Below are 72,089 nucleotides of genomic sequence, written 5' to 3'. Positions count from 1 at the left end.
GCCTCACCTTCCCCTTAGGATGAAGTTCCAACTGCTCTTGCATCTACCAGGCGGGGCGTGATCTGAGGTCTCCTTGACCTTCCTCTGTAACTCCCCTCACGACTCAGCTCCCCGCCTGCTGCTTTTCAGCCCTCTGGCTGTTGGTCATCATGAGCTTGCTAGGCCTGGGATTCCCCTGCCTGAGTCTTCTTCCTCATAGCTCCTTATCAGACACCAAAGGTTTCAGATTCAAGGTTATTTCTTCAGAGGGGTTTTACATGACTCCTCCATCTAAAGTAGGATTAAACATACTCTGCCTTTATTTACAATGCATGTCTATTTCTTTTTTGCTGTCTCTTTCCCTTTAGAATGCAAAATCTAAGAAGGCAGGGATCCTGTGTGCACCCCTAAGCTCCTGGCATGGTGCCGGGGACATAGATGCCTCTGTATATATTTATAGACTGAATAAACACGTATTTCCTTATAGCTGTCTCGTAACATAAATATTATGTTTCTGATTCTGCAAATGAAAAAGTTCTAAAGAGACTCTTAAGTAGAGGGGCAAGAAGCACAGAGAGACCAGTTTGACTTTTTTAAACTAAGCTTTTCTCTACCATTCTGCCATGCATAAATAACTTGGTGATGTGTGTGTGTGTGTGTGTGTGTGTGTGTGTGTTGCAGTGTATGTGTCTTAGAGAGGGCTGTAAAATACAATAACAGTTCACTGCAATCATCAACTACAGAACTGCCTGACATTTATACCAAAAGAGAGAGAATTAAATAAAATGAAAATGTAAGTTTTATAAAACAAAATTATAGAATGTCTAAAAGCAAACTCCTGATATTTACAACACAGTCTGGAGGGAATATTATTGTGTGGTATTTTTCATCCTGAAGGCAGTTTTGAAATCCCAGAGTCTAATTTTCCTAAACATGAAGCTTTTGTCTACTTTGGTTTGTTTGTCTCTTCTACCAGAGCACTTGCTTCCAAATAGTCGTGATGGTTATTGTTTTGTTTATTGGCCTTGTAAGTACTTTTTAATTTCACTTTTTACATTACTTATCAAACAGCCTCTCCTTCGTTCCCTTTTCCTGCCCTCCCCGCTGCCTGCCTCCCTCCCTGCTTTCATCTAGAATAACAGTTGGAGCAGGCGCTGTGCTGTAGTCACCAGGAGCAGGACACCTGGACCTGCCTGAGAAGTGATGATGTCTTGTAGCGTGTTGTAGCTGCTGGGCCAGTGGTGTCCAACGCTCACTTCCTCTAGCAAAAAAAAAGTCCCAGATGATATCAGCACCGATTTTTCATTTTATATAATGTCTTAAATAGTTCTCTAATTTTGTCAGTACAAATAGAGATATCATATAAGAGGAAAAGTTCTGAGATCCTAAAGACTCCAAGAAGGAGTTGAATGATTCTCCTGCCTCAGTTTCCTGACCTGCAAAAATGTAAAATACCACCCATTCTACCAAGAGTCAGGGGCAAAGCAGTTCCGATCAATTCACAAAGAATCCCAACTCCGTTTCTGTCCCCAGTGTTTTCCCTGCACCAGCCCCTGAATCCATTTCTCCACTCTATTAGTTTTCCTTCTACTTGTTGTTTTTAAATTGGTGCATGATACTTATACATCAAAGAGTGCTCACTGAGACACGTTCATACCTGGTCCAGCATATCTTGGCTGATTTTGTCCTGCAGTTCCTTCCCTTTTCCACCCCTCCTCCTTCCCCCTCAGTCTTCTTCCTTTTCTTCACGGTTCTCCCTTCTATTTTCATGAGATCTGCCCCCTTCCTTTTCAATTCCTTATTTCTTTGTAGCTTCTGCATATGAGAGAAAACACTCAGCCCTTAACTTTCTGAGTTTGGATTATTTCACTTAACACGATGTTCTCCAGTTCCATCCATTTACCACACATGACACAATTGCATTCTTCTTTATGGCTGAGTAATACTCCATTGTGTATACATAGGCTATTTTCTTTATCCATTTGTTGACAGGCACCTAGGCTGGCTCCATAATTTGATGATTGTGAATTGTGCTATTATAATCATCAGCATGCATGCACGTGCATTTATGAATGTCAAAGCAAACTCTACTATTATACTGTAATACACTAATACAAACATAAAAACATGGAAGATGAGATGGGATGAAAAAGAAAGAGGAGGTAGTAGAGAATAAAATTGACTAAATTGTTGTGTCCCTATACAAATATATAACAAGGTATCCCACCTTTATATAGTAACAACAATGGACCAAAAAATAAAGTTTTGTTTTTTTTTTTTAAAGAATACAAATCTGCCATTAAATTCAAGCTCCGAATATGCATTTTGATCTCTTCACTCAGGATCACACACCCTCGGTGCCATCAGAGGGCACCATGGAGGGAACTTTGAGGGTATTAATTATTTCGTAGATGATGTCTAGCTCCATTTCCAGGAGTAACATGTACCTTTTAGTAGACATTTAGAATAGATAGGATACCCAATAGGGTTTTTGCTGCAATCGGAGACAGGAAGGAGTATGTTCTAGGGTGGATCTCTCTAGGCTGGCCCTGGAGCTGACTGTAGGCCCAGGGCAAGATGGCCTAACCCCAGAGGGTGGAGCGGGGACTTGTAGATGGAGGGGAAGCAGGCCAGGAAGGAGGGGCCGTTCTCCACAGGCGCAGACCTCCTTCCGCATGTCAGAGTGACCTCACCAGACAACTCCTTTTTGGGGGGACAAACATTTCTTCCACTCTCATCTGCTCTGAGTTTGGCATGAGATATTGAACAAAAGTGTTTTTCTTGCCTGTGAGAAGTGTGTTGACTCCTTTGGATCTCAGTTTCCTGATTTGTAAAACGAGCACTACCTAGTGATTTATCAGTTGCTGTAAAGATTAAAGGTGCAAAGCACTCAAAATCCCTCACCTTATACTAAGTGCCCCCTACACGGTCCCTGTATTCCGTTCTTCACGTTGCCTGCACCAGCTGTCTCCCCACCAGGATAGCTAAGGCAGCACCTGCTGACCACATCCCAGCTTGAAGGGCCTGGGTGGGGAAGCTCTGCCTCATGTTCAGCTGTCCGTGTCTGGATAATGATGCACAGGGGGACTCATCCAGATGAAATGTTCAGGATTCCACTTTACAGGGTGAAAAACCAGCCTCTATCTCAGAGCAAAGCCTGTCCAAGAAAGGGACATGACCTTTGTCCTTGGAAAATCCCACAGAGCACTCCTAGGCACATTCCCACACTGTTAAGTTGTTTATCTACAAATAACAGGAGAGATCTGCTGCGCCAGGTGTCCCTGACTCAGTCAGGCTAGGTGGGGATCCATAGTAGCCCCCTAGCAGCCACCAATCAGCATGAGACAGGGAAATACCTGGGATGCCAGATAACCCTCCCAGTAGTTTATGGTGGTTGATAACATATTGGGAAACCATGTAGTTCAGCACGTACACCCCTCTTGGCTTAAACCAATCAGTTCAAACGAATACCCCTTTTGCACTGACCAATCACCCCTACCCAACTTGTTCCCGCCAGTGAATGTGCTAATCATGTTTTAGAGTTGTTATTTGATTTTCCCACGGTGTGTGATGATTTGCTAAGGGATGCTATGATGTATGTGAAGTCCCTGCCCTCTCCAAAAAATGTATAAAAATGCTGCAAACCCTGGGCTCAGGGCCTCTCAGCGTCACCAGTTGCTGTGTGTGCGTGTGGAGGACCGAGCTAGCTCGCAATAAACACCTCTTTGCTGCTTGCATTGATCTTGGGTCTCTGGTGGTCTTTGGGGGTCCCGAATTCAAGCATAACAAGGGGGCTCAACATTATGGAAACACTTATATAAGTACCTTCCCATTCTTAAGTTAATATTGGATACAGTATTAAAACACTGTTCACATGGTTTATTACCTTTTGTACTCACATATCTCTCAAAAATTAGTTTCTTGCATCACTACATATGAAATGATATTTCCCATTTTTTTTTTCCTATAGTGGATTGGTCTACTCAGTTAGTCCCCTACAGGTAGAAGTAGATGGGCAGTTGTTGCCAGGATTTGCTTTGTGAGAAGTGTGTCCCAGATATCACTGCAAAGAAGACAGGCTACGTAGCTCAGCCGTGCTGAGGTCCTGGGGGTGAGTCCTTTGAAATATCACACCACTGACTGTCCATACGAACCGATTGTATTCCATGCCTACGTTCTGTCATTTATCCTGATTCAGGTTCAATTCAACACAGTAAGAATGAACATCTGCGTTCTCCCAGGAAAACCTGAGATGTCAGTGCTTCTCACAGTACAAGGACTGAGAGGAGATTAAATAAATAAAGGAGACTAAAGGGCAAGCTCTGCATTTTAATTCTTTGCAGTAAATAATGAATATTTCCCCAATATTTATTAACAACAACCAAAAATCACTTCTAAGTAATCTGTGAATTAAGAATTATATAACCAAAAATAATGAAATAAGATAATTTTCCTAAAACAAACTAGATTAAAAAAATTTTTTTTGGTCCAAATGTTTTTAATGCAATAGAAAACAAGCATTCTAATTATTGCTTATAGGAACAAATTGTCTTTGAGAGTACAGTATTCCTAGAAGGCAGATTAACAATATTTATAGTAATCCTTAAAAATATTAATATCTTGTAACTCAAAACTGGCATGCTAAAACACATCAGAGACTTTTGATTCTAATAAAAAGAGAATATTTTGCCAGAGTAATCTGATTGCTGAGGAAATTATAAGATTAGAACACAAAATAGCTGTGACTGAAACAAACAAAAATTAACACTGTAGCCATGGCCCAAGGGTCCAAGGATCTGAAGAGAAGGGAACACTGAGGTGATAGATCTGATGCTCAACCCCCTTTGGTTATGTGATGGTTGTCAGGGTGGGGCACTGAAGACAAGGAGGAAATGGTAGCCTTAGGGTCGGAGAGACAGAGAGTTCCTGGGTGCCCAGCAGCTGTGACTTGAGGGGCCAGGAACCAAAAGACAGAATCTTAATCTGCACACGGACAAGGGACCCAGAAACTAAGCCAGAAGATATTAAGAAGTCAAATGTTGGCTTCAGTTTTCAATAATCTCCCAGATGTGAGCAGGGAAAAAAATAGAATTCTGGGTCGTGAATATTTGCTGAACAATAATCCAATTGGCCATAGCCAATATGATTAATTTTTAATGCCAAGGAAAGATAGAGTGAAACTCTGCTGCCTTATAAAAGTAATCAAATCTTTCCAATGTTCACTTTTTAAAAATCTATAAGATTTTACAACAGTATATAGGTCTTATGAATTTTGAATTCATGTCTATATCATTGACCAATATTTATCAAAAATTAGATGCTTAACAAGGACAGTTATTATTTGTGTCAGTATGGACCGTGGTGTTATGCTGGAAATATTGGGTGGTGCTCTATCACCAACTCTGAATCCATACTGCTACTATTCATAGTTTTCTAGACAGGAGTATCAGTTGCTTCCCCAATACTACTCTGTGACCCATCTTGGCTGAACATGTGACAGGAGAAGAGCCTGGGCCTCACAATCCCTTAGTGGCTGCTAAGATGTCAAAATCAAATTCACCCAGGCATGCAGTTTTAAAAATCATACCCTAACAGTGGAGAGGGGTTCAGGTGAAAAGTCCTACTCCCTCCCACCATCCCTTCCCTCCCACACAGCCTGGCTCTGCAGAAGCAGCCTCTCTAACTTGGTTCCATTCACCATTGTCCTGGTGGTCAAGTCCACACGTCTAAATAACAGAGCTAAATCTTTGTTTCTTGATTTGTTAAATTTAGAAGTGACTAATTTATTTCCCCACAAAGAGATGTGGGCTGAGCTAACTACTACCTCTGCTGCCTTCCTCTCACTTTACAAGATCATTATTTCATTGTTTTAGTTCTACTTTGGTTACGTTTATAACTTTTTAATATTATATACAGATATAGTTGTGATATAATAAATATGTATATATGTGTGTGTGTGTCTCTGTGTGTGTGTGTACATACATATATATACCTTTAGTCCATTACCACTGCAAATCAGAAAGTGGCCTCTTTTATTTTTAAAAGTATTTATTTATTTATTTTGTTTGTTTGTTTGTTGTTTGTTTTTTTTAGTATAGAGAATTGAACTACATCGCCAGTCCTTTTTAAATTTTTTATTTTGAGACAAGTTTCAGCTAAGTGCTCAGGCTGGTCCTGAACTTGGAATCCTCCTGCCTCAGCCACCCTCGTTGTTAGGACTCCAGGATATTAGCATTTTTATGCTCTGCCTTCTTTTCCTTTCTCTCAATGTTGGTAAATCATTTTTACCTTAAAACTTCACAGTTTATACCACTACCCACCATTCTGCCACCACAATGGAAAGTTAAGTGATTTGTCTGATGGTTTATTTTAAAAAACTTTAAAATATAAGTATTTGTCATTGATTTTGGAACAAAAAGTAGATAACTGTGACTGTATCCCTTTGTGGTCACTCTGCTTCCTGGAGTTTCCAGTCACCTGTAGATCATCTATTGTCCTGGCAGAAACAAGAGGACCCAGGCAAATGGGGCCACCGAGACATTTCTGATGGAGGAGCTCTTTACAATGCTGTGGGGGAGCTAAAAAGAGAATTAATAGAGGTGGGGGGTTCTCGGGGCTAGCAGGAGAGGGCACAGGCACCAGAGCTGGGAGAGGTAGCTGAGGATGGGAGAGAGGACGGGGCTTCAGCAGAAAGTCACTGCAGAGAGCAGACAGGAAGGGAACGGGACGCTGTGAATACTCTATTCTTCTGCCATGAGGAGCAAAGCGTGTAGACATACGGCAGGTCCATGGTGGTGAGGGTTGAGGGGGCAAAGAGAAAGTACTCAGGGCCCTCTCTATCTTTCTTTCCATTCCTTTTAACCTGATCTTCTCCCCATTTGTAACTAGCATTTGCTGCCTCAGCATAGATTTGTATAAAGTATGGATACAAATAACAGCTGATGTCCAATCTTTGGCTGTCAAAATAGGCTTTGAATTCCACAGAAAATTCAAGTATTTAAAATCACAGTTTAGAAGAACCAGACTGTTTTGGAGAGGCGAGTGGTTTTGTTTTTGTTTTAGAGACAAAGGCTAAGTATTCTGAAAGCTAGACATGTTTATGCCATTAGTTTAAATAGAAGGAAATGCTAAATATTACCAGAGCCAGTTTCAAACTGAAGAAATAAAATCTGTAGACGGAGGCAAATCTGAAGAAAAGAATGAAGATTTAGAGGCTGTTGTATGTCTGAAAATGAAAATGGTTCCTAATATCAACCTAACCATAAATACACATTTAAGGTTTCTTTTGGTTCCCCAACTGTTGTTGATTATCTTGGTTGTCCATAGTGTATTTTGGAGAGATTGAAAACCACCTTGTAAGTTAAAAGCCATGGTGCTTGACTAGAAATTGCTGAGAAAAAAAAAAAATGTCTAGGTTGACAACAATAATAAATAAACAAGTAACCTTCCCATGGTGCTCGTTCTGTGCAGATTCTCTTCAAGCATTTGAATACATCAGCTTGTTCCCTTCTCACCACTGTATGCAGCAAAGGCGACCAGGATCATTTTGCAGTGGAAAGAAACAAAGCCCAGAGAGACTGGGACTAGCCTGAAACCACAGAGGAGATTTTAGCGGGGGCTGGGAATCAAATCTAGGAAGACAGGCTCCTCCAGCGTCTCCCCTGCTCCTGTCTCCACCGCACTGCTTCACACTGAGCCTAAGGCAGATACACTGAGCAAAAGCGGAGAGTGTTCTGGGGCAGGAGGATGCCAGACCTCTTAGTGCAAGTGCTCTGGGAAGGGTGCAGAGTCCCTGAGACAGAGCAGCATTCCTGCACAGGTACTGGGGCGGGCTGAGGAAGGTGCAATGGTCAACCAACAGACGGAGGTGAAGACCCTGCTGTCGGAAGGGAGTGACAGGTGAAGAAGGACTTAACCTGGGAAGATGCCACTACAGGTCCATACTGCTGCTGCTGGGCCCCTGTCGTCTCAGTGCTTGGTTCATCTGCACCACCCACCGCCCCGCACACACCTTAACCTAAACAGGCCAACAGAAAGGAAGGAGGGATTAGGCCACCTAAAAGCACATCCCGAGGAAAGGAGAAGAGGAGGAGGAGAGGACTGAATCGTTCCAGTGGTTTCTCAAGACACAAAATACTAAGCCAGGGGTAGTTGATGATGTTTTGAATTGATAAAGTTTTTGCTACCAAAGAGGGATGGCCAGTCCAGAGAGAAGTTAAGCTTAATTACAGATTGGAAAAAAAAAAAAAGCAAGTTATATCTTCATTAACCTGAGAAATCTTAACAATGGAATTTGTACCCATGCATTTGTACCTACATAAATGTCACTTCATCTGTTTATCTACTCTATAAGGTACTTGGTGGCTTTTCTCTCAACTGCCTTGGGGCTTCACTTAAAGCTCTATAATTCTGCATTACACTTCAGGTCTTTTGCCATTATGACCTGTAATATCCTTCAGTACAGAGACCTTTTCCTTTCCTTTCCTCTCCTCTCCTCCCCTCCTCTCTCTCCTTTCCTTATTTCTTTCCCTTCCCTTCTCCCTCCCTCCCTCCTTCTCTCCCTCCCTCCCTCCCTTATCCCTTTCTTCCTTCCTATCTGAGTATTTTCTCCTGCCAAGTAGCGTCTGGCACATTAAGCAGTTTGGGCGGTTATTTCCCAGCTCTTTTCCTCCCTGGATGAAGTCGTGACAGCTGATTGAGACTCTGTCTTAACCTTGCTCTCTGATACTGGAGCTCCAAGAACGATGCCTGCTGCCTGGTTTGAAGGATAGCAAATGCCTCGCAATTAGACAGCCCCTGCCTGCATCAGGATCAGACCTTCCAATTTTGATGATGGAGAGAAATGCGGGTGGAAATGTGCGGAGCTGACGGCAAGCTAAGCGCTCAGAGACACTTGGTGATGTCCTCAGGGCCATTGGGCTATTCATTTTCTCCATTGTTAATGTACTGTCCTGGTGGGAAAAATACCTCCAACAGATGATGAAAGTTAAATCAGTCTTATATAAAAGGTGCATTATTAAAACCCTAACCCATTAAGACATTACTGATTGATGAACTCACTTAGGCCTTTCAGTTAATAGTATCTATATATTTTGTTTGTGTGCATTTTTCAAAAGTAGAAATCTAAATTAAATCTCCTTATCATGATGTTATATATCCTAATAAAATCAGCTGTAGAGGACTTCTGCTCCTCCTCATGATGGAGTGACTAGTCCTGGTCTAGCCCATAAGCAACTGCAACACTGAACAAATGGAGTGACACTTTGAGGATTAGCCACAAGCTGTGCAAGGCTCCAGTCCTCGGTTCTCAAGGAAAGGGAAATATGGGGACTGAGCTCCACGATTCCCACAGCTCTCTTGCACAACAAGGGAACTGATCTAGGGGTGGTCTGGAAGTGTGTGTGGGGGGGTCCTCACACATCCTTAGCTAAGGACTGGACTGTAGACATTTGGGGAGATTTCATGACACTTACTAGAGAGTACCAGCTATGGATTTGAGAGTGGACCAAATATCCTAGTAGTATGGTAGGGACGGGAACACTGGAGTTTTTGCTCAGCCAGGATGGACAAAAACCTACCACTTCATGAACACCACAGCCATCTAACTGATCAAGAATCCACTCAACAGAACGAACACTTTAGCTCCACCTGAAACAGCACTGAAATCATGACCTGGTAAGACCTGCCAGAGAAGCAAAATTTGAAGGTTAAGACCTGCCAAGTTGGAGCAGTGTGGGAAGCAGCTTGAGTCTTCCACAGAGGGGTCCTGACAAAGCATAGAACGGCCAAGTTCAGCGCCATCCGACGGCTTGTGAACGGCCTCCTAGAACTAAACTCAGAATTCCACAGAGAAGGAAACAGAACTCAGAAACTTAGTACATGTCATAAACAAAATCTGACATATACACAAGAAATAATAGGCATGTTAAAAAAAAGGAAAAATTGACCAAGAATGAAGGAAAAATCAGTCCATAGAAATTTGATTTAAAATGCCCTAGATGGTAGATTTCGCATATTGTATTCAAGATGACTATTATAAAACACTCAAAGAACTAATAAGAAAAATCTGTTAAAATGATAAAAGTATGTTTTATTAGTTTAAAGCTATCAATAAAAATGAATAAGATATGGAAAAGATTAAAAATCCCAGCAAAAACTAAACACATTAAAAAAGAAACAAGTGAAAAAAAATTGAATTTAGGAATATAATTAGAGAAATTTTTTTAAAAAAATCAGAGGATGAGCTTAATAACAGATTGGAGATTTGGTACATTTAAAGACATCAAGAGAAATTATCTGAAGGGAAAAAGAGAAAATTGATTTTAAAAAAGAGAATCTCAGGTATATAGAGAGCCCATGGGGCAATACCAATATCAGATGTATAATAGAAGGCTTCAGGAAGGGAATAGTGAAAATAGATACCAAAAATACCAGAAGAAAGTAAGCCTCAAAAATCCTCCTATTTAGTAAAAAAGCTTTGACATATAAACCTAAGAGTTATAGGAAACTTAAAGAAGGAAAACTGTAAGTGAAATCACATGTAGGCACATTAGAATTAAACCCAGGAAAGCAATAGATGGGGAAATCGTGACGACTTCTACAGAAAACAAGCCAGATTACAGTCAACGATACAAGTGACAGCTGCCTACTCATCACAGACAAGGACAAAGGGACTTCAGAAGAGGATAAGATGACATCTTAAAAGTACTGATAGTAAACCCCAAATCTGTTTATCAGAGTGCTGCAATCCATAAAAGTGTTCTTTAAAGTGAGTCTGAGCCAGGTGTGGTGGCGCACGCCTGTAATCCCAGTTTCTTGGGAGGCTGAGGCAGGAGGATCTCGAGTTCAAAGCCAGCCTCAGTAACAGTGAAGCATGAGCAGTAAGCTAATGTACGTTCTTTAGACTGAAGTGTGAAGATCCCAGATGCAGACTGGGGTCTATAAGGAAGAGAAAGAGCTCAACGAATGGTAATTCAATAGACAAATATGAAAGGCAATGTCTTGTTGTTCTCAGACTTTCCATAAAAGACAGCTCAATGGAAGATGGGAGGAAGTAAATAGAAAGTAGATAGATGTGGGGAAGGAAATGGAATTATGGAAGCTGTTTTGGTAAAGTGATTATACATCTGAGATCAGCAGCAGAAGTGGGAACAGGATGCATCAGATATAAAGGTAGAAGCAGGATTTATGAAAAAGTGTATGGAATGTTAAATGCAAAGTGTAATTCTAAACAGGTGTTGATACATTTAAAAGGTATTTTGCTAGCCCTAGAGCAAGACTAAAGTCAGGGGTGTGGGGGGGAGCCAATACAGAAAATAAAAGTGAATACTAAGAAAAAAGATTTTTCTTTTTGCTATAAGATGGAAAACATCAAAGAGGAATAAATGGAAAAGAAACAGAATATACATATAAGCCAACCACACCAACAACTGTATTAAATATAAAAGACTAAAGACTCTTGTTTTGAGAAAAGAGGGAGAAAATGGCAGAATGGATTTTGAAAAGCAATACCAAACTACCTGATGTCTACCAGGAATGTATTTTAAGTTTGAAAACAATTATATTAAAAGAAGTTTGCAAAATGTAATCCCATGAAAATAGTAAATGTAAGGAAAATGGTTATTTTTCAAGAAATAAAGTAGACTTCAAGACAGGATTAAAAAAAGTAAAGGGGGACATTTCATAAGGACACAAACAGTAATTCATTTGGAAGACTTAACAATCATAAATATGTATGAATCTAAAAGCAGCTTCAAAACTCTTGGATGCAAACAAATACAGAATTAAAATGAGAAACAGACAAATTCATAGTTACAGTTTTACATTTCAATGACTCTCAGTAATTGATAAAACAAATGGACAATCAGTAAGTTTAGAAACTCTAAAAAGTACTCTGAACTAGATTTACCTAATTGGTTTGTTTTTTGTCGATTTTATTGAAGGATGACTTATAAAAAATCAACTTCATACATTGAAAGTACAAAATTTGATAAATTTTGTTATTGCACATTCCTGAAATCAGTGCCACAAACAAGATCTTTATCATTTTGGCACTACATGTTTGTGGGGTAGACTGTGATAATTTGATACATGTATACAATGTGCAATGATCAAATCAGGGTAGTTGGTATTTCCATCTCCTTACACATCTTTTTCTAAAATTGTTGATTAATGTGTAATGATCAAATCAAGGTAATTAAGATTTCCATCTCCTTGTCATTTGGAGTTTTGAGCTCCTCTCTTCTAGTTGTCCATAAAACAGTATAATCAGTTTCTGAGGACAGCAGCAGCCCCCTTGGCTCTAGAACACCAGGATTTACTCCTTTTGCCTCTTACCTGTTTATCTTCCTGTTACTCAGCTTCTCCTCTCATCCCCTTCTCATTACCCTTCCCCTACCTCAGATTATCACAATTTTACATTCAGACCTACTTTTCTTCTTATTTTAGCTTCCACGTATGACAGATAACATCTGGTATTTATCTTTCTGTGTCTGGCTTATTTCATTGAAAATAATGTCCTCCACTTCCCTCCATTTTGTTACAAATGATAGATGTCATTTTTTCACAGATATACTGCATATTCTTTATTCAGTCATGCATTGATGCACATCTAGGTTGACTCCACATCTTAGCTTTTGAGAATGGAGCAGCAATAAACACGGGCATGCAGGTATCTCTGGTATGCTAATTTCCCCACCATATGGACAACTATCACATACCAATAAAAATATGGAAAAATGCTGATGTCATTTCCTTTGCTCTATGGTAGATCTATATTCAGTTTTTTTGAGGACCCTCCACACTATTTTCCATGTTGGCCGTCCTAATTTAAATTCCCACCAACAGTGCATTCCCTTCTCTCCACCCCTTCACCATCATTTGTTAGCCTGGCTATATATCACCCTCTTCTTTTTCTACTAAAACATCCTTTCCCAGTAGTGCTGACAGATCCATTTTCCATATACCTGAAACTACCACTTAGAGGCCAATCTTTACTCAGTATTGTCTATTTTGGATAAAAATATTTCTAAAACATGCTGTACTAGTCTCGGCCTCTTGAGATGTTTGCAGGGTCAGCACTGAACAGTCCTCTCTGTTCTGTGGCCACCTCAAGGGACCTGATGTGTGTAGTTCACTACTCAGCGAGAAGTGTTCACCAACAGCAGAAGCCCTTGCTCTTCTCTGTTTCTTATCTTTACCTTTCATTCTCTTATTTAAACACTAGCTGACATTTACTTTGGATGCATCTGTCTGCCTATGACTTCTCTTTTGACTTCATGTTTTTATTTGTTTGTTTCTTATTGGCCATGAATTTGGGTATCATTGAACATTATTTTTAAGGCTATGTGTGATACCCTCCTGTAATCACAACAACTCAGGAGGCTGAGGCAGGAGGATCATAAGTTCAAGGCCAGCCTCTACATTTCTATGAGACTTTGTCTCAAAATGAAAAATAAAAAGGGCTAGGGATATAGATAGATCAGTGGTAGAAAGCTCAGACTATATGTGGACTAAGGAGCTACAACCCTTAAAAGGGGGTACAATGGAAAGATTTTGGCTTAAATTTTTATTGCCAGAGATAAGTTGAGATCCCCTTCTGTGACATTTTTGGATAATGGTGACTCTTAAATAACAATTTATACCTTGATGTCAAGAGGGACTAGATCTGTGATGTCAAGGACAAACATTCATCTTGCCAGGTCTGGAGATGAGGGTGATTTGCACAGCAAAACAATGTTTGTTGCTCAGATGGTGATGTTGGGTCCCACTTCAAAGACTAGAGAGGTGACAGGTTGTTTTCTTGGGAAATACATGTCCTTTATTCAGGGGTTGATGAGGGATAGTTCTTTGTTAATGAGATGAAAAACTGCCTCCGGCCCTCCCAGAAGATGAGTCACCCTGCGATTTAAAAGAGTTTTGTCCTTATTGTCATAGGGTCCCTGGTAAACGTCCATCTGCTCAGGAGAACTCTGGATCTTTAAGGGCCTTCCTGCCTCTAGGGACACATACAAATTAATACCCATCACCTGGGGGTCCTTAGTATCACAAAATGATCTGAATTTCTGGAAAAGTAGCACCTAGGTTTCCCAGAAGTCGGGCTTTTTGCCTGAAAAAACAGATATTTACTGGAGAGAAAGGGAGAAAGAAGGATCATGGAAGCATTTCACAGTTTTGTTGGAATCGTTTGACAGGTAATTAAGTCCTCTCAATCATCTTTTTTTTTTTTTTTTTTAAATACTGAGGATTGGATCCAGGGGTGCTTAACCGCTGAGCCACATCCCCCAGTCCTTTTTATTTTTTTTTTATTTTGAGACAGAGCCTCACTCAGTTTCTGAGGCTGGCCTCCCACTTGCGACCTTCCTGCCTCAGCCTACTGAGCCCCTAGGATTACAAGTGTGCATCACCTTGTCTGGCTGTCTCGATAGCCTTTTGAGAAAATTAAAAAAAAACTCATTTAAACAAACAAAAACAACAAAATGCAAATAAAACCATGATGATGCTCAGAGAGGTTAACTACCCTGCTGAATGGTACAGAACTGATTGATACTTGGGTCAGTTGAAAGCCTACCCCTCGCCCCAGTCCTAGATGTATGCCATGAAGGACAGCCACACTACACCCAGGGAACACCTCAGACTGGAAGGCAGTGGACTAATGTGTTGCAGTCCGAGATGGATTTAGAAACCTAATTACCTGAGACTGGATTTTTTTTTTCCATTTTGAACTTAGCAGCAGTGACATTTCCTATTTTCTTCCAGACACACTTTTATGAAATTTTGGGGTCATGCCTATTAAAGAAAATAGATGTTGTGAGCCTGGTGGAACTGTTCATTATTACAGTTCATCTTCATTGATATCAGGTACGTCACTATCTGACTCAGCTGTATATTTTGAAGCCATTTTCTTTTGCTTGTTTCATAAAATTTGACAAACTTTCAATCATGAGCTGACCACTGTATGACCTCCATTGCCAAAAAATCATGCTCATGCTGTTTGCATGATATTCTCTAAGTGTGGTCTCCCACTCGGTGTGCTGCAATCTTGCCAGTCAATAACGTGAATGACTGAGATGCCTCTTGGTTTTCATTTAAAAAGGCAGGGATTCTGGAAAAACCTCAGCACAAAGAATTGTCCTTTAATTCTTAAAAATAATTAACATTATATAATAAATTTTCCTGAGGCCTGAAGGACGTATTCAGTACATGCCAGATAATAGCACTGACAGATCCCTACGATAAGCTTCTGTTCTCCGTTCCCACAGAACCGTTCTCTCCCTCTCAACTTCATTTTGCTAAATCCAGTGCACAGTTTTCCTCCTTCTTTGTCAGTCTCTCCTGCAGGGCTGTCACAGAACCACTTCTTCCAAGCTGTCTGTGTCCTCTGGTTTCCTTCACTACCACCCCCAGGCTCTTAACATGTTGGTGGTCTTAGGGTTCTTCCCTTAAGACTATTCTAATTATATTATTTAAAGAAATTCTTATCTAGTCCCCATATTGTAAGTACAAGTAGATGCTGATCACTTCTAATTTGACTTTTAGATAATGGTGGATATCTATACTTAGCACGTTCATCAAACTTGTCAATCACCTTTAAAAGTACTGTGTTTGATTGATTACTGTTTCTGAGACAATATCACTGCCACCCATATTCTTACCTGCTATCAAAGCTAGAAGCTTGGAGTCATATTTGCTATGGTTTTGATGTGATTTTACTGCCCCCTCCAAAGATTCAGTCATTAGAAACTTGATTCCCAGAATGATGGTATTGAGAGGTGGTGAAAAATCTTTAAGAAGGAAGTGGGAAATCCTGGGGTCAATTGGGGTATGCCATTCGAGGGGATTATGGGATCTAGCCTCTCTGGCTTCCTGTTTTGAGATGTGCTCCTTCCCTCCCACACTCCTTTCTGCCGTCTACAGTGAAGTCTTCCCATGCCTTTCAGAAGCCTTCATCATCCCCATAGACTAATTGCCTAGTTCCGTCTTAATCTCACTCTGCTTTTCCCTTTATTATCTCCAAATCTCACCTGCTTATCATACTTAGCCAATCAATATTGTTTCTTACTTCTCTTCTGATATTTTTTTCGTATATTATTTCGCATCAATGCCTCCCTTTGTGTTTTCCCCTGTAGCAAGTTGGGATGGAGAGCAACATTTGCCTTGCCAACTCCTTTTCTTTCTTGGAAATTCAATTCAAGGGCTTCCTTGGGAAGATTTTCTTGATCCACTCTACTTTCTAGAGTAGGATGAATGCCTGCTTCTCTGCAATGCATTATCACTAGATCGCATACCTAGTTTTTAATTTTTTTTTCAGGATGTGAAAAAATGAGCCAGTTATTCCTCTGTTCATTATTACAGTTCATCTTCATTTATATAAGGTACTTGAAAGCTCCTTCAAGTAATATCTGAAGTTGGAAAGCTCCTGACCAACAATCTACCCTTGAAAGGTACCAAGCAACTCTTTCTTGCAGGGCACCACATGTACCCTTGAGATTGTGAAACCAGGAAACTCAAGGGAAGTATTCAAGAGGCATGGGGATTACTCCTTAGAAATGATCATTAATTACTGATGATTTTTAAGGAAAATATCATTAATAAATAATTCAAACCTTGGTGGCTTCACAGGCCTCTGGTTACCTGAAGGAATAACTATTCCTAGAGGAATAAGTGACTCATTTTTGCACATGGTGCAGAAAGACAGGTTTATTTTTCTGCAATGGGAATCACTCATTAGAAAAGTTTATATGAAATTTGTCCTCAACTTAAGGTAAAGGAACCAATGACACCAAATTTGAACCCAGAGTGCATATAGGTCAGTCCCAATTCACTGGTGTGTGTTGTTATTGATAAAGGAATTGTCCTAGACTCCTGCCTTGTCAATCAAAACAGAATCTGTGCAATCATCAATACATCCAGGGTTAAGCAGGTCAAGTCATGTAGAAATTTCAATACAGAAACTTAAGGGGAAAGAAAGATGGTCTTAAAAGATAGATTCTAATAGTTTATGGGATTTCTTCAGGTGTAGACTTCTGGATCTTAAGAATAGCAAGAAAAGGGACATGGCTGTGGTTAATATTTCCTCCTGTTGCTGATTGGGGTCCTATTCGTAGTAGTCTTAATTTTGAATGAGACAAATTGAATGGAATTGTTCCCAGCACCTGTCAGTCAAATTAATCAGAGTGACTGAGGGAAAATTAAGCATAAGTCAAATTGATACAGAAATGAAGGAAGGAGGTGGATCTTGTTGACAGAGAATTCTTAATGGGTCTCTCACATAATACTTGATGGGTCTCTCACATAATCCTTGATGGGTCTCTCACATAATCCTTGATGGGTCTCTTGCATTTCTTTAGATCTTGCAAACTATGATAACTATAGCTTTTGAATTTTGAATGAGACAAATTGAATGGATTTTCAACCACCTTTTTGATCTTGTTCCTTAAAGCGATGATGTCTTTCCAGGACAGAGGTCAGGGAGGCTTGCCTAGAGATTCTTATAAAAGATTAGTGTTCCTAAAGCTCAGAGATTCTTCCCCATAATGTAAAGACATTTTTAGGCATCATATTGTCCTTTTTGCAGTACATTGTGGGATCTGAGAGTTAGGCAATGGTCAGGAGAATAGCAATACTCTGGATACTGCTATTGCTATCCTTTGTAATAAGCTATCCTTTGTATCTGACCCAAGGCTCCCCTATCTTCTACAGCACCTATGAAACTGATAGGATGCCTTGTTAATTTGCAAGTAAGGTTAAATCTCAAACCTTTAGCAGTTTTTAACAGTTTTTAAAATCTCATACCATTCATAGCTTTTGGCATAAAAAAATTTAAGAGGTCGGATGCCATGGCACATACCTGTAATCCCAGTGACTGGGAGTCTGAGGCAGGAAGATCTCATGTTCAAGAACAGTCTGGGCCACTTATTGAGCCCCTGTCTCAAAATAAGAAACATAAAGGAACTGGGAAAGGAGCACAGAGGTAGAATGCCCTTGTCTCATCCCCAATGCAGCAAAAGAAAACATTTAAGCAAACTTTTGATTGAAGACACTGTAGTGGCACTAAAACTAAAAAAAATCAGATTCAAGATCTGAAAGAGGAAGGGACCAGCATCAGGAGGCCAGCAGGGTAACAAATTTCCCCCTTTGGGATGGTTTTTGATCCATTTGTCTTGATTCAACATATTGGGAAGAAACAAAACAAGATTGATTTCTCTCCATTGGGGTAGTACATCTAGGTTTTGAAAATGTCCTCAGTATATTTCTGAGACTTTCCTTTTCTTGATTGATTATCTTGTTCCTTTTGTGGTCCTTCATGAGAATTGGTTTGGAGCTCATTCTTCATCCTGCTTTGTCCTTCCTAAAGTAAGTTTCAGTTTGTCAATACCCCATGTAGAATATGGCGTTAGAAATGAGAGCAATTCTTCTAGTGAAATTTAAGATTAGGTAAGTATAAAAATGTATTATTGGTGAAATGAATAAGTACAGTCAATTTGCCTGTAAGAGCGCAACAAGAAATCAAGCAACAAAGAAAGTATTGTCAAATAAGGTCTGTCTGTCTGTCTATCTATCTATCTATCTATCTATCTATCTTGGATTGAGTAATGTTCCTTCCTGTAAAAAATAAATATTCACTAGGAATACAGGAACATGATTGTATGTGGAAGTAGGACTTTTGTAGATGTAATTGCTCATGTTCCAGTCAAAATGTCTTAGGAAGGGTGCTGAGTCCAATGAGTGGTGTCCACATAAGGAGGTCAGATGAAAACGCATACACACAGGGAAGATGCCCTGTGATCACAGGGGTAGAGATTGGGTTGATGTGTGTGGAAGTCGAGAGTGCCAAAGGTGGCTGGCAAGCTAGTGAGAAGCAAGAAGGAACTCTTTTTGGGGACTTTAGAGAGTGCAATTATCATCCTGTCACTTTATTTTGGACTTCTAGCCACAAAAACTGTGAGAGAATAAATTGTGTTGTTTGAAGTCCCTCGATTACTGTGAACTCTGTGTCAGCCTTAGGAAACTAATACAGTATCTGCACTAGGTCTCTATTGCCGCCTTACAAACTAAGAGACACTGGTGAGTTAAGATGACACAAATTTATTATAGTACAATTCTGGAAACCGGAAGTCTAAATATGCTGCAAAGGCTGCTTATTCCTGTCACTAGGGGAACTGTCCCTTGCCTTTTCCAGCCTCTCCAAGCCTCTGGCTTTCCTTAAGTCATCCCTGCTTGGCATCTGTCCAGCCTCTGCTTCTGTCTTCACCTCTCTTCTGATTCTGACCACCCTGTCTTCCTCCGCCTCCTGACCTCATCTTCCCATCTTCTCTGTTACCTCAGGTCCACTCAGTGCAATCCAGGGTGATCTTTCCAAGTCAGGTTCTTATTCACATCTACAAAGCTCCCACAGCTACTGAAGGGAATATATGTCCACTTTCTAGGGATTGGAACACGGACATCTTTTCGGAGTCACATCTGTCTGTGGACATACATATACCTCTATCTTTCTGGGTGTGTAGCTATTTATACATAGGTATATGATAATGGGAATGGCAATAGGACAGAAATACCTTAAAATGTTGAAGTAATTATTTCTGTATGATAACAAACCGTCTTTGATTTATGCATTTAGTAAATATGTAACATGCATACTGTGCCATTTTATATGCCATATATAAAATAATGTGACATCGGCATCTTTTTTTTTTTTTTTAAACTGGGGATTGAACTCAGGGTCTCACACATGCTAATCAAATATTCTACTACTAAGCTATACCCCTAGCCCAGCACCTTGAATAATAAATGAAATGCTGATTTTAATACAGAAAGAATGATCCACAACTCCTAGATTTACTTACATTAACTTCAGGTTCAGTCAGGGGCCTGGAATTTGGAAAGTCTCCCTGGACCATGGGTTAGGAAGCCAGCTTTCCCTGTGGAATCAGCACTTAACTTTGACATCAGCTCCATTGGTTAGGCTTTTCAGTTTGCTGAGAAGCTTATTCGTCCTTTACTCACTTCACAAGTGCATTGCTATTGCAGGTGTCAAACTCTGTTCTTCCAGACACAGAGAATACAGAGCTGAATAACAGGTTATTGTCTCATTCCAAGAGCATGCAGTCTAGAGGGGGGGGGGGACAGTTGGAGAGCCAAGATTGCCACATGGGATAGCTAGTGTTGTTAATAGGTCAGGAAGCCTGAAAAGAGCCGGTGTTAGGATGTCAGACCATGGAAAGAGATTTAGTTATGAGTGAGAGATGCTAGGTTTATTCTACATAAAGAGAAAACTAAAATGTCTCAAAGAATGGACAATGTTTCTGCAGTCATACGATGACCCTTTCCTGGAACTGCAAAATCTCCTGGAGATCTCCAGTGGCACAGGTCTCTAGCTGAACACACAGGGTAAGGGTTCCCCACTCCCTGGGCTGCTTCCTCCAAACTGGGACTTGTCCAAAGCTCTCTGGTTCACAGACATCTTCTGGTCTCCTGACAGTACCAAGTGAGCAGGAGCCCTCAGTCCCCACGCTGTCTGTAGGGAATGAGTGGTTGGCAGAGAGGTCAGGGACTGTGCCCATTTTCTTGTGCCCCATGTGGACCTGGCTCTCTAAGGAGCTGTTATTTTGGATCAGTGATGTTGGGAATGGCACATTCCCCTCTGATTTAGGTCACCCGCCTCACTGAGCATCTCTCTTCCCCTGGGGTTCCTCTCTACCTGCTGGAAGAATGAGAAGTTCCCTGGTGGACGTGCACCTGGGCATGCTGTAGGATGGACCCAAATATCCTAAATCTTTGAATACGTTATGAGTCCATTGAAATTTCAGAAAAAAAATCATGAGTGTTGTTTTGCCTTTGCTGTTCAGCATAATAGTTAACACAGGAACCAGACACAGGGAATGCTGGGGTTCAGATGCCAACTTGGGCATGTTCATTAATCTCTTTATGCTTTGGTTTAGGTATAAAATAGTAAGAAGATCACTATGAAGATTAAATGGTTAGCAGAATGCTTGACCAAGAATAAAACCCCAGTATGCAATCTTTTATCAACTTCACTTTCTAACACATGGTCCTTTATTCATTTAATCATGGCTGAAAACAGAACCCTTAATATGAGCAAGGGAACCTTTGGGGCTTTACCAGCAAGAGAAGGTTTTTAAGTTCAGAGTCCAGGGTTTTCATGAACACCTTTGTTCTATTCTTCACTTTTAAGAAGATTTAAAGAGTTTCTAACATACTCTTAGCCTTTGTTGTAGTTAACATTATAATAATAAGTAAAATACACTGATCAGTATTTTTTGAGGTATCTATGTATATTAATATGTTGAATTTTTGCTCTGAAAGATGAGGAAATTAGTGCAGTAACATTTCCTCTTAATTTCTTAGGAATTAATGATCTTAGGAACATTAATGTTCTTAGGAACATTAATCTCTGATTTATTATGTTATCTTACATTGTTAGAATTTATAATGTTTATGCCTTTTGTAGCCACAATTGCTATATTGGATTTAGCCTCAGATCTCTGTTAACTAGATCCAGTTTGAATTATCAATTAATTCATAGAAATAATAACAGATTTCTGAGGCTTTTGGTTTGCTTAATCCGTGAAGTTTAATGACTCCGGGATAATTTTTGGCTTTATATTTCTGTATCAGCTTTCTGGAAACATGGTGTGCCCTTTCCAACCTCTCTTGCAGGTTTTTAAAAATTTTGTTTTGTTTTGTTTTTGTATTTTAGAAATGTTCTTTTGTTGTAGATTTTATTATATTTTCTGTTTCATTGTTCTATTTTCACTTTTAAGAAAACCAATCAAGTGAAAGTTGGGCATCCTTTTTTCTTTTTGACTTAGGTATAATTTTTTTTCTATTAATCATGATCTCTTTGTAATTTTCCAACTACTTTTGCATGATTTTTCCTCAAGGTTATGCTCTTCCATTTCCACTCTGTTTTAAGTTCTTTCTGTTCTGATTTTGCTGCTTTCAAGTAGCTATTCCTTTCCTGCTTGGTTTTCATTATTATCTTCTCTTTCCCCTGAGGTCTGGGATGAAATTTTAACATCTTCTGAAGTCTGGAAGTTTTTTATTCAGTCTTTTTTCTTTTCTCTTAAGCCAGTGCCTACTAGTGTATTGGAGTTTAATAAGACATGGATGATAAATGAAAATGATTAGAAAAACAATGAAACTGTCATTATTATCATAGAAGACGTAAATTCTCACCTGCTTCTAAAACGAAAGGGAATCCAAACATGGTCCTATTTAAAATACATCTGTTTTCTTTAAAAAAATATGTAACCATTAACCGGTTATGGAATATACATCTATGCTAGTTTATTGTTTTTTTCTAGTTTGTTGTAATCATGAGTCAGCTGAATTTCACAGAATCTTTAGTCTGAAACCAATGAGATAATCATGTGTGTTTTCTCCTTTAATCTGTGAATATAGCAAGAGATATTTACAGATTTTTACCTATTAACTCAAATTGAGAAAAACCTACCTTGGTAAATTTTATTTTTACACTCATTTGAATGTAACTTCCTAATGTTTTGGTGGAGGTTTTATATTTATATTCATGAATTATCTGTGTCTATAGTTTTCCTTTATTTGCTGTCATAGTCAGGGTTGAGATTATCTCCTTTTTAGCATCTGGATCAGTGGTTCTCAACTGTGGTGATTTTGCCCCAGGAGAACTTTTTCATTGTTGTGACTGGAGGGCAGACGTTTCTGGTATCTAGCAGGTAAACACCAGAGATGCTGCTAAACCTTCTATACTGCACAGGGCAATCTTTCATTATGAAGAGTAATGCCAATTCCAAGAAACCAGTGCTACATTATTTTGATGATCAATTCTTTAAAGTCAGGTAAAATGCACCTGGATTTGGTTATAGCAATCTTCTGGAGTAATAAGATAATACTAATTTTTTATTGTACAGATAAAATGAGGTGTCATGATCTCAGGTTAATGTTAAGATAGCGCTTAGAAATCAAATTATTGGATCCCTTGCATGTATTTACTCACTTATTTCCTCATCAAATAGTGTTTTTTAAACTCATTCTATCCATGCAAAGGATTCCAATAAATAATGGACCTGGGCCAAATAAGTTGGACCTAGTCCTTAAGGAGTCTGGTAAGTATATCAAGCATGCAGATATGTAATTATTATCTAAACCCTGCAGTAGTCAGTACCATCGAAGGGCACAGACTAAATCCTATAAAAGGGACAGAAAGACAGAGGTATGTCACATCCTGGTCAGGGAATTAGAGAAGAAATCCAATAAAGTACTTTATGTAGGTAGATCCAGGGGGAACTGGGTGAGACAGCTTTGCATAGACAGTGGTGAGTCATGCTCAGAGGGCTTGAGAGAAATACTGTGAGCAATCTTGGTGCTAAGAAAAGCTAAAGCTTAATGATGGAGGGCCTTAAACCTCAGATTAAAAGTTAGAATTTCATCCTGTGGACAGCAGAACCCAGAGTCCTCGAGGTTACCTGGTTGCTGAATGTGAGTCTTTCTCCAGCAGAAACTATGTTGGAAGCCTCTTTGATCATATAGGAATTGATTAGATACCACTTCAAAAACTGAGAGCCCCACTCAGCTTCTTCCTATTTGTATTCTGGGTCCCTACCCAGGATCTCTTTCTGATTCTAGTCTGCTGCTGTTATGGCAGTATGTGTTTGATGATTACAATTTGCTCAGGCTTATCTGATTTTCTCCTAATCTCCTGCCTGTCACTAAAATTAATGTGTCTGGTCATGTTTCACAAATGAGGAAGCCAAAATTCTGTGAGCTAGAGGGATCTCCTGCTGTCTCTCAGTCCGTGTGGATAGAGAATAAAATGGATTTTGCTACCAAAGAAAGAGGGCAGACAGCTGCTGACTCCCAGGGGACCATACGACTTGCTAGGATCATTGCCCCCCTAATTTCAGCAGCCAAGACCACTGTTCTGTTCTATGTGAGTTCAACTGTGTACGACATCCAATAGTCTGCATAGATAAGCCTCGTCATTGTGACTAAACACTCAAGACTGAGAGAACAAATAAGAAGGAAGTTCTATCAATAATTCTAAGTAAATTAAAAAGGATAACACCTTCCAAAGGCACTTCAATTAAAAAGCTTATTATCACTGCCTTTCTCAGAATAGTGATTCATCAGTGAAGGCTCACGTCAGTAGAGCTGTTGATCAGTGAGGCAGAAATGCATACAGCCTGCATTTGCAAAATCCATTTCTTTCTGATAAACCCACTGAGTTTCCACTTATCCCGATTATGTAATGACAGATAAAATATGATGAACTCTCAGTTTTGAGCATCTCACTTTTGCAAACCCATCAGAACACATGAACACACACATGTATTTGTATTATATTTTATTATATATCATATATATAATATATGCCATATATTATATATATGATATATAATAAAATATAATATATAAATATATAATGGATTCATAGATTTAATGGATTCACACTTACATACACTCTATTATTTTTGTTATTGTTATTTGTGGTACTGGGGATTGAATCTGAACCTAGTCCTCAACCCCTGATATCTATCACCAGCCCCACCTCCCCCGCCCCCGCTTTTAAAAAATTTTTGAGACAGGGTCTTTCTAGCTCATACTGCCCTCCCAACTTGTGATTCTCTTGCCTCAGCCCCCTGAGTAGATGGGATTACAGATGTGTGCCACTACACCTGTCTCTTATACTATTTGGAAACATTACAAATGAAATTCATATATGTAGTTTTTAAAATACATATGCACACATGCATAAACAAATATAGGTATACATATGTGATATATGCATACAAACAGACACACAGGAAGACCCACATAGAATGCAGATACAGGATAAATTCAATATGAAACCCTTTGAAGTTCTAGAAGAAGGCAAAGAGAGAAGTAACATTTAGCAATGTGCAATCACAGTGATTAATAAAAAAAGCACTAGTGAACAGATTGACATAAGGAGAGTAGTAAAACTCATGAAGATTTTGAAACAATTTCTTGGCCTAACGTTGGCTAAAGCAGTTTTGCAATATAGAAACCATGGCCTCATCTTGATGCCATCGTAGAGGGACAGTTTATTGTGCCAACATAAATTGAGGGACTGTTGAAAATTATGGGGGAAAGGAAGGTGTAGGTTGGTAGCATTACAAGAGCAGGACTCAGGAAAAACAAACTCTCAGGAAAAGTCTGCCCAAAGCTCTGTGGAATATTAAAGTTGCTCACAGTAAAGAAGAATATGCTAACAGCAATGGCTTTGATTGTCATCTTACAACTCCCATTCTCAGGAGTAAATGTGGGAGACTGATGTGCTAGGAAGAGCATGGTTGACAGATTTTTCCTTGTTGAAATCTATTGGCAAATTCTCCACTATAAACTATAGTAATGAAAATAGCTCATATTTTGTACAACATGCAGAAGAGAGGGAGTGAAGACGGACCCTAGGGTGCATCTGGCCTTGATTGAGGAGCTTTCATATGTTATCTCATGACATTATCAAGAACTAATTTCCATACTCAATCAGAATTATCCTTTGAAACAATTCAGTATAAATGCAGAAATTTTCAAACCTGCCACTCTCCTCCCAAACTTTGTGTACACTCTTGAAAGCAAAATGTAAGATGATTTTTTTTAAATATCCATCTGAATAAAGGTTTTTATTTCTTTTTTTTTAAACAAATATATCTTCACTTGAAGCACCCAGTAGGGTGAGCTAGAGGTTAAGAAACATAAGGGCTTTGTGTCTGTCTGGCTTATATATCTGCAGAATTTTGCATTTTGGCATGGGTAACTATGGAAGCTAGCCTTGGTCTATTTAGAATCTCCAAATTCTCAGTATAAGGGCAAAGACCACAATAGTAACATGTATATGATGATACAATTCTCACTCTTCTCTTTTTTCCATATGGTTGTGGGTAGTTACAGTCTTCTGCTGGGAGAAGTATGAATTAATGGCAAGGAATTTGGAGAGTTATTGACATTTGGGAGTTTACATTTATAAAAATCTTTCTGGGTGAGAACCAGCCTAAGACATTACCTAATCATGAATAATAGAGAAAGATGAGAAAATGCTAACCAAACTTTTTAGGATTCTGCCAGATTTCTGTTTTAATACCTGTTGCTCCTGGGAGCCACTGTGATGGAGGAGTGCCACAGTCTGGCTGGGCACAAATGCCGCAGTCTGGCTGGGCACACAATCACGAGCCACCACACAGCTTGTAGATTCAAACAGCAACTCTTTATTCCCAAACTCACACCAGCCGTCTACAATCACGTCCTGGGGAAATCCACGTTCTCTGCCCAAATCCACCTCCACTGGGCATCTGTCTCCCAAATATACTGTCTGAATCCCGTGAGAACTCAAGGGGAACTCAGGCAGCAGGATACGCCCTATTCCCAGCAGGAATAATCTTAAACCTTAAACCTGGAACCTAAACTGGGAACGCCCTAAACCCGATTATGTTAAACCGGGAACACCCTAATCCGCCCTGGTCCTTGAGCAAGGTCAACTACATTCAATGTCACTGCAAAATGTCAGCAACATGGGGTACGCTGGCAAGGAAATTGTCATACCTACTTGGCTAATGGCTCCCAGCAGAGGAGGAGAGTCAAGGTTTGTAAGGAATAAGCAAGGAGACTTAAAAATACCTCCAAACTGGAAATCCATATGTAACAAAATGAAATTAGACTCTTATCTCTCACCCTTTGCAAAACTCAACTCAAAATGGATCCAGGACCTCAGCATTAGACCAGAGACACTGTACCTAGAAGAAAAATTAGACCTAAACTCCATCATGTTGGCTTAGAAACTGACTTTCTCAACAAGACTCCTAAAGCTCAAGAAGTAAAATCAAGAATCAATAAATAGGATGATATCAAACTAAAAAGCTTCTTCATAGCAAAGGAAACAATCAAGAGTGCAAAGGGAGAGCCTACAGAATGGGAGAAAATCTTTGCCACGTACACCTCAGATAGAACATTAATCTCCAGGATATATAAAAAACTCAACACCAAAATACCAAATAACCCCATTAATAAATGGGCAAAGGAACTGAACAGATACTTCACAGAAAAAGAAATATGATAGGTCAACAAATATATAAAAAATTGTTCAATATCATTAACAATCAGAGAAATGTAAATTAAAACTATACTGTGACTTCATCTCACTCCAGTCAGAATGGCAATTATCAAGAATACAAGAAACAATAAATGTTGGTGAGGATATGGGGAAAAAGGTACACTCATACATTGCTGGTGGGAATGCAAATTGGTGCAACCACTATGGAAAGCAGTATAGAGATTTCTCATAAAACTTGGAATGGAACCACCAATTGACCCAGTTTTTCCACTCCTTGGCATATACCAAAGGACTTAAAATCCACGTACTATAGTGACATGGCCATTCAACTTTTATAGCAGCTCAATTCGTAATAGCTAAGCTATGGAACCAACCTGGTACACATACAAAATAGAATATTACTCAGTTATAGAAAAGAATGAAATTATGGCATTTGCTGGTAAATGGATGGAACTATAGACTATCATGCTAAGTGAAACAAGCCAATCTCTCCAAGCCAAAGGCTGACTCACAATAGGCAGGTGGGGGAAGGAAAAGGGGAGGCTCACCAGATTGCACTGGGGGGAAGTGATGGGAAGGGAAGGGGGATGGAATGAAAAAGACAGTAGAAATAATCCGACATTAGGGGCTGGGGTTGTGGCTCAGCAGGAGAGTGCTCCTCTAGCACATGCAAAGCCCTGGGTTCCATCCTCAGCACCACATATAAGTAAATAAAAAAATAAAATAAAAGTGTTGTATCCAACTATAACCCAAAAATAAAGTATTAAAGAGAACCTAACTTTAAAAAAATAATTGGACATTATTTTCCCATGTTCATATATAAATACACGACCAGTGTCACTCCACATCATGTACAACTACAAGAATGGGAAGTTCTATTCAATGTATTATCATTCAATATGTCAAAACATACTCTGTCATGTATAACTGCCGCAGTCTGGCTGGGCACAAATCACGAGCCACTGAAGCAGGAACAAACTTTATTTCTGAACTCCACCAGCACACTCCACACACGCTCCCCAGGAATTCTCCCGAACGCCATGCGGCTCCTCCAGGAACCAACAACCGGAAAATCCCTCCTCCGGCACTTCCCTAACCAATGGGAACTCTCTGGGAATCCCTGCAAGAGCTCAAGCGGAACTCAACGGGGAACTCCGCCAGAACTCAAAAGTCATCATCTTAATGGCTCGCTGGCGTCACCTCTCAATCACTACTTCTGGCAAAAATGCCATGCGTCAACCCGACTCGGCTGTGGCCCTCAACATATAACTGAAAAAAAAAAAAATAAAAAATACAAGTACTATAAAAAAATGCCTCCAGAGGAGAAATGATGAAACTGCTGATGGAGATGATGTGGCAGCCCACAGAGAGGCTGTGCGAGGCACCAAGTGGAAGACGGAGGAGGAAACAGAAGACAGACCATCCAGCTGGCTCAGTAGCTTGAGGTGCAGGCACAGGGGCAGCCGAAGGCACCCCCGACAAAACATCCTCTGGAAACGCTAGCAACCAGGAGAGAAATCCTAACAGACTGGGAAGGTTTGCAGGATGTTGTAAAAATTGAGAAGAGAGTAGTGGATAGGTTGTATTGAACAGAGGTACACAGATCCTAGAATGTTCCTAAGAAATAGAAGGAGTCATTTTGTCTGGCTTCAGAATAAGTTTGTGCGTATTTAGAGATACAAAAATAACAATGGATATGGTGCGTCAATTACACATCAATGCAAATCGCAGACTTCTATGTTTACTGTCATGTTATTCTACTTAATACTTAACAACTCTGTGGAAACATACACTGTCTAACAAACCCAATGTCACATATCTAGTTTTGATTTAAATTATAAAGAAATTTATAATTCAGCTAGATTTTTTTTAAAACAATCAGAGCTGTTTAATGATGGAATATATTGGTCAAAGTACCTGGGAAGTATCCAAGTACACAGGTATTGAGCACCAGTTGGGGGACTGGTACTGGTAAGATTTTGAAATGAATGAGAATTAAGGTCATTAAAAAATTTAGGATACTATGGCAATAGGATCTATGAATAAATAAGCAAAACATTAATTTTTATCTCAGCCTGGACATGAATATGCCTTGGAAGATACCTCCTCTGCTCTGTAGCATTTTAGAGGCCATTTCTCTGGAAACTGCTGGTGCAGTGCAAATTACATTGATAAATTCTTCCTGCATGTAGCTTATGGCCAATTTGTCTGCAGACCTTAAATCTGGCAGAATTTTATGGGCTGAGACACTATGAAAGTGTAATTAAGAGACACTTTACATTTGTAGGTTCTAAATGATGACTTAAGGGCAGGGAGGTATTTTTTGTTTTTTTTTTAAGGTGAAGAACAACAGTACAAATAAAGAAAATTACCTTTCATCTGATGTAAATGAAATGCATTCTGAAGTGGAAAGTTTTGGAAACACAGAAAAAAAGCCTTAAAAGATATGAAAATAACAATAACCCTTAAACCCAACTGCCATAGATAATTAGCAATTCAGCACAGACCCAACAGTTCAGCAAATTCCTTCCAGATCCTACTGATAGTAGGGAGGCAATGTGTTACATAACAGGGGTTCTCAAAGGCTTTGGCATCTGAACTTCTTTACAGCCTAAAAATTATTGAAGATACCCCAAAACTTTTGTATGGGTTTTGATATTGATATTTGTTGCTATATTAAATGTTAAATATTAAAATGGGTAGAAAAATATTTATTTATTTAAGACAGCAGTAATAAATGTTACATGCTAATTAACCCAAGTGATATATTTTAGTGATAATAACTATAGAGATAATAATTATTTCAAAAACAACAAAAATTTACTGAAAACAGAGGCAGTATTTTTCAAATCTCTTTAATTTCTTTTTTCTTTTAAGAGAGAGAGAGAGAGAGGGAGAGGATTTTTTAATATTTATTTTTTAGTTTTTGGTGGACACAACATCTTTATTTTACTTTTATCTGGTGCTGAGGATCGAACCCAGTGCCCCGCGCATGCCAGGTGAGCGCACTAAGCTTGAGCCACACCCCAAATCTCCTTAAATTCTAATAAGAGAAAACAATCAAAATTTCACACTTGCTTCTGCATTTAAGTTATTGTGATATTTTGTTTTGGCTAAAGTATATAATGGAAATGTAGTCTCATATAGAAATGAAACTTAAAAAGAGAAAAGTAATTGAATAGCCTTTTCAGACAATTGTGATGTGTCCTATAACCTTTACAAAATTCCACTGTATATGAATTAAATACACAGAATGTCTTGGTCTGTAATGCCTTAATATCATCATGAAAATATTTTGATATGAAATAACCCCTAAGAGCCTTAGGGACCCCCCACAGTTTCTGTACTAGACTTTGAGAACCCCTGCTTTATATATATATTCTACTTTTGTAACTTGATGGTATGTTTCAAATATTCTTAATTAAAAATTAAAATGTATTGTATGATTTAGATAGGAACTATCCCCAAAAGCTCATGTGTGAAGAAATGCAAGAATTTTTAGTCAAAGCGTGAGATTATAAAATGTATAATCTAATCAGTGAATTAATTAATTAATTAATCGATCCACTGATATGGATTAACTGGGCAGTAACCATAAGTATGTAGGTAGAACATGACTGGGGGAAGTAGGTAACTGGGGGCGTGACTTCTGGGTTTATATTTGTCCTTGATGAGCAGAGATCCCTCTGCTTCCTGGTTGTCATGATCTGAGCTACTTTCCTCTGCCAAGCCCATCTGCCATGATGTTCTGCCTCTCCTTGGGCCCCAACCAACCGAGTCAGCTGACTAGAGGATTGACCTTCTAAAATCATGAGTCAAAGTAAACTTTCCCCCCTCTAAATTGTTCTTGTTGGATCACAACAACAACAGCAACAACAACAACAAAAGACTGAAAATAGAAATTGATACCAAGAAATGGGGTCATTTCTGAGACTAACCTGACTATATGGTTCAGAAGCCTTTGGAGCTGTTTGTCTGGATAAGGAATTTTGAGAAGTTTATAGATATAAGCTAGAAAAGCTTTTGAGTGCTGCAAATGGAGTTTAATGGGCAATTCTTTTAGGAGCCCAGAAAACCAGAATGCTGACAAGACTGTGTACAGTAAAGACGGTGTTCACAAGGTTTCAGAGAAGGAGGACTCTATTGGAAATTGAGCTGTTGTGCTCAGGAAAGATTTAGCCATTTTTTATTCTTCAAATAGGACAAAAGAGCAGATATTTCTTTGAATCCTCAGCATCACTGAGTATATTTTGTTAAGTCATCTTTGTTTGTTATTAGGAGAAAAAGTAACGTTTCTCTGCACATTAACGGGGTTGATGTTTTTAGGCTGATTAGTCACTATTGTGAAAGTGTTTTTAACAGACAACTCCCTGAAATTAATGTCAATCATTTTGTCACTATGAAAGGTGCTTATAAATCCCCCCAAATATAGAAACAATTTCTCTTGATAATTTTATATAACAACATTGCAAGCAGAGGCACGTGTGTGTTGTTTACTAAAATTGCTATAATAAAGGACAAATTGGATGCTTAAGCCACAGGAGTGCGTTCTCTCACAGTCCTTGCAGCCAGGACTCCAGGTCCAGGTGTTGGCAGGATTGCTCTATTCTGAGGGCTGTCAAAGAATCCTGTTTGATGCCTTTTGCCTAATTTCTGATGTGTTTTTTCCCCTTTTCTTTTTTGAAATCTTTGGTGTTCCTTGGTTTGTAGAACTATCTCCCCAATCTCCGTCTCTGCCTTTATCTTCAAAAGGCACTTTATTTTTTATTTTTCAATATAAGAACAATAGTCTTGTTGGATAAGGACCTTCTCTGCTCCAGGATAATCTCAACATAAGTTCACTGATACTATCTGTCATGAGGTTAACTCCAAATTAAGTCACAGTATAATACATTTGGAAAGAAGGCTTCAACATACAAATTTTAGAGGAACAGAATTGAATCCAAAACCGTGCTTCACATCTAGAGCTTCATAAAATTTAAAGATTCAATTTGAACCCTAATATTTACCTCCACTCCCAGTAAGAAGCTTCATGTCTTTTTGTGGCTTATGTGGTTGGGTATAATAGCAACATATTCGTCCTTTATAGTGTCAAAATCATCATCATCACCATACTGATTACATTTTTTCCAGAATCACACTGATTACAGAGGGCTTCTCCATGCTTACAGTCCCTTGGTTTTCTTGGCTATTATAAGAAATGTGGGATTGAGATTATAACACCCATTTAAAAAGAATTTGAGGCTCATATCGATTGCCTTTCCCCATGTCACGGGCAAAGACACCTAGACACAAGATGTGTTTTAATGACCAACACTGTGGGTGAGAGGCGAGAATCAGTAAAATGTTCTTTTATTAACAACAACAGAAAGAAAACAACAAATATAGCCTGCAGAGTGGTAAATATAGCATACAAGAATGGTAAATTATAGCTTAAGTAAAAATAAATCAGTTTCCTAAAATAATTATTTCTAATATTTTAGGAGAATCGTTGCAATTTTTAAATTTTATGTTTTAGAATCTTTGGTTGTTATCTTAAGCTTTGTAGTTCGAAGATATGTTTATGAGCTTTATGATCAAGTAGTTATGTAATATATTATACTAATATAGTTATACTCACATAAAATTCTCTGGGTATCTTGATTGTTCCAATCATCAGTAAATATAGGATGAATTGGAACTAAATAATCAGTGGCAATATTTAATCTTACGTAAGATTTTAACCTCATAGGATTTTTTTCCAACACTACCATTAGTTTATCATGTTATTATATCCATCGAAACGTAAATATTCTGTAAATTTCACTTATTATTTTAACATATTAAGAATAGTGGTATTGACAGTCTTTTTATATCTCTAGTAATGACAAAGCTTCTCATCTTTATAATTATCATTTACATTTCTAATATCAAGATCATTCAGGGGCTGGGGTTGTAGCTCAGTGGTAGAGCACTTGCCTAGCACTGGGTTTGATCCTCAGCACGACATAAAAATAAATAAATAAAATAAAGGTATTGTGTTCATCTACAGACTAAAAATATTTTTAAAAATCAGTCAGAATTTAAGTCTACATTTTGATTCCAATTACAAACTCGGCCACCTGTAAATCCACAGGGAGACTTAAGAAAGGAAGTTCATCGCAGCAGCAACGCAAGGCCAGTGGAGTCCACCTGTGTGTGGTAGAGTGGAAACGCATGTGTAGTGAATGGTCTAGAGTAGTGAGGTGAATGTATCCGAATGGTTGGCTGAATCTCCGAAGCAGATTACTGACTGAAAAAAGCATTTTAGAAGAATGTGTATAATGTGGATCTATTTTTATGAATTTGAAGAACATGCAAAACACAGAAACATTGTTCAAAAATACACATGATATGATCAAAGCACTTAAAAAAGCCGGGCAATGAGAAACTCAGAATTCAGAGTCAAGGTTTCCTGAGTGGCAGGAATGATGAGGTGGAATTTCACTCAGGATTATCCATGATACTCATAACGTCATACGAATATGACAGGTTCATTTTATTATCCGTGCAACTTTTCTCTTGTACGAACTTAATATTTAATCAAGACTTACCTTAAGTGGTTGATCTGACATGTAGCGCACTCTCTATCATCCAGCTCCAATGTTGTGTCTGCTGGAACCGTTAAGAGGGAAGAAGATACAGGATGGCTATTTGAGTCCAGCATCCCTGACAGGGTCAGTATCGACTCTCTGCCTAGTACGTGCCTCTGCTCTGCTGGAAAATTTACAGTTGGTTGAGAGAAGGCAGAAATGAATCAGGCCCAGTTCTTGCCCTTTTGGCACTTCATGAGCCATTCAAGGAGACAAGGTTTACCTTGAGAAATAACCAAGTCTGCTTTTCTCATTTCTTGTCTGGGTCCTTGTAACAATTCCTTGGTGGGTAAAGAAAAATGGCTTAGGTCTACCTCTGATTCCTCTAGCACAGAGAGAGCACTTTCTAAAGCGTCTGATGAGAAGCACAGCAAACAAATTAAAATTCTTGCAATCAGGCCTCCAGTGCCTGCAGCAGTTTCCAGCCTCTGTGCCGCAGCCTGAAGGCCGTTTGCTCTCTGCCTTCAAATCGTCAGGCATGGCTCTCACCAGCTCCACCAAACAGAAGTCCCTGGCACTCTGCTCCAGACTACTTGCTCCTGCTTACACTATTTGTCCCACACTTGGCAAGCCTGTTCATCTCTCTCTTTGCACAAGCAACTCTCTTTGAGTGGGCCACAGGATTGCTTGTACATAGCTCCACCTGGGCAGTGCAGATCTCCTTTCCTCAACCTTAACCTAGAGTCGGTCTCCACACTCCACATTCCCAGAGGCTCCTTCACTTCCCCATTCCCACATCACATATATTCCACAGTGCACAGTGATGAACGCTCTGCTTCTCTGTAACCTTGATGATTTCATGAGATCCCTGAGGTGCATGGATCTCAGGGTTTTATATAAGAGATGACATTAGTAACAAATAAAAACAAATAAGCCACAAGGCAATATTTACAAATGAAAAAAAAAAAAGAATGATTCTAATATAGGAGTTTATAGGCTAGGGTGGATGTCTTCATGGAAAAGATAGCATTTGAGATGATCTCTAATGGATGGACTTAGATCAGCAGGGAAAGAAAATAACATTCATAAAAGTGAAACACAAAAGAAAAATTATAGAGGGCAGAATTTGAACGTTTCCTTGGGAATAACTAAAGCACAAGATTGACTAAGTAGGAGGTGCATCCTCTTGTGGGGCTCACAGTTGGAAAGGAACATATGACTTAGGTAGGAAGATCATTGGGAATCAATCCTGCAGGAAATGGGAAGGGCAGTGGGGACTTAGATCATCAAAGTGACCTGATGTGACTCTTAAGTCAGCACTGAGTAACTGGAGCAAAACTGAAAGTGGAAATGTCAAATCTGAGCTCTTCCTCGGCCCTGATTACAAGTACACAGGGAGCCTGAACAGTACCTGCCTTCGTCTTCCTCAAGGAGGATGCTGGCAAATTGGAGGCTGTAGGCAAGACTGACACATTCCAATTATCTTCCGAAAATGAAAGAAGCGGAGGAAGTACACCCAGCTGAAGCCTGGGGAACTGTGAAGTGCCTTCAGTAATTGTATGGTGGCCTTTGGTGAGCTGGGATGGAGACTGCTGGGCGAGGGGAAAACCCAGCAAAGCAAAATGCTTTCCTCCATTTAGCAGTTTCTAGAAATAGATCGAGATCACAGTGTTTGCATGCTCCTGGCGAGTCTCCACGGAGGAAGAAATGTCCTGAGGAGAAGAGCCCTCCCATCGCTGGCCAGCGAACAAAACCTGCCTCTCCCCACCTTCTACCTTCCCAGGTCCCTTCCAGCCCAGGGAGCCTAGTGTAAAACCAAGGACGCTGGAGTGTGGCTGCAGCCATACAGGCCACTACTGTCGAGGGCTCAGGGGACCCCAGGTGACAGCACTCTTAATGCAAAGTAGGAAGTAAGATACTATTTTTACTACAAAAATTAAGAGGGTGTGAGAGAATGAGGCCCAAGTACACTATCACAAGGAGCTACTGACCACAAAGCAAACCCCTTCTACAGGTCAGGAGGCCAGGTGTCCACAAAACTCTCTGATGTTGGGTCCTGGACTCTACAGGGTTTATGGCTCAGAGAAGAACAGAATGTGTATTTTCAGAGGGTGGTGAGTCCTCAAGGAGACGAGGGGACGAGGCTTTCCATTCCTGGTCTCTTCTACCAAAGCCACAGTCTGGTAAAGTCATTTCTCTGCCCTGGAGGGTGAGTGACTAAAAAGAAGGAGAGGGGCTGGAAGAGCCTGATACTAGAATCCGAAGGAAGACAGTGGGAGCAGGCAGGCGTGGCCTCACCTAACAAATGTCCAAAATGTCTGTGCTCTCTGTACAGCTGGAAGAAGCCAGGAGGAAGCCAGGCAGTCACTGGAAGAGCCCTCGTGGGACTCATTGGATTGGTTTATAGGTAGGAAGGCAGACAGGAAGCAGAGGGGTGAGCACTGGCAACTATACAAAGGGACTTTGGGGAGTTTCACAAGGCAGATGGCTTTGACCTTCAGAACAACAGTAAGGTGAACATTTCAGACACAATACACAGAGGCATGGGTTTTGAAAGGGCATGAGATATCTAGGAAATTTCAAGAATTCCATGTAAACCTGGGTAGTAAGCAAAACCCCTAACACTGTCAAGATGCACAGATGGGTCTGTTCTTGGAATGGTGGGGGACTTGGTTTCTCCTCTGGGACAGCTCAGCTTCTCCTCTGGCTGTCACAGAAAGCAGCTGGTTTCAGTTCAGGTCTCTCCTTGTTTGATGGAGCCCAACAAATTCTTCTGTAATTCAACTGAATTGCCTGACCTTTCCTTAACAGTGGAGTGAGGAGGAGGGAAGCAAGATGGTTAAAAACAGGACCCTTATTTTACAGGAGCACCTTCTACAGACCAGGAGGCCAGGTGTCCACTACACTAAATCTGGAACAAACCAGAGCAAGGACCCTACAAAAGGAGTAAAAGGAAGCACTGAATACTTAGCAGAAGAGGGAGCCTGCACAGACAGGATAACTCCAGGTATAATGGGGGACACTTGTCATGCCAGAGATGTGGCCAGTCTTCATCTATGTCTGCTTTGACTTCATTATGCAAAGTTTATTATGGATTGGAGTTTATACCTAGCTAATGATGTAAGTAGGAGATGACAAGAGCTCACAGAAGGTCCACTGTAAAGAAGTGGGACACAGGGGGCTCACGTGCCCGTACTTTACTTCTGAGGTGAGATTGACAGAAGAGCTACTGTTTGAGGGTGGGGCTGGGGAGGAGCAAAGGTAAGTTGCTGGTGTTTCGGTGAGCAGGTGGGGACTGCTCAAGCTGTTAGGATAACCACCTGAAGCTGATGCAGGGGTTCTGGGAGCGACTCCCACAGGGAGAAGGTGGGGATCAAAAATACTAGTGGGTCAATTCAATGGAAAAGTAGAGATTGTCTGGCTACTCCCTTTGGGGTTACCTGATTTTATCCAACCTTTTGTGACTTTCTTGTCTTGAGCTATTAATAACTTGTAGGTAATTGACAATAATGCAAACAATTCTTCTTAATACTTTTGTCCAGTGGAGAAGATAATTGGCTCTTTCCCCAGATCCCCTTGGTAAAGTCATTTTTTAAATCAATCTTTGAATTTGTCAACATTTTTAATGGTATGTGTCTTTACACATATGTATGTATATCCGATTGATCATTTGAAGTAGTTATAACATCTTATCAGTCTCCTCATTAATTAATAAGTTAAGTAAAATCCTTGATTTGCACTAAGCTTATATTTGTGTGAGTCATATTTTACCTTTAAAATTATTTTTATATGTCCCTTTAGTTTGAACTTTATTTTCATGTGAATCTGAGGATCTAGCCAACTTTCTGCTTACCCTCACTTTCCAGTGACAGGAAATAGGCTTCCCAGTTTCCTAGATTATAATCAGAGTTCATGTTGGCTAACCCAGAAATCCACCAGGTGAACGACAGGTCATCTCTTTCCTTTTGGAGAAATGTTTAGGTACAGTGATTATTTCTTATGCTGTTTCCTCCGGGGAAGAACATGTGTGTGAAGCTGAAGACTGAGATAAGGATTTCTTTTCTTTCCTTTAGCGTTCTAAATGTCAACTGCTTATTTTTAACAAATACTGTGCTCTTGCTGATTTCTACCCTTCTCAAATCTCATTCTCTGCCTGCAAATTTATTAAATTTATTTAATTATTTCTGGAGAAAAAGAAATGTCAAAACCAACAGAATATAATCAACAATGGGGGAAGGTGTCTTGAGTATATTTGGGGTTACTTACTGTTCCCTTGGGATGCTTGAACCCTGTAGTAGATTTGACAGCTCCCTCCTATGGGGTTCCAGCAAGTTCTGTGCATACTCCTGTCTGAAGGGCTAGAACTCTTAATTACATTTATTTCTTGATGTATGCAACTCTCACTGAGTCGTGAGGTTCTCAAAAGCAGGGGAGAACCCTTTTTTGTTGACTTCTCGACATCAATCACAAGTGCAGAAAATGTAGCAAGTTTCTAATATGCATCCCAAAGTCTAGACAGCTCTCACAATCATGAAAAACCTTTCAGGTACAGAGCCAGAAGCTAGCTTCCTGTCATTTTCACCATTAGGTCACAGGCACATTCTTTTTTAGTTGAAAGGATCAAATTTTCTGCTCCCTCAATGTTGTGGAGATAAAGCATTCAAATACATTTCTAAAAGAGAAGACAGTTAGAATAATGCAAGCTACTAAATTAGAATTTTTCCACACATCCTCCGAGGATCATAGATATAGAAAGAATAAGTAAAAATGTAATTAGACCATGCCTGCCACATGATCAAGAGATAGAAAATATTAAAGATTCAGTTTATATTTTAGTTGGGAAATAAACTTCTGAAATTCCTGAATCGCCTCTGGGGCCTGTGCCAGATCTGAAGGTCATACAGGAGTGTGTGGAAGAAAGGAACATGTGGTGGTGGGGTCCTGGACAAGACAGACCTGGGCTGCGCAACTCCATGCTCCCAACCGGAAAGAGAGGTCCTTGAGAGGTAATGGAGGTGAGGGCTGGAGAGCAGGGTTGGGCGTGGACAACTCTGGAATCTAGGTGTCTGGGTGGAGGAAATAGGGGTGTTCTATGTACTATTCTAAATATTGTAGGTGTCTTTAAATTTTCATCATTGTTATGGCTGAGATATGAGGTGTCCCCCAAAAGCTCATGTGTGGGACAAGGCAAGAAGTTTCAGAGGTGAAACAATTGGGTTATGAGAGCCTTAACCTAATCAGTGCATTAATCCCCTGTAGGGATTAACTGGGTGATAACTCTAGGCAGGTAGGGTGCAGAGGGAGGAGCTGGGTCAATAGGGGGGTGCCTTTGGGGTTATAGTTTACCCATGATGTGGGAAGCTTTCTCTTTCTCTGCTTCCTGGTACAATGTCCTGAGCTGCTTTCCTGAACCATGCCCTTCTGCCATGATGTTCTGTGTCACCTTTGGACCAGAGCGATGGAGTTGACCAGCTCTGGGCTGAGACCTCTAAAACTGAACTCCAAATAAACTCTTCCTCCTCTAAAATTGTTCTTATCAGGTCCTTTTGGCCACAGCAGTAAAGAAGCTGACTAAAACAATCGCACAGTGTTGGAAAAATTCAAAAGACCAGGAAAAGGCCACAAAGGATGATAAAGAGAATGTGCTGTGTGAACACAGGATAAAAAAAATCTCTATTCCTCCCGGGACTTGACAAGAAAGTAGCTTGGAGAGAGGTCTGGAAGGTAGCACAGGAGCACCTCCCCACCGGGAGGAGCCTGGGAATCATATGTCCACATGGTGCCTGGACACTCCCTTGACCACTTTGGGGCTTCAGACCCCCTTCACTTCAGGAAGCCTTCAATACGAGTACTCAGCTTATACTTGAGTTCACTGTGGTTCTTGAATTTGTGAGGTTTAGCTTGCTGCCGAGACAAGAGTGCTGGGGATAGACAGGGAACCCACATGTAAACATTTCAGGCAGACCACCATGCGGGGGTGGGGGGGACCAGCAGATTTTAGATTTCAAGGGCTAAAGTAGAACCAAGGCTTAACTATGGAGCACATTCCTAAGCAGAGAGAGTGGAGTGATCCCTTGAGCTTTCCAGCTTGTTGTCTCCAGGTGCCATCTGGAGATGTTTGCTCTACCAAGGTCCACAGGGTACCTGGGTTAATCTGATGTTTTGTACTTACATGGAGAAATGTACAAAGTACAATGAAAGGAGTTGCTTTAGCTCCAGGACTTAACTCATCCCTGCATTGTATTTGCAAACTCACTGAGGCCAGGATTCAGATATGGAAGCTCATTAATAAAGGATCTTGGAGGATCTTCATCATCAAGCTCTGGAACCCATGTGGGTTGAACAATAGAGTCTGATAGCAATACACTACTGGGGAAAAGTTCAAGAAATAGAATGGGGTCAACTCACAAATGTCCTCATTGATAAATTTAGGAGACTGGGCAAAGTGGCATAGAGAGTAGGGGAGCCATTGAAAATATTCTTTCCTTTGATTTCCCCTTCACATATATTTTACTGCTTGTATAACTCAAATATAATTAGATATACCCTGTCTCTGGATGGAGAAGGAGTCTTTTTAACAGAAATGTCCTGGATATATAAGCTCCGTGGGCTCTCCTATTTAATGGCAGGACCTCAGTCCCTGAAGGGTTCCTCAGTGGTGTTCCATAGCTTTCACAAATTAGACCAGTCTGTCTCCTTGGTAATCAGATCAGTGCCATCCTGCTGCCATTACTTTCCCTGGGCCATGCTTTCTGTTACACTGAGCCCTGCCATTGATGCTGTGTTGTCCTGGGTTGGGATGTGAGCCTTGTGATGCTGGCTTTTGAGCTCTTGCTCAGGCCCCCGGCATGGCTCACGTTCCTACAGGCACTGGTGCTCCTCTGGCCACTCTGTTCCCCAACACCTTCCCTGCTCTGGCTTACGGCTCTAAGTAGCACCTTTTACCCATTTGCTTGGGTCCACACCATCTAGGCAGCCACTGTCACTATTACTTCCTGATAGGACAATGGTCCTTGTCTCCACTCTAGGTCTTTGTGATCCTCCAGAAAGTTTCCCCAGCACTCTATGTTGGCTAAGGTGTGAGGATGTTTTAGGTAGTGCCCACCTCATGCTGTACTGTTGGACCCCCTTCCCCCAATCCTCAGGTGCTATCACCAAGCCTGGCTCATGACAGCAGATTTCTTTTTCCCAAGGAACATTCTCCCTCTATGGATTCCTATCCTTTCTAGAGCTTTCATTCCACTGGGTTATTTCCATCCAGTTAACAGATGTGCACGGAGATAATGTTGGTATCAAAATCTTGGTACTATTAGAGTTCTTTCCCCGGAGGCTATTTAGCATCCATGTTAATAGTGGTTAATGGGAATAGGAAGTCACTTAATTTATATTCATTTCCCCCTTATTTCAAAAGCATGTCATGTTTTTTTTTTTACAGAAATTTTAAAAAATACAATAAAACAATAGAAAGAAAATAAATATCACTGGAAACTTTTCTACCCAGAGACAAATTCAGTTAATATTTGCTGATTGTCATTTATATTTATTATGTGACTATCCTGTACCCAGCATTGGGCTCAGCAATGACATTCAAAACAAAACCCAAATCCTCCCAGGCAGCCCCGATGTGAGTGTACCATGCGTTATTATTATGTAAACCCTTCTCTCCTTCCTGCTTCTGTTTCATAAAGCCTATTTCCGTTTATTTGTTGAAGATGACAAAGTTTTCTGACATTTTCTCCTGGATACTGAATTAAATCACATTGGGACGTGTGTCCTTCTTGAAATTTTCCAGACGTCTGTCTTTCTCCTGCATTGCAGCATTTTTTCCTAATAGAGTACCTCATGTGTTCCCTCTATTTATTCTCAGCCAGTGATTCAGCTTACTGTCATCTTCAGTGTTTGTCAAAAAATAAGATGAGTGGACTGTCTTTGGCTCTCCTCTGCCCACTTAGGCGCTGTCTGAGTCTTTTCCTCCAATCTGATCTTGGTGGACGTGACCCCAGTTCCAGTGGTCAGTTTGCACTGGGCGATCACTTAGCACACTGTGTTGGTGGAGTCAAGAGCCCTCCCTACCCTCAGTCCCTGATGCACTGTCTTCTGAATCATCAGATGAGGGATGTGGGGTACGTATGTCAATGTGCTCTAGTCCAGGGTGGCTCTTTTCAGCCCACATAAAAGATTTTCTTTGTGAAACCTATTCATCCCAGAATTCACTGTTTCCCAAGTAGCTCCTTCCTTCCAGCTGTGGTCTAAGAGTGTTGCATCTAGGGGTAAAAATGGCAGCAGAGGACAGTCCCTCAGGAATCTGCACCCAAAGAACAGATAGGCAGCTGCTCAACCTTCAGATTGGTTCCAACACTGGGCAGTCCTAGAACTTGAGGGTACACCACAGAAGTAAAAGCACCTTTCTGTTTTTAATTAATCTGTTTCATAAAAGGAAGTCTGGGTAGATTTTTTTCTCCATCTGGTTAAACTCACTAGAATTAGAAGAAAAATTCCTCATTTTAATATTAGGCTTTCGGTCCATCCTAATAGACTCTGTAGTTAATCTTCTGTTTCTTCTTCCCTGTGTCTTCATTCATATTTTAATTGGAAATTGGAGGAGACCTCTTTATGCCACTACAGATTCAGGTTTCTCAATAATAACGATAGATGCTTTATTGAACAATGAGGTATCTGATACTTTTCTAGCTGCTTCATTTATATTATTGCTTTGATTGTAATCCTGGGAGATAGCTGTTATCTTCATCTTACAAAGAAAGAGTCTAAAGCTTAGAAGTTAATAAAGGATTTGCCCAAAGGACACTGAACTTGAAAGATGCATGGACTAGAGACAAACCCAGGATTCTCACATCCAAGCCCTTGACCTTCCTGGTCCCCTAACATCTTTAGGGTTATTTATCATGTTTTAGGACACCTCTCTACAAATAAATTAAGATGGAGCTCATGCAAAATTTTCATGGATACTGTATTACAGGTAAGGTACAGAAAAGTTTAGCACTTTAATGCAATCCATTCTTCCTTCCTTCTTTCCCTCCTTCTCCTTTCCCCCCCTCCATCCCTTTTACTTCAGGCTCTCTTGTCTCAGGAGTCCACATCTAGTACTACTTTCTACATGTGTAAAATCCCAAGCTGATTGGGAGGGAGGTGGGGGGCAACAGCTGCCACGCATGCATAGTGTAGACATAAAATTAGGAGTGATTAACTGAAGGGTTTTTTTTTTTTTTTGTACATTGGTGGACAGAGGGCAACAGTGTCCTCCCAAGAAATTAAGAGCTGCAAAGCTTTCACTGAGCGCTCTGGTGAAGCAGGTTGATGCCCTACAATAACAACATGGAAATGTGGCTTATACTCTGCATGCACCGTTAGTTTACCCCTGTCACTTGAAACATGATGGAAATGGCTCTGACAGGTGAAGAGAGAAAATGTGGGAATCCTCAGATTCTAGTTCTTCTTTCCATAGCCAACAAGTATAGTTGATGGAGTTCACAAACTTACATTGCAAATATAAAAGCTATATTTCCCATATGAACTCAGTAATATCATGCTTTTTATTAGTAGTTGCACTTAGAGAGTACAAATAGCAATGCCTGTTTGGGACAAAAGTAAATATTAGTAAGTTAAGTATTTTAGATTGGATAATGAAGCAAGTTATATTAGACCATTTTTTAGAAAATGTTCTTGACAGAATTGTAAAAAATCGATTTTTTCCACTAAATGAACCTTTAAATCCATTTATGTTCTCAATACTTATACATTTGTAGTGAGACCAGCTCCTTCATTCCTGCATAAGTATATCCCCAAGCTTCATCCCCTTACCCACATGGATTATGTACACAAATCTAGGTATATAACGAACATATTAAAATATATGTAATAAACTTTGATGTACAACCCACCAGGATATGATGAGCTCTGTTACTTGTCCTTTTTGAGCGGACTGTGTTCTCTGTACACATTAATTTATAGTGACAGTTCACAGGAATTACTTTAGTGGGCCTGTCATTTATCTGCCCCACAAGGAAATCAGTTTGTCAGACATACTGGCTGGAATGTATGGCAATACCTGTCAGAAATCTAAAGCTACTGGTCTCAAATAGCCCTTACAGAGAAACAAGGCATTGAATCCTACTGGCTAGCAGGAAAATAAGATGGGTTTCAGATAGTGTCTCAGGAAGAAGCACTGTGTGTCACTGATGAGCTTAGAGATAGTGTAGTCTGCAACACATAAAGGCTACCAATATTCTAGAGGAAGACTCTGTCCTTTAAAATAGTTCAAGACATACTTCTACTATAAAGTTTGGTCATTTAAAGTATATGGTTCAGTGTGTTTTGGTGTATCCAAATAGTTATGTATCCTTCACCGCTACCTAATGTTGGAATATTTTAGTTACCTCCAGAATAAATGTATACTCATTATTAATCATTCCTCATTCTTGACTTCCCTGCTAAATCCAGGTTTCCATTCATCTGTTTTCTGTCTCTATACCTGTTCTACACATTTCATTTTAGTAAAATTATATAATATCTAGTCTTTCAAGACTGACTTTTTTACATAGTTTTCAAGATTCAGCTATGTAGTAGCATTTACCAGTACTTCATTTTTATTGCCAAGTAATATTCCAATGTACAAATATATTTGCCACTTTTTATACACCAATCAATACACGGATGTTCACTTGACTTGCCTCCATTTTTGGTTATTATGACTAATGCTGCTACAAAAATTAAAAAAGATTTTGAACGGACTCATGTTTTCTCTTTTCTTAGGTAAGTATATTTCTATTCAAATCTTTTCCCATTTTTGGATTGTGTTATCCTTTTTGTTGATTTGTAAGAGTTTTTTATGTTCTGATACAAGTTCCTTATCAAATATACGTGTTATAGTTTGGAACTGGAATGTCCCTAAAATTTTAGGTGTTGGAAGCCTGGTCTCCAATTCACCAAGGTTTGAGAGGTGAGACTTTTTGACAATAATTAGAGCTCTGACCTCAACAGTGGATTAATCCATTGATAGCTGAATGGACTAATGGGAGGTGGAAGGATAAGGTCACTGGAGGTGTGACTTGGTTGAGTTTCTCTTCCTCAGCTGCCTGGCTGCCAGGATCTGAGCAGCCTTCCTCTGCTACACCCACCCACCATGATGTTCTGCCTCATCTCAGGTCCAGAGAAAAGGAGTCAGCTGTAACATGAACTGAGACCTCTGAAATATACTTTTCTCCACTATTGTTTTTGCCAAGTAATTTGGCCATAGCCATGAAAAACTGGCTAACACAGTATGGTTGAAACTATTTTCTCCCATTCTGAGGTTATATTTTCTTTTTCTTAAGTGTATCCTTTTAAGGACAAAGTTTCTATTTTTTTTTAAAGTCATGCTCTTTTGTGTGTGTGGGTGTGCACACGTGTATGTGTGTGGTGCTGGGGATTGAACCCAGGAATTGAATCTTATGCATGCAAGGCAAGCACTCTACCAACTGAGCTATATTCCCCAGCCCAAAGTTTCTAAATTTGATAAAGTTGTATCTATTTTTTTTTAGTCTCTTTGTTTTGGGTGACGTGTCTCAGACAATATTGCCTGATAGAAGTTCCCCAATATTCATTCACATATTTCCTTCTAGTACAATTGTAGATTTAGCTCTTAAATGTAGGTCTGTGATTCTTTGAGTTTGTTTTGTTTATGGTATGGTGTAAGGTAGTGGCAAAACTTCTTCTCCTTTCTCCTTTTCCTTTCTTTCCACCACCCTCCTCACAAACACTATTTATTAAAAAGGCTACTTTTTGCCCATTGAGTTATCTTGGCATACTTGCTCAAAAAAATCAGTTCATCATAAATGTAAATGCCTATTTTCCACAGATAAAGGCTTAATTCCATCCTGCTGTTGGCATCTGTCTGTGCCAGTATCACTGTCTTGATTGCTGACATTTTAAAGTAAGTTTTACAATTTTTACAACTTTTGTCTTCTTTTTCATAATTGATCTGGTTATTCTGAGTCTTTCCATTGCCATATGAACCATTTTTAGGATTAATGTGTGAGCTTCTGTGAAGAAAAACACAGCTTGAATGTAGACAGGGTTAAGTTGGTCTGTGGCTCCACTGGAAGCTTATTGCCCTGTCAACAGTTTTTAGTTTTCCAGACTGTGACCGGAAAAAAGAAGACAAAAGATTCAAAAGTTTCAAAATCATGAATTAAAGATAGGACAGCCCTATCAAACTTGTAGGAAAAAAATAAAGGAATTATAAAAGAAGACCATGAACACTTGTGTGTCCACAAATATTAAACAAGGAGATTTTTCAAAGTTCAGAAAGAAAAACAGTTACAGAAACTAATTTAAAAATACATAAGATGTCTGAATTTCTGTTTACCTAGAACAAGTGAAGAGTCTGAATGAGCAATCAAAACTTCCCACCGAGAAAAGCCTGGAACCAGACGGCTGCATTAGAAAATCCTGTTAAATATTGAAAGAATTAACAGCAACCCATCACAAACTCTTCCAAAAAAAGAAGAAAAAGAAGCATTTCTGAAAGCTTCCAAGAGTCTGATATACCTTGATCCAGGAGCAGATGAGGACATCCCAGGAGCAGAAAACTAGGGCCAGTATTGATGGAATATAGACAGGAAAATCTTTAGGGAATACTAGCTGGGTGCATCTGGGGATGTGCAAAAAGGATTAGAAACCACGACCAGTAGGATTTAGCCCTGTAAAGATAAGGTTCATTTAATATTTAAAAAAAATTAATGTAATACTATTTCAATAGAATAAAGGGTAAAACACATATGATCATCTGATAAATGAAAAAAAATAAAAGCAGGTGTCAGACTCCAACACTCTACCCTGACCACAGCACCCAACAAACAAGGAATAAAAATGAATTTCCTTAACCTGATAAAGAGCATCCATGAAGAGTTCACAGACAAAGTCATCCTTAATGGTAAAGGACTACATTCTTTTCTTCTAAATTTGGGGACAAGATTTTTCTCACCACTTCTATCCAGTAATAGAATGGAAAATTTAAGTAGGAATTTTAGACAAGATAAAGATATAAACATCTTACTGGCTGGAAAGGAAGAAATAAAATTGCCTATAGGTGTAGTTGACATGTTGTCATATGTAGAAAATCCAAAAGAATCACTAAACAGTCATCAGTGATAAAAAGTCCAGGAAGTTTGTAGAATAAGAGAAAAATCAATTCTGTTTCCTCACAATAACAATAAATCATCTGAGCATTATGTCCAGAAAACAAATCAATTTACAATATCAAAAAAAGATTTCTGGGGCTGGGATTGTGGCTCAGCGGTAGAGCACTCGCCTAGCACGGGGGGGACCTGGGTTCAATCCTCAGCACCACATAAAAATAAAGGCATTGTGTTGTGTCCATCTACACCTAAAAAATAAATATTAAAAAATATTTCTGTGAGTAAATTTAACAAAAGAAATATCTAATATATACATTGAAAACTACAAAACTGTGATAAAAAAATAAAGAAATAGCACATAAATAGAGAGACATGCTATGTTCAGAGTCTGGAAAACTAAGCATTGCGAAGATGCTAGTAATCCTCAAAGAGATATACAGATTCGGTGAGATCCCTATCAAAATTACAACTGTTTATGCAGAAATCCATATACTTATCTTTTGAAAATTCACATGGAAATGCAAAGGACCCAGAATAATAAGATTAAACATGAAAAAAAGAGCAAAATGAAAAGATCGTGCTCTTCCCCAATTATAAAACTTAAAACTGCAGTCACAGAGGCATCCTACAGTGCTAGACTTCAAGTCTCTTTATGAGTGCTGTTAGGTACACACAGAAACTTCATTTGGGGTTTATTTATTTATTTATTTTTACACAATACTTCAGGATCTACACTTTCAGAAGAGGTCACAGTTTAGAGGGCAAAGTGAGGAGTAAGTCAGTTTACTGGCATCTACTCCATGACAGGTCTTGTGTCAAAGCACTTTTTAAATAAATGCTATAAAAAACTATTTGCTGTCAATATTTTTTGCCTCATTTAGAAATGATGACAGAAAAGTTTTGAGCAGGTGATCACATAAAATAGAACCAGTAATTGAAAAATTAGATTTTTTTTGGTATGTGGGATTAAACCCAAGGATGCTTAACCACTGAGCTACATCCCCAGCCCTTTTAAAATATTTTATTTTGAGACAGGGTCTCTCTGAGTTGCTTAATGCCTCACTAAGTTGCTGAGGCTGGCTTTGAACTCACAATCCTCCTGACTCAGCCTCCTACAAATTTAGGAATTTAAGTTCTATTTATTTGACTTTCAGCATCTGAATTCTTACTAACATGACTGGTTGTCTCACAGCCTAGAAAAGAAAAACTAAAAAATAGCACTAGTTCATTGACAAATACAGAATATAATGAAAAAAAGCCAATAATATGATAATATTTGGTCTAACTAAAGCTAGTCCGTTTATAAGTTCCCAGAGGCAAAAAAATTATTTCATATCATCTTTTCAAATTAGCACCACTAAACCTAAGTGGAAATAAGTGCTTGACCATGAATCTTAGCGGTAAAGGGACAGTATTCCCAGTATCTTGTCAGTACTACCATAAGACAGTGCAAAGACTCAGCAAGCTGGTAAAAAAATTATAGCTTTTGGTTGGCCAAGATTGCATTAGAATTTTGGCTCTGCCACCAATTAACACTATAATCCTGAGAAAGTAAAATTTCTACTTTGAGCTTCATCTGTCTCTTCAGTGAAATGGAGAAAATTCATTCTCAATCTTTGCTTTGTTAGGGGAATTCAATTGTGTATATAAACCCTTCAGGACATAATTATAATAAATATTAATAGCTGACATGAAATTAGATGTCATACAAAGATCATTTTTAAATGATTAGTTGAAGTTCTAAAACTTTTGTTTTATCAAATTGAAAGAAGTCTATAGAGCTCTGGTCAATTGGCTTTCACATATTTATCAGTTCATAAATTCATTTTTGCAAGTGAACATTATTTTATTCAAGAACTAGCTAGTAAAGCCATTGTAAAAATGGTAGAGCTTACTTTGAAGTAACTTGAGTTAATTAGACATTCATGAAAAAAAAGGAGATGTTCAGGTGGGGATCTCATGAGGAGGTATGAAGGTGTAAGTGGAACTCAATGTTGCGACACCAGCAAGAAAGTCTTCAGAAGTTTTAAGAATAAAGTTTGAGGAACATGCATGAGATGAGGACAAATGATTGGCATAGAAAAGGCCCTGAAATACTCTGTTCTTTATGCTGAAAGATATAGAGATCCTACTAGGAATCTTTATAAAAGATGGTGACATGATTAGTTTGTATTTTAGATTTTTTTTTTTTCGAAAAAATGTATGTAGTCATTCCTCGATATCCTTGGGGAGTTGGTTCCAGGATCTCTGTGGACATGAAATCTTCAGATGTTCAAGTCTCTCTTATAAAACCAAGTAGAATTTGCATATAACCTATGCACAACCTCCTGTATGCTTTAAATTGTCTTTCAATTACTTACAATTGTAGTACATTCTAAATGTCATTAAAAAGTTGTCATATTGTACTGTTTAGGGAAAAATGACAAAAAAACCATTTATACACCTTCAATCTAGATGCATTTTTTTCTGAATATTTTCAACAATCGCTCCGTTGAATCTGTGCATGTGAAACTAGGAGATGCAGAGGGCCAACTGTATTTGATCAATTAATACAGAGTCACACTTGCAGAACTCAAGTTAATGAGTAGCTTTTAACAGGAGGGGAGCAATGATAAACTAAATTTGTACCAGGAAGCTACTACTGGATAAGTCATTCCAATAATTCTGACATAACAGATAAACCTCCAACCAGAAAACTGAAAACATGTAAGAAAAACCAACAAAATGAAAAAAGCTCACAAACTCAATACTTTAAAGGAACAAAGAAACAAAGAAATGCAACCCACAAAGAAGGCCTGAAATTCAAGAAAAAATGGTTTGAGAGGAAAATTGAAATCATGTGAATCAATATAGATAAGTGTTATCTGAGAAAATGAAGTTAATAATTAAGTAAAAGCAAAGACAAGGTATATTTAAAATACTGAACTAAAAATAAATTATGTGGTAGATATGGCAATCTAAGCTCCTTATACTATTGGGGAAGAGGTATAACTATTAATTAGCTTTTGATTTGTAAAAATTGATATCTTGAAAATTTAAAGCATGCTGAGAAAGGAATAGAAATACACTAATGAATGTACAAATTCCAATTCAAAATTTGAAAGAAAAAAAAGCAAAACAAAACAAGGTCATTCATTTGAAAAGAATGCAAAGGTTAGGATAAGTAAGAGCAAATAAGAGCAAGATAAATGGGAAAGAGAAGAAATGAATTCATAAATACAAAAGCAGAAAAAATAGTGATCAAGGGAGAAAACAGAATAGTGATTTACAAGACAAAAATGCTGAGTCTTTTGAAAAGACTAAAATAAAAAAAAGTTGTCTCAATTGATACTACTCATATCAACAGTTCATTAGAAGTGTGTACATTTATAAAATTTGAGATTAAATTACAAAGGAATACATGATAAAGTGAAAAATTTTCTGGAACACATTTTACCAGTGGTGATTCAAGTAGAGGTAGGTGATAAAAATGATCAGTAAACCCTTAACAAATTAAAACAACAGTATACCTCTAAATCAGAAAAGAACGAGGTCCATATTTTGTGCAAGGCAATATTATTGATTCTTCAAGGAATAATTTCTAATTTATTCACCTAGATGTGTTTTACATAAGCTTCCCATTGACACCTGGAAAGAAAATCAGCAAAAGGAGAATTATAGCCCAATCATTCTTAAGAACATAAATATAAATATAAGAAAGTATATATGTAGATGGACCAAATGTATCATGAAAATGCAAAGATTATAGAGTAGCATCAGGTGTTTTTTTTTTTTTTTTTCGAAAAAGGAAAAGAATACATGGCTATGTCAGGAGAAATGAGAAAATTATAAGTTCATTTGTGTTTACAAAACGGTGCTACTTTCATAAATATAGAAAATTCCCATCACCAGATAAAAGGATTCTGGCAAAAATACACAGAAAAAAATATTCTTGGTAATGAAACATTAGAAGAATTTTTCATTTCATTGAGGAAAATATTTGCTCATGTTCCCTATAACTATTCCACACTGTCTGAGAGGTTCTAACCATTGACTGTGTAAGAAGTCACAGAAAGAAATGAGATCAAGGATTGAAAAGAGACAAAATTGCTGTTATTTGCCAAATATTATTTCATAGAAAAATCACAGAAAAATTGTGATTCTACAGACAAAACAGTATCCTTAATGAGACTCTTCAGATAGTTTTCTGAATAAATGATCGATAATAAAAAAATATTTGCATCAGTAACAACCAATGCAAAAAATAAATTTAATATTAAAACAATATCAATGATTTTCTAACTAGTTATTAAGCAATGAAATTTTAAAAAAGATTTCAACCTGAAAGAAGTTTCTCTAAAATGTACACACAAATACAAAAAGGGAAAAAGAAGATGGACTTAGCTTAAGATGATTTTCAGAATGAAGACCAATTCTGGAACACTTGTTACATCAAAAATTCTACTTAATCTCAAAGGCATAGTATACTTAAAATAGTATGGTTTTGGCACAGAGTTAAATAATTAAACCAAAGGAGCAAAATAGAGAATGAAGAAACCAACCCATATGTACATAAGGACCCGATGCCTGAGTTCAATTACACAAAAGGTAGGATAAGCCTGGATAAACGCATTAAGAGTTTTAAGACACCAGCACCATAGTGAATGTGCCTTTCTTCGAATCCCTAAAATGGTTGTTTTATACTTTGTGATAGATGTGGTAATCTAAGTTTCACATACTAATGGGGAGGAAGGAAAAAACTATCAACTAAGTTTGGACTTCCCAAAGTTGATATGTTGAAATTTTAAAGCATGCCAAGAAAGTGACAGAAATATACCAATAAATGCATAACTTCCAAATCAAAGTTGCATAAATAAATAAACAAGACTATTTTAAAAAAATACCAAGTTGGGAATAAATAAAAGAAAACAACATCAGGAAAAATAGGACAGGAACTAAGTAACAATTAAGGGATCAATTAACTATTAGTTTAGTATTTGATCATAGTTTCTCATTCGTGTCTCTATCATTGCTCCAGAGTTTTATTTCCTAGTAAATTGGGGTGTGCTTAGTAAATGCAAGATGAGCAGATAGGTGAGTGGATGATGGTGTGTGCAGAGGCTTTAAACTCAGAAAAAGTGAATTTAATTTCTATTTTAGAACTTATATTTTGCAGTGGAGCCTGATGGAACAGCACAGTCTGTGTGTGAGCAGAGGTGATATGTGCACCTTCCTGTTCCTGGCAAGCCCTTTGCATACGGCATCCACGTGTCTTGTGGACACAGAACTCCAGTGTACCCAAGAAACACAGGAGCCAGCCAGACTCAAATGCAACTCAAGTTACAGTTTTTATGTCTAAGCCAAAGACATAGATACAAAGGGAAAGGTCTGGCATCCCATAAGTTCATTGTTCATCATTAGTCTAAAGGTAGTGTTGCTAGGATATGTTCATTCCACAAAGTGGAATATAAACTCTTCATCTTTTCTAGTAAGAACAAAATATAAATGTATGCATGAGCTAGGAAACACAAACTGTAATGTTGGTATTTCTGCATGAGTTAAATGATCATGTATTTGCATTTAAAGCTGGCATTGCACAAAATACGGATAAAAGATAAAATCCATGCTAAAATTACTTCTTGAAATTTTCTACACATAGAAAATTTACTTATTCATCAGTCGTGAATAAAAAGCACCGTGGCAAGCTGAGAAACAGTGGAAGGAAGAAAACTGGTTTATATGTTAATGCTTTTGAAGGACTTTTCCCCTGCCTTGGGTGAGGGGTAATGCAAGTTCATTTTGCACTGGGCCCCACATTATGTGTGGTCAGTGTAATGACCAATCAGATGCTCTGTGAAGCACACCCTGGCATAAGCACACATACAAATTGCCTTCACTGACACCCAATTAATGAACAAAAACACAAGATGGATCTTGTGTCTGAAAATCACAGACTTTCCTAATCAGAGTCGGATGCTAATTCCTAATGAGAAGAAATGTCAGGACTTCCTAGAAAGAGCTTCAACACATCTTAAGAATTCAAATTAAACAGGAGTCAACATTTGCCACTGCATTGCTTAAATAAAACAACCATTTTGCTTCTCTTCTGACCAATGTGAAAAAAAGGATCAAGGGAGTTTTGGGCAGAGTCCATGAAGGTTTCCCAGGGCCAGAGCTTCCACCCACCCCACTCTCCAGGAAACTCTGCCACCTGAGACAAGTAAGTTCACTTATAACCTTTACCCTGGGTGCATCTTCAGGCCTGTGTGCCAAGAGGCCATTTTTAAGCTTCACTCTTGGAAACAAGAAAAGACCTGGAAACTTGTCAGGAAGTTATTAAGCAAGAACTTTCAAGAACACTCGACTCAGAGCATGGTAGGATTTTTGAGTCTTGAGTTTCAACATATTCCATAAGTTTATTTTTTTTCTTGTTCTTTCTATCCTTCCTTTATTTCTTTTCTTCTATTTTTTTTTTCTTTTTTGGTATTTTGTTTGATCTTTTCTCAACCACTACCAGGGATGTCCCTGGAATGATAGTTACAATGTTCTCACCTTAGGAGACGATGACAGTGCCCGGTTCAAGAGGAAAGGGACATCTTTGGAGAGTAGGATTGGCAGCTGTGGCCGCGAGTTGTGTCATCTCTGCAGTGATGGCTGTGGGTCTGCTGTGTACCAGAGCTGCTCTGTGTACCCTGCAGTCCACATGAGCACTTAGCACTGCCTGGTAGGGAGGAGATCAACAGAAACATATGGAGCCAAGCTCCATACAGCTTTCCCTGCACTTATCTCTGTGGAATTCTGACACTGCTCCTAACAGACATAAATAGATGGAGGCTGAGAACATATTTCCATAGATATTAAATTTATTCCTAATAGCAATGCTGCATTGTTCTTGAGCAAAAATCAATTTCCTTTCTATTTACGTCAAAACTCATGTTCTCTCTTCAGTGTCTTAAAATCAGTAGAGCAGAAATTTCATATTGAGATCTCATTTTGTTTAAAAAAACCAAATAGTGTACAATCTTTTCTGCTTTTGTGACATATATTTTTGGACTTTTTCTGTGAAGTAGAATTCCTTAAAGCTGTCTTAACCATATCAAACAGAACTAAGCAGCATTCAGGCCAAGAACATAGTCATTCTCATGAAGCTAAAATGATGTTCAGTAAGTAATTACCTGAAAATAAACAGATTTCATGTAGTGTAGTTAAAATATTAATCTTACTTCAGAAATTGTGGTTATTAAAGTAAGAATGCCTTTGGGTAAAAATTATTCTATTGACTTGACAGCAATAATAGAAATGAAGTCGAAGTAAAGAAGAGTAAAACATTTGAGCCCTATGAAATTGGGAGAGGGTTATTTACTCTGAGTTTATTCTCCAGTGATCATTAACTGATTAATTGTAGTAGAAGAGAGAAGATACGGAGGATCTGAGATTTGCACTTGCAATTGCCCCTGGGACTTGGTGGGAGAGGAGCTGCCAGTCTGTTCAGCTCAGCTGCAACTGCATACCTCACCCAGATTAAATATATCTTGATGATGTTGGTGGTGGTCAAGGGAAATAGTCCCACTGGAAATTGAGAGAAACCGATCTGCATTGGGATACAGACCAGGCCCAGTGTGGGTTACCTGTGGGCAGCAGCACCCTGGCTTCTCAAAAAGCATTTCAACTCTAGGGTTTGGGGGAAGAGTCAGCAAGAGTAATGCAGTCTGCTGCCCTCGTCCTGCAGGAGGGAGTAACCGTGGGAGGTGTGGGCTGGCTGAGAAATAAAAGCTATGAAAGTAGTGTTACAAAATAAACACAGGAGACCAGAAATATATATTAAAAGTGAGGGAAATGATGGCTGAACAAGCCTGGGGGGTCTGACTCCAGCAAAGAGAAAATCCTGGGAATGCTTTATTTATACAGGTACAGACCAAAGGGGGTTGATAAGCAGCTACTTCAGGAAAAATAGGATATTTGGTTGCTTGGCAGGTTCCACCCTTCTCCTGGTGGTGGTGTTTGATCGTAGGGCTGTGAGCTGAGGCAGGGCACTAACGTGATCTGGGCTTTCTTGAACTGAGGAATTTTACTCAGGAGTTCCCAGGAAAGCAGCATGCCTTCCTTACTAGCTCAAACAAACCCATAAACAGTCCCGACAGTCTGCAGTGTAGATCAGAATACCATGAGCAGGTCTTCCAGACCAACATTGGGCCCAAGAGTAGGCAATGAGACCTCTCATGCCTGCCACAAGGTGCCTCCAGAATAAGGTAGCAGCCCACCTATCAGGTTTGCCATCAAGGTCAACGGCAGTGTAGCTGATATGGGCTGGGAATTAGATTGTGGATCCAGCTGGAGGTTGGAAATGACCTAATCTTTATGGTTGAAGTTGGTATGGAGATTAGAAAGCTTGGAGGAGGAGAGCCCTGTGGCTGGGAGCCATGCAGAGCCTTCCGGGGTCAGAAGCTGGCCTTACCCCTCTAGGTCAGAGGTGAGAATGAGGCTGGGACTTATCTTAAAATGCCAGGCCCACCTCCTCCTTGGTGCCTTTGTGGTAACAAACTTTAATCTGCCAAAACAGAAATGAAATGTCAGAAGCAGCAGCCTTCAGCTGTTTCTGTTTCATGGACGAGCACCTTTCTATATTTTATCACCTACCACAGAGGCCAGCCTTCCTCCTAGTTTCTTCTCTTTTTAAAAATGCTTCCCTATTTCCCTGCTCCATGGGGTCCCCTCCCAGGAAATTACTGACCAAGAACATATTTGTGAGTTCACCTACCATTAAACAATTGATGGACTAGAAGCACATTTTGAAAGCTACAGAAATCTCATCCTCCTACAACTGACTCCCTCCTGCATCGCATACCAGTCGGTCTGAGTCTGAGGCTTTCAGAAGCATAAAATACACCCTTGGGCATTTTATGAAGTCCAGGCATTAGAGTCTGGGTGGGATGCAAGAGCTGTGTGAGAGCTCTATGCTGGTTTATTTATTTTATTTAAAGAGGTCAAAGTGGAATGCCCCTGCAGAAGGAAACTCTTTAATGGTTTTCCTCCCTTCTCTTTTGTCTTCACAATATTTTATCTGAGTGTAGTAAAGAATTGTGTATCCAATCATTAAGGAATTACATTTCCTTTCTTAATGTTACCATTCAAAAACCAAGCAGTTGAATTTCTGTGTAGCCCAGAGCCCTCCCAAAAGATTCAAGCCAATGTTGGTAAGCTCTTCTTAAGCACCTGTCACACCCCAGGCACTACACAATAAATGAAGATTCTGCCCTTTTGAAGCTCATACCTTATGAACTGGAAACATCCTATGTCTCTTAAAACTTTGTTGCCAGCAAAATGTTTGATACCCAATCAAGTCTTTTGCAATGATACTGAATCTGATAAAATTTCCTATATGTTGATATGAAGTGCTCTTGATAATATGAAGTGCTTTCTCAAGCAACCTTGATCCTGGATGCATTTCAAGAAAACAGTTTTCAGTGCATCATTGGACTCCCTAGAGAGAAATCTCCATAGTTAAAAAAATAAACTACCAGCCAGAGATAAAGCATTTACTAAGCTAAAGGCAGACAGAAATATGTGAGCATGCATCAAATGCTAAAGGCTGATGTTGCCAGGTGGGCAGATGTGCTCCAGCAGGCTCAAAGGCCAGGCCTGGAACCTCAGGTGGGATCCCTGGGTTAAGCCAGTTTTCTCCAAGTGAACTAAGGAACCAGGTCACTAGCTCATGTGATTGTGGAGGTTGGAAGTCCAAAATCTGCAGCATGGGCCAGCAAACAGAGACCCAGGAGAGCCAGTGGCACATGGCAAGTCTAGTGGCAGTGTGGTGGAGCATTGTCTCTTGCTCACCGAGGCCAGGCTATCAGGCTTTCAACTGGTGAGATGTAGCCCATCCACATTAGAGAGGGCAACCCTGCTTAACCAAGTTCATAAATTTAAATGTTTATCTCATCCAAAAACACTCTACGTTGACACATAAAATTAATCATCAAGAGAGGAAAAAAAGTTCACTATTTTCAAGTGATATGATTTTCTACATAGAAAAAGTTAAATCTACACAAATCATTATTCATGAGAAAGTTTACAAATATCAATCCTCTAATAATATATATATATATATATATATATATATATATNTATATATATATATATGTATATATAATTAAATTTCAGTTAAAATCATAGTTGCTTTGCTATTGATATTGTTGGTTATAATTTTTGCTAAATTAATTCTAAAATTCAAATGCTAGAGTGTTGTTAAATTTTTTTTTATAGTGGTACAAATTTAAGAAGATCTAAGAGAGTTCCTGTGATATGATAAACATTGCTATCAGATAGCAAAGTGTATTTCCCTAGTAAGTAATACAGTGGCATTGATTTAGTAACAAAATCATGTTAGAAAAGAATAATGTACTTAGAATTAGAGCCACATTTTTACGTAAACGTGATAAATCACAGAGTTAGCAATGGTGAGCATTTTGAGAAGGATGAACTATTTAATGAAAGGTGCTTGGGAAATTAATCATCCAAAAACAAAAGAAAACTGAAACTATATTTGTAAAATTTTGATGCAGGATGATAATGTGAATCTCACCAAATCAACAAATCAATTCAAGGTGGAATAAAGATTTAAATATGCAAGAGACAACATAAACCTTAAAAGGAATCCAGAGCAATATTCTTACTATTGGAAGTTTTTTTGTTTGTTTATTTTTAAAAAAGGGGATTTTTGAAATAGCCAAAAAGTGATATATAAAAGGATGATTGGTGATTTCAGTTATCTTAAAGTTAACAATTTCAATTCCACAAAAGCTATCCCCTCCCCAAAAGAGAGGAAAAAAGACAAGTTATAAGTTGAAAAAGATATTTGCACACATATGACTGGAAAACAGTAATATTGAAAGCAGATTAAAATGTATCCTACTTATAAACCAGGCACAGTGGCGCACACCTGTAATCCCAGCTGCTTGGAAGGCTTGAGGCAGGAGGATGGTGAGTTCAAAGCCAGCTTCAGCAACTGCGAGGCACTGAGCAACTCAGTGAGAGCCTGTCTCTAAAATTTCTGCATGTGTGCACTAGGAGACCTATGTGAGAACATTCATGGAAGCAAGACAAACCAAAACAAGCAGAAACAGCCACACAGCCCCAGATACTGCACAGCTCCCCGTCAATGGATGGATGAAGGTATTATGGTGAATTCACATACAATAAAAAATTATACAACAATAAAAATGAATTATAACCACATCCAATAACATGAATGGGTTTTAGAAACATAATGCTCAATGAAAAGAGACAAAATAATAAAATCATGATTCCACTTATATCAAATTCAAAATAGGCAAAACTAAGTAACATGTTCTCATGTAGATATACATAAATAATAGAATTATTTGAAAAATAAGAGCAACCTATTTCCTCTGAAGAGAAATATGATAGAGAATAAGGTAAATAAGGCATAAAGAGATATTCTTCTCTATTTCTAGGATATTGATGATAGATGTTTCTAAAATATTGACAATGCTATAGATCTTTAGATGTTGATTTGTTTATAGGTGTCCTTAAAATTATCTTGCTTTATTACTTAATTATATATTAAATTAGTATTTATTTGTATATACAAAATATAAATTTATAATATTGTTAATAAATATTGGAAGAGAGGATATAGAATATCTTCTATATTGGAAGTAGGTTATATTCATATCTGAATAGTACTGCACAGCATGCTATAATAAAATAGAGAAAGATATACTGAAAATCTCTGAAACTTACATCTTTTCACTTAATGCTTATTAAAAACTCTATTATGAAGTCAGAGTAGTTAACTTCATAGAAGAGACAAAAAATAAATTGCCTAATACTATCATAGAGACAAGGACCTCTCTATTCTCCTGACCTATTTCTAGCTGTTGTCTAATAAATTGTGTGGTGCTGAACAATAAGACTCCCTGAAGCAAAGAGAGGTGTTTTAGAGAATATACCAGCCAAATTATAGTACAGAAATAGTAGGTTGGAGACTCAATGGAACTGAAGTTGTAGTTGTAGCTGTAGGTGTTCTCCAAAGCAAAGTATCAGAAAAGTAACAAGGGATCAAAAACATAACTTTAATAAATATTTGTATTTAGGTTGTTGGTAAAAAAATGGTGACATCAAAGAATATTGTGGCCCAGATGTAGAAAATAAATATTATAAGCTATTTTTATGTCTGATAACTAAGGATAAAGTTTGGCTACGGGCAATAGTAGACCAAAAAATTACCTTTGTTTAAATCAGAGAGAATTTAATTTCTCACGCAGGTAGTCCAAGCATAGATTGATGCTCCATTGTGTTAAGAATCCCAAACATTTTTATGGCTTTGCTCATTGCCAAGTTTTCCTCTTCATCCAAGTGTCTGCCCCAGCCATATTGAAGCCAGAAGAATGTGAGGAGTTGGAAATACCACTCTCCCTTATGTTGTATTGTTCAAAACTTATTTATGTAGATATACCTAAATTGGAAGGAGCCTGGCAAGGTGAGCTTTATTCTAGATGCTCTTGTGCCCAGACAAAGTATGCAGATTCTCTTATATGAAGGGGAAAAATGGATATTTGGGGACATATGAGTATCTTTGGTACCAGTGAATAAATGCATACTCAATTTCTTGTCTTCCCTAGGACTGTGGCAGGCCAGTATTCGATATTAAGGTAAATGTACTTGTTGCTTGACTGCTCTGTGTGTGATCTTATGAAACTTCCCTTTGAATTACTTCTGAGAGACAGATGAAGCAAGGTCATTCTCCACTGACAGTCTCTGAACAAGAGAGGTCTTTCAATTAGAGACAGACATCTCTAGAAGAAAGAGAATGAATTGAAAAAAGTGGACCTCTGTAGAATGACAATAGGCATGGCTTCAATGAGAGCAAGCAGACCCAAACAGGATTAAGGGGTGATGTTGGTGGATTAGGGACTCAGTGGGTGTCAGGAAAAGTAAACAAGCAATATACAGGAACTCAGGAAAGTTAATTGAATTTTTTGGTGCTGATACAACTTGATCACCCCATCCTACAGTATGGCATATACACCTTTAGTTCACTTTCAGTTAAAGTCTGCATGACATAACAAAGTATTCTCAAAATATACAGCAAAGCTCCTCAAAGAGCAAATAACTCCAAAGCCTGAGGGAACATCCTAAAATAACCTTGTTTAAGCTCACAACATCTTTGTTATTATGTTGCATTATTTGTGTTTTACTTTAAAATAAACTAAACTTCAAAAATTCTTCCAATATATATTTTAAATCTGAGGATATATCCTGGTTAGTTAATTTTAGTTAATGGAATTTCAAAAAGTAGTTTTGAGAATATGTAAATTTCTAGAATCTCTCCCTCCAAAACTAACCATTTGACATATAATTTTACAGGATTTTTGCCATGGGTATTCAGTGTTTTTCTCAATATGAAAAATGTTTCAGGTTGACTATTTGGAATCAAAATTTAGGGATGCTTTGTGAAATAACAGCAGGATAATACGAAATTACAACCAGAAAAGGAAGCATATGCCAGATTTATAATCAGGCAATTTCTTTTTGTCTCCAAATAATTCATAGATGCAAGCTAATATAAATGTTTGGATAGGACGACAACATTTTGTTTGCATTGCCCAAGAAATCATTGAGAACTGAAGTTTTTAAGTCTGACAAACAGGGACAATGAATGACACAATGTCCTCACGCATCCTGGATGCAAATTTCAGTTAGTGCATATTTTGAAGAAATCAAAACTGCTGCAACATAGCTGTAATAATTTTCTTTTTTAAATTCATGAGACAGGTTTTTTTCCATGAAAAGAAAATGTTTACCAAAAGACTTTGTAGTGAGGATGCTTCACCGAATCTCTCCCATGTTGTGTTTATCATTAACACTCTAATTTGAATCACATGTAAGTCAACTACATTTTTCATGACTCTCAGGGTCCCACAATCAAGTCCCTCCATCCAAGTCACAGACATCATTTTGACAGAAATTCTTTTTACATGTGTGTTATGGTTTGAATAGCAGGTGTCCCCCCAAAGCTACTGCTAATCAGAAATATTCAGAGGTGAAATGATTAGACTGTGAGAGCTGTGACCTAATCCGTCCATCCCAGTTTAAATGACTGGATGGTAACTATAGGCAGGTGGGGTGTGGCTGGAGGAGGTGTCTCAGTGGGGTGTGTTGTGGAAGGGGGCATCTTCTCTGTGGCCCCTTCCCCCTCCCTCCCTCCCTCCATCTCTCTCTCCCTCCCTCTCTCTCTCTTTCTCTCTCTCTCTTTCCTGACCCCCATGAACTGTTGAACCCTTCCCCTATGGTGTGCCTCCTTAGCCCAGGCCCAGAGCAGTGGAGTCAGTTTTCTGTGGACTGAGAACTCTGAAACTGTCAGCCTCCAATAAATTTTTCCTCCTCCAAGTTGTTCTTGCTGGGTGTTTTGATCACAAAACCAAAAAAGCGAACTAAAGCAAAGTGCAGCAAAACCATTGACAATTTGGCTTTAGAATTATTGATTAGGCATTCAGGCTTGAAAAAATCTGTTAGAGAAGTCACTTTTATATTGTTCATTGTATAACCCCATTACTAAAACAACAAAAAATTACTTCATCATTTTTAATATTTTTAAATAGTTTTATTATTAAAAAATTGGCAGTAAGTTCAGAAAATCTCATAAATAGCTTTCCTTAGTTGACTCAGCATATATTTTTGCAAGAGCTGGTTTTAAAAATCAGTTTATATTTCATTATAAATTGGTTAATGGAGATAGTATTTTCTGAAAAAAAAAATGTCTTCTTCATCAGAGACTCTTGAACCCAAAAATTCCAGTAGCCAATTTCTAACCACAGAGGGGACAGGCTTCCAAAGAATGAAATTGCATATTCTGACCACACAAGGGCTACTATGCCAACATCACAATTTTGTCTACCCTAGATTAGCCCCAACGTGAAACAAACCAACCAACAAACAAAATACACCACAAATCTTAAAAGTTAAATTCCTTCTGGTTAGTTAGCCTTCAAATACTTTAGAGATTAGTATGTTTTACAAATTACCAACATCTTTGGTATTCATACATTGTCCAACTAGTCTAGCTTTAGATCCTCAAGCAGTTGCCCAAGTGTTTCTCTGCAGCAAACGGAAGTTCCTTGTTCCACCTCCTCATGATGGGTGTGTTCAGTACGCCCAGCTCCTTTCCCAATTAGGATAGATCTGGCCACATATGCTGCCTGGCATTAGATTTTGTGGGGATGTCAAGTTCACTTCTAAGTTAATTCTGAAACTGACCAACTAAGTGGTATTAACACTTGGTAAGGGAGTATTTTGGTTGTACTCTTGGTTACTTAACTCCAGCTAACAATTTTACTTGCAGCAGCCCTCTGAGATTTTTCTTAGAATTCAATGATTCATTTTTAATTGTCACCATGAGTGACTTCATCCATCATTGCTTGTTTTTCTCACCCAAAATGAATCATCTTTTAATATCACTTACTCGCCTTCTAAATTTTAAGCATCAACTATATGGACTGCTACTGCCTGCCACCCACTTGACCATGGTGGCTAAAGCAACATTTCTGCTTTCTTTACTTGGCAACCCATATCTATCTCAAGCCTTGATTTAGAAGATTCTGAAGGGAGAAGAAGTGAAGAGAGGGAGAGGAGGAGGGAGAAGAAAAGAAAGAGGAAAGGAAACATGGAAGAAAAGTAAAGATACGGTGTCTAAACTTAATAGCTAATTACCTGATATTTGCAGAATTGCTTTCGAGATGGATGAAATCTGACCAGGAGCTATGCTGGGGAGATGCAATAAGAGATGACGCCCTGTAACTCAGTATCTATCAGACTCTGACACAACTACATCATTAATCGGTGAGCTGCCTGATGTGTGCACTTGAGGGCTGATCTGGAGATCTGGAGAACCCTTGTTTGGCATTAAGTCCACAAGGCATCTCCCAGGAGCTGAGAAAACAGCCTGCTGTGACTGTGACTGTCTCCTATCAGCATCGCGGAATTTGTCATCAGCACTTGCAACATGCAAGAAGGAGAGAAAACTCACAAAAAACATCCTGGGCAGACATGGGAACCGCAGCATCCACTGCCTCAGGAAGCAGTGCCATTGCCATTCCCCGCCGCGTCCACGCCACACACAGTTCACTCCTGACAAGGCTCTCGGGCTTTTGCTCAAAGCCATTTGCTCTTCACGGAGTTATAACTTTCTGTTCTGGGGCTCACCATTTGATTTAGTTTATCTAGGTTAAAGAATAATAAAATGAATGTGTCTGCATCAGGAATATTAATTGTATAATGCTACTAAGAGATTAAGGGGCAGGGAGGGTATAAAGAGGGACAGGACCATTTATTGCTAAACTCCTGGAATCACTCTGTTTTCTCTGCAGGCTTCCACTTGCACTTCCGGGGAGGTTCAGATGGGGCTCACCCACTCAGGCCACCAATCACAGTGCCTGGACTTGGAGGAGGGTGGTCACCACAGGGTTCTAGGTCTAGAGAAGCCACTGCTAGTGCTGTGGGGTTGCTCATGCTTGCTTTTCTGGAACAGTGTCACATTATCCTGCAGCAGCAGGAAAGTTAGCAGCAGCCAATGGTGATGCTGAAATGGTCACTCAACCCTTCTCAGAATCTGGGGAACTCCTGTTGGAAACTGTCAGGAGCAAAGGGGAGACCTTAAGAAGGAAACGTGTGCGGTGTTATGCTGATCACCAACACTGCTCCTTATGTCTTCTTCAGTGCCACCCTTCACCAAGATGGAGGGTTGAGATATGGTGGCTTTCGGTCTGGTGTCTGTGTGCGTGTGACACAGGGTAAACACCTTCTAGGCAGGATGGTGAAATTAGGGGCCCTGGAAAATGATGGGGAACCTGAGTCAATTCTCCAAAATGTGAATTATCAAAATCCACTGAGGCTCTAATAGGGGACTTGTCCTAATAATAAAAGGTTTATCTTGGACACTTGGTTTCTTCATTTGAGGCTCATTAGATGATGGGAGAGTAGATGGAAGAATGGGGGCAAGGAGAAGAGATAAGGTCATGCCAGGTTGTGACAACTTCCCTGGAATTCTCACACAGTACATAGAGTGAACTCTTAGCGGGCACAGTCTATGCTGCGAGACTTGCTGGGCTGCCACCATGGTTTGCTTTTATTAAACTAAACTAATAATGGAGCTCAGGGACGGACAGTGACAAACTGTTGAAATGAGTGGTCACTGTTTCTGGAAATAAAATCTCATTGAAATAAAGGAAAAGAGATCTGTACCATGATACAGAAAGCACCGGCCACATGGCTAGTGTTGATTGCTTTCAAACCTATACCTAGAACAAGACAAAACATGAAGGGGGAAAACAGAAGAAATCAGAAGCTGAACCATGAAGCAAGTGTGTGCATACAGATGGCTTTTGGGGGAGGTACCCTCAGGCAGTGAAGGTAAGGGAATTACAGAGTGAGCCAGGGAGAGAAAGGAAGCCATGTGGGGGTGGTAACGGGCAGCATGGCTCTTCGCACCACTGATGCTCCACCCCCCTATGCCCCTTGGAAGCTGGAGAGTCCACTGGAGGGATGCTCCACCTGTGGGCAGGTTGTTGTATTCATGCATCAGTTCTCACCTGGCATTTGGGTGTAAACCCCTCTAGGGGTCATTAACTCCCTGGCATTTTCTGCTTGCCCCACCATGAGCCTACCATAATTAACTGGTCAGAGAACACTCTCAAGCAGAAAATTCAAGGTGTTTGTAGGAGAAAATAGTTGATTTTTGTTTTAAATGAAAGCTGAGGTTATGGGTAAGGTTCTGACTGCATCTATTTCATGAACTCAGAATAATTTTTTAAGCTCGAGTCTTGACTAAAATCTTGAGGGATCTTGACCACCCCACGGAGCCATATGGAGGCAGTTTCTCCACCAATAAAATGACCGAAATTTATCTCAGCTTCTCAACTCAGAGTTGCTAAATCGACTAAATGAAACAGAGGATGTGAGGTCCTTTGAGCCCTAGAAAACACTGTGAGGAATTTCCTCAGGCAAAAGGTACACCCAAATAAAGGCCAAGATGAATAGAGGAAATAAAAACCAGGTGAATTCCAGTCAAGGACTTGTGGCAAGTTGGCCAGTGGACAGTATCTAGGGAAGTGTCTATAAGAAGTCAAGAAGATATTTAACCATCATTATGTCTCAGAATTAGTACATCTATAACTAATAAGAGAGAAGAGGAGGAGGAGCCAGACATACGGAGAGTGAGACTGTCCAGACAGAGGGAGAAAGATTAGGAGAGAAAACTGACACGATCCTGATTTTAATTCTGATGCTCCTCAGGACAGATTTCTTGTTGAACCTTTCTCTTCCTGCTCAGTCTCGAGGTGGTTTATTGCTTTTCAGCTCCGTGATCCATCCTGTAGCCACAATGAATTATAGAATGTTTTCTCACTGACATCCCCTACAGAGAAATCCCACAGTGACTGCAATTTTGAAAGCAGAGAACTTAAATTATTCTTTTTTTTCCAAAAGTGGGAATGAAAGTAGGCCCGGAGCACCCAGAAACCCTGCAGGAATCTTAAGACAGGCTAACCAAAAAGATTACTAAGGAGAATGAAAGTGAGAGACATGATTTCCCTTCCAGTAAATGCTTCTCTGAGAAAGGCGCTTGTTAACTCCCACTGAAAAATAGACCTGCGGTCCAAGCCAGCAGTGAGTGACAGCCAAACTTCACAGTCTGCAGAGAAAACCCCATTGCACTAAAGTGGAGCTGTGAAATGATTCCTGTATTTCGAGGACAGTTATCTTTTTGCTAAGTCACTGAAATAAACAATCACGTTGCAAAACTGTGAAAAACAAGAATACACACTGGGAAGGTTTATCATACACTCACTGCTACTCCCTACAAAAACTGAAGGTAGTAAATAGAAGCACTTGTCTGTACCATCCAAAATTAGCAAGATAGTTTCTCCTTGTTGTGGGCAAGAATCTGGTGATTCAAAAAGCTTAAGTGACTTCCCTATGGTCACAAAGATGAAAAGCATGCATTTTCAGGCCATGCACTTAATTCCTACTCAAAGACACTGAAGAAACATCTTCAAAGCCAATTCTGTTACCATAACCCTGAATACACTGATTTTTTTCTTTTACCTGATTCTTTATTCAACTTCCCTTAGGATTTTTCCATTTATATAACAAACATCAGAAACTACTTCCTATGTATTTATGTTTATATTATATTGCAGATATGGTTCACCACTTAAGGATTTAGTTTTCGGATTCATATAACTGTGTTAGAAACCAGGTTTTCCTATGTATTTGCTCTGAGCATTTCAGTGACTATCTTGTGCCATTTTCACATGTAAGTTATGAATAATAACATTTACTTAGAATGATATTGTGTCTCCAGGGCCTGAGGAGGAGTGCACATTCAGTGACTGGCAGCTGTTATGTTTATTTCTACCCTCAAGCATGTGAATATACACTATGTGCAAATAAACAAAGACTAGTGAAAGTAGAATTACCTACAGAATGGGACACTGGATGGAGATGAGGCGGGTGCTGGGAGCAGCAGTCACAAGTACCACAATTGGCACGTTGGTCTCCTTTCCAACATTCTGCATGCAGGAAGAAAGAGGAGCCCTGTGACCCCCGTGGACTCACTGCTCAGAGTCCTGCACTGCATTTGCACAACATTCACTCATTTCAGGCTCCCCAGCCCCTGCTTCCTCTCCCCAACCAACCCCTGCTTCCTCTCCCTTCTTCATCCCCTCTCTCTATAGTTTGACTCTAGCTTTTTCAAAATTCTTGGAAACAGAACTGTTTTGGATTTTGGATTTTTTTCAGGCTTTAGAATATTTGCATACATGTAATGAGCTATCTTGGGGATGGAATACAAGTCTACACATGAAAGTCGTTTCACATACACCTTCTATACATAGCCCAAAGGTAATTTTACACAATATTTTAAAATTCCACTGTGGTGCCATGTCTGATGGTGTTAAAAAGATTTTATATTTTGGGGATTTTCATATTTCAGATTTTCAGATTAGGGAGGCTCAACCTGCAATTCCTTTAGAAATGTCAGCTCTAGGAGCCCAGGTACTCTTTCCTTCTTCTATGGCTACCGTGGAAAGAGAGTTGGGTACAGAAGACTCTCCTGTGTTGACAGCTCTTGACAGCTCTATATTTATTGCTACTTCTCAAGCAGCCCTGAGTTCACTTTTGGAGACTGAGCCCCAGTCCCACGTGATGCCTCTATGGAAGAGCAAATCCAGACACCAGTCTGTTTCACCACGTGGACCTGAATGGTCCATGCTTCTCCTGCCCAACGATCATGGGCATCCTAGGGCCAAGCTCAGCAAATCTAACATTCCCTCCTGGAAGTTTGAATTTTAAGTGATGCATCCCCAAAATCCAAAATAAATATTAGAATATGTTTCTCCTACTTTGCAGTCAGGAGGAGGAGGTGCTGCAGGAACATGAGGAATAGAAGTCATGTCTGATCCGAGAAGTGAATGAGATGTGAAAGGGAGAAGATAATAACTTGACACAGATAAAATGCAAAATTTTTAACTTATGGAAATTTTTAAAAGTCAAAAAAACAGGTAAAAAAATTAAGGAAGATGACAATTATTGAAGACAGGTGAAATAATTCAATATGTGAATAGCAGTAGTTCCTAAAAAAGGAAGAGGAGCACCACGAAATAAGGACAGCAAAAACACTAATCAGGTTGTAACTCAAGAAAAGTCTCCTGAAATAAAAATTTGAGAGTACCTAGAAGTATATATTGAGTTCACTATTTAGCCATGATGGAGTAGTATGTACCCAGACTGTCTTCCTGGAAAAAAATTGAGAGAAAAATTGAAGTAGCCCTTTTCAGATATGGTACAGTAAGCAGTAAAGGAATATGATCCCCAGTTAAGGAAAACTGTGAAGTAGGCCTGAAGATCACCCCACTTTATCCTTGGAGGCTCTTTGAGGGCTGTGATGCAGGAGGGAAGTCCCAGTCAGAGAACAGTTTTGGTGACCCCAAGAGCCAAGGATTTAAAGCCCAGTGAAGACCAAAGAGCATGTGGTTTTTAGAGCAGAGGGCAAACAAGAAAGGAATGATTCAGAGAAAGAGTTCTAAACTCCAATAAAAGGGATTCACAAAACATAAAGTCATGGCTAACATTGTCCTTAACGAAGAAAAACCAAGTGCTTTTAAATAATGAGAAAAAAGATGAGAGTCTTCTGCCACCGATCCTATTCAGCACTGTGCTTGAAATTCAAATCAATGCAGAAAGACAACGAAAAGAAAAAAAGGAAGACAGGCTAGAAGGGAAAAAGTGAAGTCTCCCCCACCCCCCCGCCCCTCTCCAAATTCAGCACCAGAGGTAGGGCACACCATCAGCCAAAGAATATCAACCACAAGGAACCAACGTGAGAACTTAGTCTATCACATTTTCTGAATTAGAAATAAAAACAAATTACCTTTGTTTTGTAGACTAAAGAAAAATACTTGGTATCTAGGGGAAATAAGCAATATTATTCAAAATTGCTCGTTTTTACCATATAACCATGAATAAATGCAAGGAGATGTTACTGTTAAAGTCAGGGCTGGGATTAACTTTGAAAGGAGAGAAGAGGGATTGAAGGGGACAACGAAGGGGCTTCTGAGGTTGGGGGTGAAGTTCTGTTTTTCTCCATGTTTGGTGAGGGCAGGAGTATTCGCCTCACAGTAATAAACTATACATTTGTGTATTTTTAATGTTTCTCATTTTCCTTCTGTTACACAAAATATTTAAAAATTGAAACCCCATAGAAAAATGTTTTTACATTTTTAATGTTATTCTTTAAATTTTTCAGAAGCATTAGTTCTGTCAGATTCATCAAGTAGGGGATATTTTATTGAATCCATAAGATTTTATCTCTTTTCTCTAAACCACGATATATATGCTGCTTCTAAGAACACATTCCTTCAATGTAGGTGCTCATTTGACTATTTTTGAGTTTCTGATTTGACAACACAATTCTAGATGTAAAGAGTCTGTCAAAAGAGCTCATTATGCAGCAACTCAGGAAAAGTGCTAAACAAATAAACCCGTTCAACAGGCACTTTAGTGTTGATAGACATACTCCACAGCCTGAAAAAACATATACAAGAATTTTGTAAAATCAAGAAAAAAGGCAGATTGCCCTCTGAAAAATATTTCCTTAAAATTTACTAAATAGATTGATTTTCTTGATTTTTAAACAGCTCTTACAAATTAATAAGGGCCAACAATAGAATAGAAAAGTAGACAAGTGACCATATAGACAGCTTACAAAAATAACAACATAGATGATGAATGAGCATATGAAGTGCAATCGTCCTTGTTCACCATAACAAAAGGGCACACACCTAAACCCCACACATCCTTAGTGCAAAGGGGCAGTCAAACAGCGAGCATGTGCTCCAGGGCATCTCAAAAAGTTGCCATCCATGAAATGGCATTTGATGTGGCTATTAAAAGATGAAGAACTGCTCACCAGGCAGACTTAGGAGATATATTCTACACATGGAAAATAGATTGAAACGCATGCTATGCTTGGAAAAGGCACAAATGTAAGTACTATTAAAGCACAGGATGTGTGGTCCCCACAGTAGGAAATTTAGTTGGTAAATTAGTTGGAGGAGGAGTGGAAAGATGTGGTATGCTGTGTCCAGCTCTCTGCACATTCTTCATAGGGAACTTTGGCTTAAGTAGATAGCCATACTGTAAAGCTACAGTAGTATGAAAAATGGACTGAATGCTTGCTTAGGAAATTCGTATCATAATTCAGATGAGACATAATGGAGGTCTAAACTCAGACACTTGCAGGATGAATTGAGAGGAAGACAGATCAGTGACTGAGGGCTTACTGTAGGATTACCTTGGATTGAGGGGGATGATGATATTTTAGTGAAAGCTAGATCAGTGAAATTTGAATTTTGAGTTTCTATCATGATTGAATTTGGAAGACATAGTATATTTGAATGAAACCTTATACTGCTATGCTGGCACATTTATTTGGGAGACTTTTAAAAAGCATGACAAAAAGGATATATTCATCTTCTTTATTAAACAGTAGATGAAACTATATCATCTCTCAGAAAGTAAACAAAAAATGATGCTGGTCTGTTTAAGGTATGTTTTCATTATAAGAACACAGGTATGGTAGAAATAATCAAAATATTCTTTCATCTATAATAGGAATTATTGATTTCAGTAGCTCTCTGATACCTACAGTAACAGAGCCTCAAAGATTTTAATGCCAGATGAGCTAAAAACTTTGATTATCCATGGGATAAATTCTGTCAGACACCCTGACCTCAGGGACAAGGAATCCTCAGGGCCTTTAAATTAAAGGACTTAACAACACAGATTCATTGAACGTTATTTAAATATTCTTTTGCAAACTCTTTCCTGATATTCCTTTATCAAACTTTTTAAATTTTCATACTGATTCATTTCCTAAATCTACAATTAACATCAGCTACAGTCTATCTTGTATTCCAGTTCTTGGTATTCATCACCAAGTACCCTATGAAAAGATGGATGCTGTAAACTAATAATAATAATAAAGCACCTAAGTGTATGAAGCCTTTATTTTGTGCCAAAAGCTATTTTTAGTCACATATATGTATTAATTTATTTAATAGTCATAAGAAAAAGGTCCTGATTATGGATGAAGAAATTGAGGTACAGGAATGTGAAATACCCTGTCCAAAATCTCTCAGGCACTGCAAGCGTAGCTCAGTGGGAGAGCTCATGCTTAGCAAGTTTCCTCTTCAACCCCTAGCACCACCAAAAAGAAAAAAAAAATCAAATAGGAAATGAAAATTTACAAGTTAAGCACAGTCTGGATCCACAGTCTATACATTTAACTGCTATTTTTTGCTATCTTTCATTATTTATGATATTCTACAACACGTAGGAGAGTGCTAGATACCTAGGTTAAATAAACATTCAATTCATAATTGGAGCCATCTTCCAATGCCAGAAATGATGGAGCCTATTCTATTGGCATTAGGAGACTGGCAGTAGGGACCTGGAGGAAAGATTATAGTGCCTGGGGAATCTCAATCTCTAGATTTTCATCCCCTTCTGGTTTCCTGATTGTTGGACTAGCAATATGCAGACCAAAGCTACAGATTTCACCAGTACCTGGAGAGGCAGTGAGAACCAGAACAGGGTTTGAGAAAGAAAGTTGGAAAAAGATGTTGTTATCTATCACCTTGACCAACTAGCCCAAATCATAAAAATGGAGTGTTCAGGATAGTAACTAAAAAGAAGAGCAGTGCAGGGGCCCAGGAGGGCAAATCTGTCCTGTAGTATCTATACAAACAGAGCCGCAATTGATAGGACATCTGGAGAGAGAAGATTTCCTTGGTCTTCATGTCTTCCTTCTTCCAGTTCAAACTCAGGAGGCACTGAGAAGTTGTTCTGCAGCCAGATACCACATGGATTAATTAACTCTGCCTTCCCCAAAGTTGACTTTGATCATGGAAATACAGATCAAAATAAATTCCACCCAGATGGGAATCCCCAGGTCCTAGTAGCAAAGGGGTTCCTCTTGATGTTGGGTCTCTGCATACAGTACACATTCCTGGGAGAGGGGTTTTGTCTAAACTCAAATTCATGCCTCTGGTTACAAGTCATAGAAGCTGACACTTTAAAAGCTCTCTTCTTCTTCTATGTAGGAAAAAAATGTTAATTTGAAAACGACTTGTGATACTGTTATTTCTGGAAAACTACTTAAGGATTTTGTTACACAAAAATGGCAAATTCCTTCACTTGAAACCAATTGGCATTTTAGTCTTTGTCTACCACAATATTATACATTGTGTTAACTCACATTTTCTCCAACGTAAGATCTTTCCTACCACCAAGCTTGTCTCCATTGGTCACTCTTTGGATCCTATCCCTTCCTCCTCTGAGTAATAAAATGCATTTTATTTTTCAAAGGCCCATGAGATGCCCCTATCTCGCAGAAGTTTGGTCCTTCCTGAGCGCCTCTCTTGGATTCTTTAACATCTTTCATCTGTAATATGGCACATCAATACGGCCTTGCTATCAAAGACCACATCTACCAGTATTTTAAAAAATTCTCTCATAGAGCCTTGTTTGGTTTATGAAACATGGCAATTGCCTAATAAGTATTTGGGAATTGCATTTGCCTAATAAGTATTTGGGAATTGCGTTGAGTTGCTCATTGTTGCTGGGAGAGCATATAATCTCTGATGTCAAGAGAACAGGGTCTGAAGTTGCAATGTCTATGCTGAGATACTACCTTTGTCCCACTAGCTATGTAGCCTGCTGCAAATCACTCAACCTTGCTGAGCTTTAGACTTTCTGTGTGTAAAATCTGGATAAAAGTGTTTAACTCACAGATTTATGAAC

This window comes from Marmota marmota, unplaced genomic scaffold (genome assembly GCF_001458135.2).
Source record: "Marmota marmota marmota unplaced genomic scaffold, marMar, whole genome shotgun sequence".
NCBI classification, from domain to species: domain Eukaryota; kingdom Metazoa; phylum Chordata; class Mammalia; order Rodentia; family Sciuridae; genus Marmota; species Marmota marmota.
Note: the sequence above shows the minus strand (reverse complement) of the source record.